Below are 72,089 nucleotides of genomic sequence, written 5' to 3'. Positions count from 1 at the left end.
TCCCGCTGCGCTGTCGCATCCAGCTCCTCGCCCTTATACAGATCGGCATAAAAGCGGCCAAATACGTCCGCCTTCGCCCCGTCACTATGACAAAGAGCCCCTGTGGAGTCTCTGATCCCCCCAATGTATTCTCGTTCCCTCTTGTCCCGCAATTGCCGGGCTAAGTGCCTGCCAACCTTGTTGCCACTAGAGTACGAATGCCGCCCTAGGCGCAAGAGGGTAAGTTCGGCCCTATTCGCATAATGTGCCTTGAGTTTGCCCCTAACCGCCGTAAGTGGACGTAGGGTCACCCTCGAGGGATTGAGCTTATGAGCCCTCTCGAGTTCAAGCACCTCGGCTTCCAGTGCGTCCCGTTCCTTTCTACGCAGGGTATTAAGTTGCGAATTGAGGCCCAAGCACGTTCCCCTGATCGTTGCCTTAAAGGCGTCCCACGTAGTCGCCAGAGAGGTATCCGACGGTGGATTGCAGTCGAAAAATTTGCGGATGGCCAGGCGCAAGGCCTGGTTAGAAACCTCGTCCCTAATCACCGACGCCGGGAAGTACCACTTTCGGTTCGCGGTGTCGGGTGGCGACCAACGAAGAGTGAGCACCAAGAGGCCGTGGTCCGACACCGAGATCGGGAGAATGGCGGCATCCAGTATGTTCCCCCGTAGAGACTGGCTAAGAAAAATGTAATCCAAGCGGGAGTAAGAGTGGTGTACATGTGAAAAGAATGTGTAGTCTTTCATGGAGGGGTGGAAAAAGCGCCATCCGTCTGCCAAACCCAGCTCCCCCACCCCCTGCTGCGTGGCCTCTGAGAAGACCCCCGTGTCTGCCCTACGTCCCCCTGAGCTATCGAGGTCCCTGTCCCACACCAGATTAAAGTCTCCCAGCACGAATAGGTGTCCCCCCGCAAAGTCCCCAATCTTTACCAGCAATTCTTGCAAATACTTATTCTGACCCGCATTGGGTACATACACCACCACAAACGTACACAGCCTGCCCTGAATGTGCCCCTTAACCATCAGCCAACGGCCCTCCTTGTCGTGTCGGACCTCTACCGGTTGAAACTGCAACGAAGCTCTGAACAGAAGCGCCACCCCCCGGTGCTTCGTAGCTGCGGAGGACCTGTACACAATGGGGTATGCCCTATGGCGGAGCCTCAACTCATCCTTCCGAGCCAAGTGGGTTTCTTGTAGTCCAACCACATCAAGTTGATGATCCATCACATACTTCAGTACTCTCTGCCGTTTCTGTGGCGAATTCAAGCCCTTAACATTCCACGACCCTATACTAAGCGGCATGACGGAAATACACCCCAGAAGTCGCTCTCAGTATGCCAAATGCCATCCATCCCTCGTTCAGCCCCGCCCTCAGACAACAGACACCTAGCAGTTTCCCGATCAATCGCAGTACAATAGTTCCAATAGCAGAGTACGCACTTAGCCGCAGACACACCGCAAACATCCCCTTCAGCCCCCCGTCACGGGTCCCCCCCCACCGATCCCAACAACCCCCAGTCCAGCCCCACCCCAACAGACAAGTAAACCAAGCATAGTGCAAGTCATGGAGCCTCCCTGCCCCTGAACCCCCACCCTCCCCAACACCAAACCTTACCCATAAGGAAGGGAACAACAAACAACAGGATTGGAAATCATAAAGGAGAATCAGAATACTCATCAAGTCCAGTAGTCCAAGGTTCCGGAGAGGTCTTCCCAACCGGAAGCGGAGCAGGGGTGCCAAAGGATCGACCCCCTCGGCCACGGTCCGGGGTGTCTCCCCAAAAAGTACATCCATTCCCCAGGCCGAACTCCGATGTCCCTCCGGCGCCGAGCCTGGTCAAGTCAAATCCGTGGTGGATCAAGCCGCTCCAGAGCTGAGTTGCGAATCCGCCAGCGTGGCTGAGGCCACCGAGGCCACTGCATCGACCCTTTCCTGCTGACTAGAAGCGCGGTCCGGCCGCCGCCGGTCTGGGGAGGCTCCCACCCTATGCCAAGAGGACGAGCGATGACGTCTCCGAGTCGGCGAGGCATTCGCTCCCTGTGAAGGAGGGTCATCCTGGAGACCCAAGAGGTCCTTTGCTACCTGCAGAGTGTTAATCTGTGCCAGCCGATTCTGCCACCTGAAGATGATCCTGAAGGGGTGGCCCCACGAATAGGAGATGTTGCGTTCTCTCAAGAAGGAAGTCACCGGACGGAACTCCCTCCGCTTCCGCAGTGTGGAGGCTGCTAAGTCCTGGTACAGCTGAGGTGCATGGCCCCTGAACTGCAAAGACGAGATGGCCCTGGCCTTGCGGAGAATACGTTCTTTGAGTTGGAAATCATGAACACAGACGAGGATGTCAGGAGGGGGACCCCCACCGCGCCTAGGCAGTCCCACTCTGTGTACTCTGTCCATCTCGATCTCCGTCACCTCCTCCTCATCCAAAATCTGTAAAAACAAGTCCCGGACGTAGCCACGCAGGTCTCCCGCCTCGCCATCCCATGGCACCGCCCGGATGCGGATGTTGTTCCTCCTGGAACGATTTTCCAAGTCCTCCGTATGCAACTGCAGGTCCAGATTCTGTTCGGTGAGGCGGATGATATCTTGTTGCAGCAGGTGCACATCGTTAGCCATGCTCAGATCATGGTCTTCCAGGGTCGCCACCCTCTCGCCAATGCCGTCCACGTCCCTGCGCACTTCCCTCAGGTCAGAAGCCAATTGAGCCCGGAGCTCAGAAATATCCTCCTTGATGGATGCAAACAGTTCGGTCATGAAGGCCTTAGTAGCTGGCGCCTCGTCGTCCGACACCTTCTGCGAGCTACTGGCCCCCGGGGATGCCGGCTGCTGAGAGGACTTGGAGGTACCCTCCTTACTCTGACGACCCCCCTTTCGCGACACGTTGGCCATCTCGGCTGGTGGCACGCAGACCGGGAGGTCAGACCACCCCAGTCCGACAGGTAGCAGACGCTATGGGAGCCTGTGGGGCCCGCGGGCCGCAGCACTTCCCTCCAGGCAGCTCAAACGGTGCCCCCTCACTGTCCAGGGCTCAGCGGAAGGCAGATCCAAGGCAGGCGGCCCACACGTGGGGGGGGTTAGGGGGTCCCCACAAGTAACTGCGTGTGATTAGGAGGTAGGGCTAGGTAGGGCCATGCAGGCACACTCCACTCCGCAATCAGCGCCGTCCACGTCGTGGTCTCCAGGAAGGGAACTATAATGGGACCGCGTCAGGCTCTGAGGTACCCAGACGTTCCCATGTGCAAGAGTGCAGCAGTCCGGCCCCAGCAATCCGTCCCTCTGGCGGGTTCGGCGGTCCAGACGGCCCTCCACCACCTATGCTGGGCCGTGGATCTCGATGCAGGTCGCTGTGGCTCCACGCGGCAAATTCAGATGGCCAGCCAGCCCACGCCCGTCTGCCAAGAGCAGCGCCGCAGCTGCCGTGTGTAGTGCCAGGTCCCGTCGTCCCAGGCAATATGGCCGCTCCCGCCTTCCCTGGGGAAGCACTCACCCCGCTGACACCGCTGCTGGGCCCCGTCCTTGTCCCTGCACTGCTCGTTCCCCCAGCAGTACTGGGCCCCGTGTAGCTCCACTCCGCTCCGCACTGCGCCACCCGCCGGTGGCCCGCCGTGCCCGGATGCTCCGCGGCGCTCTCACCGCACCTCCTCCGTCCTGCCGCCGGAGTCACCGCAACTTCCCGGCTGTCCTCGCCGGCAGGTTCTGGATGCGGTCCGGCGGCGCCTCGCCAAGCACCGCGAGCGCCGCAGTCACCAAGCCGGCTCCCCGATCATGGGAGGCCGGTGCTTCATAGGCCCCAAAGGCTAGGGATCCCGGTAGGCGTTCTCAGCGTCACACCGCTCCTCCAACGGTACCGCTGCACTCCGCTGTGCTGGGGGCACCTCCGCCACCCTACAGGACCCCGGCAGCTACACCAGGACCGTGCTATAAGTGGCTTTGTTCGGCCCGGCGCCGGAGAGACCGGAGAAAGCGTCTCACTCGGACGCCATCTTGGCCACGCCCCCGAGTCTAACTTTTTTAAATAAAGTAGAGCTGGTTTGGCTTGGACAAACCCCTTGTTTTTAAGCAGCTGAATAATATATTTTTTCCTAGGCAAGGCGTAAATACTGCAAAAAAACATAAAATGTATAGTGTCCTGCAAAGAATAACTATCACATTTGCAGACGGGTAAATCCTCAGGCTTAGCCCACACCTTAGAGTCATTTAACAGGAGATGAATCTGGTTAAGTCTTAGTTTGGTTAGTAACCAGCGGTGTAGCGGGATTGACACGATCGTTAAATAAGGTTCAATGGCCATTGTGGACTTAGAAATATAGTGCTCCCTCACAGTGGGTTTCACAAGCTCGCGGCTCTCCCGCTCTGTTTCTCTCAATTTAATAAAAGTCACTTTAAACCATTCCAGGTCATCTTTAACAATACATTCCGGTTTGCAGAATAAATCAGGGCGGCCCAGGGAGCTTAGAGTATTTTTAATGTATGCAAGCCACGGGATATTTTTCATATTGTCCAAGCGTAAGCAGTCCCTCATGATTGTATGGTTCAGGGTTAAGTTAGAGTTCAGCCACGTTCTTAACCACATCAAAATTGGGGACTGTTTGATAATGTCACTTATATACCCCTGGCCTAATTCCGTATGAACGGAGAAGGTAGCCGTGGATTGCGGCAAACCTAAAAGCATACGTAAAAATCTGTTTTCTTCTACCTGGATCGCTTCTGCATTATTAGTGTAACCCCAAATGGAAGTCCCGTACCTTGCTACTGCGATAGATTTCGCTCTATAAAGTGCTAGCATTGCTTCCGTGGGTTTGCCGCCCAGTCGTTTCACAAAACCGGCGATAGCAGCTGCAGATCTTTTCATGGCTTTAACTTTGACCGTTATTTGGGGTACCCAGGTGCCCTTGTCGTCGTAGACCACCCCCAAGTAAGTAAAAGTTTTTACACTTGAAATTGGTGTATTGGCACAAAAAAAGGACTTCAAGTTCTTGTTCTTTCTCCCGCCCACTGACATAACGTGTGACTTGTCTGTGTTGCTTTTTAAATCAAGGGAGGTCATAAAATGTGTCACCTGCAAGACCTTGTGGAAGGATTGGGGATGTTACAACTCAAACAAATTGTATCCGGACCCACCCACTCAGCGGGACATTTGATGGACCATTTTTTTACCAACCTGGATGATATTAGCTGGGATGAGTCACTTTTTGTTCCATGGTCAGACCATGCGTTGCTCGCATTTACCGGGACCCCGGCTGACTCCAGTCGTCAGGTCAAAACATTTAAGAAGCTGAGTCGGATCTGGGCGAGACTCTCCTTGGATGACTGGGTAGCCACCCTAAAGAAGTCCCCCCCCCACTTTGTGACAATCCTGTTAGAGCTAATGCTGCCTTTAATAAGTGGCTTGAGACCTCCTTAGATCTCATCCTTCCAAAAATAGAAGTATGTCACCGTACCGGTCCTAATAAAATGCCCTGGTACTCTACGGATTTAAAAAGTCTTAAGCAAAGCTGTAAGCGAGCTGAAAGAAAAAGGAGAAAGAATTTCTCCCTGGAGACTAAAAATGAATATAGACTGGCACTGAGGGCTTATAAGAACCAATTAAAAATTGCACAATCATCTTTCTACCAAGTGAAAATCTCTGAGGCTGCTAATTGTAAATGTAAATGTAAATGTGTAGGCATTTATATAGCGCACTGCTACCCGTAGGCGTCCTGGCGCTTAGACCGCTGCGAAACCCTTCCTGGCTTCCCTGAGAGATGGTCCCTTACTGGGTATCTCCAGGGTGAGACCAGGCATCCCCGGCGGTCTGGTGGGGCCGTTAGTGAAGATGAGGCAAGCTAATGCCCAGAGTTGCCGAGTGTGATCGCTGATCAGAGTGGGCACCGAGGCGAGAGAATTATCGAGTCCGCTGACCCTGGTCCAGAAACCTGCCGCGCCGGGAATCGAACCCTGGTCCCGGGCCGTCCTCTGCTCTCGGGTCTGCCGCCTCTAACCAGTGAGCCACACTACTTCACTAGGCTCCTAGGGAGATTTTTAAAATGTTCAAATCCCTGGTCACCCCCCCCCTGTCCCTCTAATGAAGCCCCTGACCCCCAGAAACGCTGTGATGAGTTGGCCTATTTCTTTGCCACTAAGGTTGATAACATCTATTCAGCCTTCCTCCAGTTTGATAATACCGATTCCTCCTCCCCCTTGATGGTGCCTGTGCCTCCGGTAGTACTTGAGTCCTTCCTCACGCTTGATCTAGCCACGGTATAAATACTCCTTGGGGATATTAAATCCAGCTCCCCGTCAGACACCGCTCCTCCATCTGTCCTTAAACAGGTCTCGGAGACCGTTGCTCCAGTCATTAGGGATGTCTTCAACTCCTCCTTGGCTGCAGGTGTGGTTCCACCTTTATGGAAGCAGGCTAGAGTCAAGGCGCTCTTAAAAAAATCCCAGCCTGGACCCGGAAGATTGGTCCAATTATTGACTCATCTCTCTGCTGCCTGGGCTCAGTAAAATTGCAGAGAAATATGTCAATCTGGCATTTTCATCGTTCATGGAGAACGAGGGAGCTCTTCACCCCACCCAAGCGGGATTCTGAACTAAGCAAGGTACAGAGACCGCTCTGGTTGCTGTTGTGGAGGAAACCAGGAAAATTGTGGATGCAGGAGACTGCGCTGCGGTGGTCCTGTTGGACCTCAGTGCAGCCTTCGACACGGTAAATCACCCACTCCTGATTCACTCTTTGCGGGAGGTAGGAGTCACAGGCGTGGCCCTTAAATGGCTCCAGTCCTTTCTTTCGGAGAGAACCTTTTCAATCTATGAAGATGAATCAGCTTCCAAACAATATCCACTGCATCACGGAGTTCCCCAGGGATCCTCACTGAGCCCGACCATGTTTAATATCTACATGAGGCCTCTGGCTGACGTGGTTCTTCCCTGGGGAATCCAGTTGGTCACCTACGCCGATGATACGGAGCTGGTCGTTTCCCTTGCTAGGGTGGATGCTGCGGATTCTGGGATAAATAATCTGTCTTACCAAGGTTCTTGAATGGATGGACTCCTCCTTCCTAAAGCTCAACGGTTCAAAAACTGAGATTATGCTGTTAGGCTAAAAGGCCCCCATTAATCTGGACCCTTGGCGGCCGAAGTGTCTTGGTCCCTCCCCCATCTGAAGACCCAAATTAAGAGCTTGGGGGTCTGGCTTGATTCCACTCTAGGCTTCCAAGTTCAGGCTCGTAAGGTCGCCTCGACATGTTACGGCCTGCTTAGGCAGTTAAGGAAGGTTCTGACCCTCCTTCCATTTGAGGCCAGACGGCTCCTTGTCCAGTCCCTTATTCTCTCCCGACTGGACTATGCAAATGCGGTCTATTTGGGTGCACCTTTAGGCACTATTAAAATATTACAGTCCGTTCAGAACTGTGCAGCCGCCTGCTCCTGGATGTACCGAGACATTGCTCCATGAAGGTTGCGGTGCGTTCTCTCCACTGGCTTCCGGTGCAGGAAAGGGTCCGGTTTAAAGCCATGTGCAGGCTCATAAGTCAATAACTAACAACAGATCGGTTATCCTGCGCCCTTTGTTCTGCCATTACCAATCTTCCAGAGTCCTAAGATCTAACCATCTTAATCTGCTTGTAGTCCCTAGGGTCAGCGGTCACGTAAAGGTGGCCAACGATTCGCATTTAATGCAGCTAAATGTTAGAACGAACTCCCTGAGAATATTCGGCTTGTACCCAACCATCTTGCTTTTGGGAAGCGGTTGAAGACCTTCCTGTTTCATTGAGTGGTGTCATCCTGCTCTGGGTCTAAAAGCGCTGGGATGCCTCCGGGTAGCCATGCGCTATATAAGTTTGTACTCATTCATTCATAACCTAGGATGTCAATTCCCTCTATACGATAGTAGACCAGGAGCAAGGGATACAGGCCTGTGCGAGATTCCTCAAACGCAGAAACATTCGGTTCTTGGAACACACAAACATGATTTTAGACATGATTAGATTCTGTCTAATAAATAATTTTTTTATGTTCAATGGGGAAATCTACAAGCAAAAACATGGCAACGCGATGGGCACATGTTTTGCGCCGAGTTTCACAAACTTGTTCATGGGGGCATGGGAGGAGGACAACAGCACCATCACCCAACTTCAAGAAGCATTTACTAAGGTAAAATTATGGCTAAGGTACATAGATGATATTTTTGTTGTTTGGCAGGGAGAGGAAAGTGAGGCACTCATGTTCATTGATGAACTAAATCGCAATTAAACAAATCTCACCTTGACAAGTACCATAAGTAGAGAGGAGGTGGAGTACTTAGACACACGAGTAATAGCGAAAGACAACAGCATACAGACGGTCCTCTACTGCACATTTACAGCAGGAAACTCCTTACTGCATGCTCTGAGCAGCCACCCAGACAACCTCAAATGGAGTGTACCATATGGGGAGCTGCTCAGAGCAAAGAGAAACTGCAGTACCACAGCAGATTACTTAATCAAGGAAAGAGGATACCCAACTTGGGTCCTCAAAAAGGCAGTGGAAAGAGTGAAAAAAATAGACAGAGCGAGCACCCTGGGAGTGACAGAAAGAGACATTACTGGCAATGAGGATGAGAACACAACAAGCATGATTATGACATATAATGGCAACTCTGACCAGATACGCAAGTTAGTCAATCGGCACTGGGGTTTTTTGAAGAACGACCCCATTATAGGCAAAACCTACCAGTAAGACCAAGCATTACATACAAAAGGGGACGTAATCTTAAAGATCCATTGGTACACAGTGATTTGACACAAAACACTGCAAGCAGGGGAATTGACCTACAAGGCTTTTTCCTGTGCGGCCATTGCAAAGCCTATATAAACAGCAAAATGGGTAAAGAGTTTTAGAACACCAGCACAAACACCATGATTATCATATCTCAATCCATAACATGCACCAGAACTTTTGTCACCTATGTACTGGAGTGCGCATGTAAACTTAAATACGTAGGGAGCATAACACATATGGCAAAAAAGCATGAGGGCGATCACGAACAAAGGCAAGCAGTATCCCATTGCCCGTCATTTCACTAGCCATCATTTCTCAAACTATACCAAACTTTCTTACTATGTCAATGAACAGGTTTTGCCGAGAATAAGGGGAGGCAACCGAGTTTTAATACTCAGACAGTGGGAATCCAGACATATTGTAGGTATGTGTACCTGTTTCCCGAGTGGACACAATTTAGAATAACAAAATGGCTGTACATCGACAAGAAGAGTAGTGGCCAGAGCGCCTCTTGACGGATCCTGTAATATGCATGTTTGCTTTATCACAGTGTTTGTCCTAACACACATTTTCCTTCACAGGTTTTAATTGTATTATATTTTGTCTAATATTTGCTATGCATATATCTTTCTCCCACAGGAGGAAAGGAAGGGAATGCGTCTCAAGTCGGTGGCAACGAGAACCCTACCCTTTTCATCATACCATCCTCCAGTCACACTCCAAGTTACAGATAAGATTTTAAACTTGCTCAATTTTGATCATTATTGAGAGCACTAGGGGTATGACACAGGGGGTGAACGAGCCAGACACTATTTATATATAATTTTTTGGGTGACTTACCAAGACAATCAATGAGATGCTTATGGTATACTGTAAAGAAAGCCTGTCTTAATATACCAGCAATACCTACATATTAGGCCCTGCATCTTTTTCCCATGTCGAAACATTATCACGGGACGGACATACATGAATTTACCGTGAACAACTAACAAGGGTGGTACCCACGTATGCAACCGCAACCTGAAGGCATATCTGAAGGGCTAGCTATATAACTCAAGCCACACTAGCATCAAACACGTGACACTAGAGTAGCACAATATTTTGCAAAACTTTAAAACCGCCAGCATTTCGAATCACAAAATTACATCCAACATAGAGGCTGACATTAGCGCCATGAAAACACATACAAGCACCCACTAACCAGGGTGACATGAACACATTTGTTGCAACATAGAGGCTGACATTAGCACCATGAAAACAGATACCTGGACCTACGAACCAGGGTGACATGAACACAATTGTTGCAAAATCTTAAAAGCGCGGTATATCACGCGTGGTAGGCAACCAACCTACACGTTGGACCACATATACCACCAAAATCCCCTGCGCACATAGAAACCACGCGCACCCCTAACGGAATGGGGATAAGTCGCGTCCATAACGCAGGACGACAGAATGCCAAGGTGCTCTCTCAAGACACACTAATGATCACGGCAGAAAACATCAGCATGTGCATAGGGGGGCGGTGATATTAACACACGTACTATACGGATGAGGAAGGTTCCCCGTAAATACACAAATACTTGCAAATTGTGTTGGTGCTAATAAAGCATAAAATGTTCAAAACATGAAATACACACAGAGGAAGTGCCAATGTAATGAATGACACAGTACTGTGCTAAAATGACGTGCATAGAAACAATGCCAATACATTGATGTGTACCTTGTAGTCCTTTCACCATGCTGATTGCAAATGGAAATGTATGTATAGACTGGGCTCTGTTAGTTAACGCTGTGTGAAAAGCTATTTTTGTGGTGAAACGTGTCAAAGGAGGTTTATAACTGAATAAACCCCGAACTTTTCTGAACAACTCTTGTGAATTCCTGTGTCAGATTTGATCTGAGAGCTCGAATGGGACTCCGTTTCAAAAGGATATCTATATATATATATATATATATATATATATATATATATATATATATATATATATATATATATATATATATATATATATTACCTACTGGCGATAGCCAGTAGGTATATATAGTTAGGATTTTTTCTCTATGGAACTTTTGAAAATTCTATGTCTAATAACTTTGGCGTTTGTGGACGGAATCAGCTGAAATTTTCAGGAAAATGGCACATTTTGTTTCCGAGCAGCCCCTGAAAATTTGGGGGGGTTCCGTCAAGGGGGGGCCGAGAAAAAAAGGGGGGTCCCAAAACGCGTTTTTCCCATTCATTTTTCCATAGGGCGTTTGGCCTTACTTTTAGCTCGAACGGCTGAATGGATTTGCACGAAACTTGGCAAAATTGTAGGGACTGTTAGCCCGATGTGCCTTTGCTGGGTCTCAATATATGTGCTCCAGTGGATTTTGAGAAATTAACATTTAAAAAAACAGATATATCTGTGACAGCGTACCCGATAGCGCACCAGTTCGCGTACTTTTCGCATAACGGAGCTTTGCGAAGTGAAGCTGATTGGCTCTCCGGTGTCTGTCAACATTCTAAACAGTCCGGAGCGGCCGCCATCTTGTCTCTCGGTAGGATCGAGAGACAAGAGGAGGCCAAAACAAAGGGGGAAATGAAGGAAAGGGGGCAAGGTAGACCTCTTCTGACCCCCTAGGATTGATGAGGGGGATATTAAAGTGCCCCGCGGGGCCCAAAAAAAGGAGAAAAAAAAAAAATTGTGATTTTTTGTCGTAGAGGCGCAAATCGGTACGTGAACCAGGCAGCTAACCGGGCAGCTAACTGGCAGAGTAACGGGAGTCTGAGGAAAAGCTGATTGGCTGTCAACATTGTAAACAGTCTGGGGCGGCAGCCATCTTGTCTCTCGGTAGGATCGAGAGACAAGAGGTGGTGAAAAATGAAGGGGGAAATGAAGGAAAGGGGGCAAGGTAGACCCCTTCTGACCCCCTAGGATTGATGAGGGGGATATTAAAGTGCCCCGCGGGGCAAAAGAAAAAAAAAGAAAATTGCGATTTTTCGCGGTAGAGGAGCTTCCCGGTACGCCAACCGGGCAGCTAACCGGCAGCGTAATGGGAGTCCGACATCTTGTGTTTTTGGAGCGTCCGGTTTGCGTACCGGGTAGCGTTCCGGTAAGCGTAACAAGGGGAAAACCAAGAGAAACAGTATAATAAAATTTAAAGGAATAGATTTCCACCAAACTTGGCAAAATTGTAGGGACTGTTTGTTTGTTGTGCCTTTGCAAGGCCTCAAGATATGTGCACGTGTGGATTTTGTCTAATTAAGGTTAAAAAAATATATATATATCTGTAAGCGTGCTCTGGCGCGCTTACGTTACGGGTTTTGTTTGCCCTGCAGAGACGATACGTCACGTTTATGCGACGCGTCATGAGGCGTCTCACGTGGCTATGTGATACGTCACATAATAAAGAATATATTTTACAGCTATAGATATTAGCTTTTAAAAAACCAATGAAATTCACTGAAAAAACCATAGGTTATAGACCATATATAGTTAGGAATTTGCATTTACAAAACCATGAAAATTCACTGAAAAAACCATTGGTTATAGACCATATATAGTTAGGGATTAGCACTTACAAAACCTTAATTTACTCGCACAAAACCATAGAAATTCGCATATATAGTTAGTTGCAATAACTATATATCGCGCACCCGCAATCCACTGCTGATGATGTCACATATTACATCATTCATGACATGGCCTGTGACATCACTGATGACATCAAAAAAAAAAAAATATATATATATATATATATATATATATATATTACGTTGAGTCCGATGCAGTACAGCAGAGCGCAGCCACGCCACACCACACAGAAGTCCGGAAAAATTGAGTAAAGCCACAGACTCCGTGCTCTCGTTATCAGTGCATTTATTCGTGAAGAATAAACAGCCCACCAGTCGCCATGACGCGTTTCACCTCAGCCGAGGCTTGATCACATGTCATGAGAAGGAGGAGGGAGGTAACTTTTGAATAGCAAAGTTGGTCACATGACCGGTAGTATTTCCTGTTTTCATTAAAGGGGTATACATCAAATCATTATATATATATATATATTCTCAAACCAATGCCCAAGTGTATCCAGATGCACTCATCTGCTGTTAGTCTCTGCCTGCCAGCTGAATCGCACCAGATTCTTTCATCTTTGTCCGACACGTTTCAAAGTATTACAACTTCTTCCTCAGGGGCGGCTGCTTTGAAGACATCAGGAAACCCAGCGTGCATTTTATTATTGCCCCGCCCTTAGTGGGTGTGGCTTCGTGCCTTGGTCACACTGAACCTGAACCGGAGAAGTGTGGCTCACTGGTTAGAGCAGGCAGACCCTGAAGCAGAGGTCAGACCCGGGACCAGGGTTCGATTCCCGACGCGGCAGGGTGTTGAGCTCAAATGTCCACGGACTCGATAATTCTCGCTTCGGTGCCTGACTTAATCATGGGTTCACACTCTGCAACTCTGGGCATTAAGCTTGCTTAATCTCCACAACGGCCCCCCGCGGCGGGATGCCTGGCTTTTACCTTGGGGATGCCCTGTAGGAGCTATCTCACAGGGAACAACCAGAACGGGTTCCCAAGGCAAGCGCGGAGATACCCCTTTGGGGGTCGATTCTGGCGCTATATAAGAAATGTAATAATAATAATAATAATAACCTTGTAGTTACCCTCAGTGGGCTTCGTAGATCTTATGGCAGCACTAAAAGTATGCCTCAGTAAGGCTCCGGTTTGATTGCTGGTCTGTTTAAGCCTACAACAGCAGTGCAATGCCGGAAAGGAATGGTTTCCCCCGCTGCCTCTCTTATTTTGTTGAGATGGTGCAAACTGGCGCGGCAGGGCTGCTGCGTGTAAAGATTGTCAAACAAATGCCCAAGCGTATCCAGATGCACTCATCTGCTGTTAGTCTCTGGCTGCCAGCAGAATCGCACCAGATTCTTTCATCTTTGCCAGACGCGTTTCAAAGTATTACAACTTCTTCCTCAGGGGCGGCTGCTTTGAAGACATCAGGAAACCCAGCATGCATTTTATTATTGTCCCACCCTTAGTGGGTGTGGCTTCGTGCCTCGGGGCACACTGGACCTTGTAGTTACCCTCAGTGGTCTCCGTAGACTACAGGGTCCAGTGTGCTCCGAGGCACGAAGCCACACCCACTAAGGGCGGGACAATATTAAAATGCACGCTCCGTTGATGCTTTTTGGGTATGATGGTCACTGTGAGTTAATATCTGCACATAGGGATTTTGTATTTGTCTCAATAACTGTTGCAAGGTTATTAATAGTTACAGCTTGGAAAGACTCGAACCGACCGGTAAATACTGCTTGGCTTCACCGCCTACTGAATATATATAATATGGAAATGGCTCTCTAGGTTATCGAGCTAGGGAAAAAGGGGATAAGATCTGGGCCCCCTTATCAAAATGGCCGGGAAAAGATAGGATTAGGAAATAGAATGGGTGTAGGTTAAAGTAAGACACTAGGAATAGTTTAATTATGGTGAAGCAATGTTGTAAGGATGTATTTTGGTTTGTATGTTCTTTTCAGTATATATATGCTCTATACTTCTGCTCTTTATAAAATGTATGTATGGATAGTACTAATGTCTATATTTATTATCTGTTTTTTGGAACCTGTTGTACAAATTGTTATGACGCTTGGAAATATACCTAATGGCAAACAAAATACTATTACAAAGATAAATAAATAAATACAATATAAGATAGTTAAAGAAAGATGTTATGATTGGTATTTGTTACTATCTTAATCTAGAGTAGAATTACATCGCCCTTTCACACACATTCCCTCCCGCACTTAAAAAACAACAATTTGTACAGTTTATACACCGGACATTTGACCGATTATGAAAACGTTCCTGATATTGGAAAAAAATTGTTTTAAATGCAATAAGATAAGGTGTATAGGACTGTCTACACCTAAATCGCTGCATCGCTTTTTTGTATCTAGTCTGCTGCACCCCATCAACTCCCTCCGATGTGCACCCAGGTCTCACTGCTCACCTTTTCGTGGACAGGACACTTTCTACATCATGCAGTCCCGGTCTGCCAACAAGAAATCTGATATATGGTGCTGAGTCTTGATATCGGTATGGCTAACGAGATACTCGTGCTCCCATCATCATCGCAGGTTCCTCACCAGCTCAGTCCTTGCGGTACTACTAACTCAGTGACCAAAGAGGGCACGCACTTAGTGGTGGGCCCTTGCACTTGGTGGTTCGGGCCTACATGAGGCGTCCGAACCACCAGGACGGACCATCACAGCGCTTGGGATGGGAGCAACTCTAAAATGGCGTAGAGCACGAGCGCTCTGTCCTTTTTATTGGTAGGGTCATATGTGTAGTGACGCATGTGCTAGATGGGTGTGGTGTGGGTGTATACCAGCCATGAGGGAGTATGTGTGTCTGCCGTTTTGACAAGTAGACCTGGAACTAAGAAATCAGTACAATGGAAATCTGGGCAATGTTGCGTTTTTGTTTTTTCCTGGAAGCGTTAGCAGAGTGGGCTAGTCTGACGTATGCCAGTGCTTGTGAGAATCTGAACCATGATTTTGGAGCTATGGGCGTGGTTCCGTTGGGAGTTATATGAACAATCAAGTGAATCGGGTGTCCGTTTTGTAGTGCTGACGTCCCCCGGGTCTTAAACGCAAATGTATCATTATGTCTGTATATTTCCAGTACGTGGCCAATATGAGAGGTACAGGGTATTACTGTGTTGGACCTTCCGTTATATTACTTTCCCATATCTTTTACCTTATTGCCCTTATTGTTGTATTAGCGATGTTGTATTTCTTCCCTTTTTGTACTGTGACATCCACGTCACTATGAGTCACCATGGAACTACCATTTGGTATAAATGTGTATGGGGTGTCACTGACTCTATATTCACTCATAGTTGCACACATAAAAGATGGTGGACATGACGCATTTCTGTGATTATGAATGTTTGTTGTACATTCAGTGGAGTGTTGTAGCTGTAGAAATACAGGGCTGTGAAAGGATTAAGTTGCAGTTTTTGGCACATGAAGGGCAGCTAATATATATACGTATGTGGTCATTCAGGTATACTGTCGAACTTGGTGCTTTAAATCAGTGTTCGAGGCTTGGAATTGGGTCCACATCCTGTTATTGTAGACTAATGACATAATCTACGCGTGCCTGAAAATTTACTGTAAATATGGTGCTCATGTAAATTGCTGATATAGTTTTGGGTAGATTTTGCGCTATATATATATGCTAAAAAAATTCATGAAAAAAAAGGAGGAATAGTCCACAGTTAGGGGCCGATTCCGATTAGGTAAAATCCAGTCGGAATCGCCATACAGAGTGTTTTTCTCGAACGAATCGTATGCCGATCCATCCCCGTACGTACGATGTAGTACGATGCGCACCCAATGCAGTTCTCCGTACGAATGGTACCAAGGACTGTACGACTCAATAATCTGTACGGATCGCACTCGGAACACGCAGTACGCAATGTCCGTACGGATCGAAGCAGCTTTGTATAACCCAGTAAGTACGATTCGTATCGACAACACTCCGTACAACTCTTTTTTTACGGGTGCTGAAAACATCAGGAAAAGCAGATGTTGCATCGTAATGCGTACAGAACGGACCCCCCGGGTACGGTGCGTGTAACACATGATTGCAGGGGTACGGTGCGTCGGTGTATGGTTCGTACACCCCTGGATTTCAGGGGTATGGTGCGTATGTCCCCGTTCGTACACCCCATGTATGTCGGTGGACGGTGGGTGGGGTACGGCTTGTACCCCCCAAGGCCATAGGTGTGCGGTGCATACACCCCTTGAATTTAGGGGTACGGTGCAAGCAGCATGTAGAAGCAGCATTTTAGAAACATAATAAATACACAGACACAGATAGATAGTTGAAGTGGGTACGGGCGCATGTGCTTGACTCCATTTTAATATGTTGCTGTTGGTAAGAAGTAGAATAGCAATCATGATATCATACACAGATATTCAATTGTAAACAGGTTATGACTTCTGTTATACTAAGGTAGGAGCACTATTTGTGAAAAAATACACAGAAGATTCTATCGGAAAGGGTACATGAGTTGTGGTACACTAAGGTAGGGGTGGTTTATGTAGAGTGCGATGATGCGTGGTTCAAGCAGAATGCACTGGTAAGAATGTCTTTTGGCAACTGAATTTTGCCTCAAGAAGGCCACATGGCGATTATTTATGGTGCATTGAGTAAGTGGTATGTGTGGTCCTCAGCGTGTGCTCACCCTGCGATGATGCGTGGTTCGAGTAGGCTGTACTTAAAATATTGAGTGTTGCATACTGGTCTGCATCAATTTTGAGGTTAAAAAAAACCTACCATTAATGATTATCAACTGCTCTGCAAACTAGGGGCCTCATTTATGAAAAGTGACGCATCGCTGCGTGAAAACAGTGATGCGTCACTTTTTACTGCGCCCTCCTTGCAATGATGCGTCATATTTACAGTAGGACGCATCATGGCGCAAGGAGTTACAGATACGTCAGTATTTCTGATGTATCTGTATGGCGCAAAAGTGACGCATTTCTGGAGTGTGTCACAAAAGTGACGCAACTCCAGCAATGTGTCCTTTCACATGGGGCAAGCCCATGTGAAAGGGCCTGCGTCAGCCTTACGCCTGCTGTGAGGCAGGCGTAAGAAATTGACTCATTAATGTCATAGAAGTGGTGCAGTGAAATCTTATAGATTTCACTGCGTCACTTCTATGACCCTTTCTTGCGTAAGAACACCCCCATGCATACATTATACCTGGCATAGGTATAATGTAGCGCAGGGGTTTACAAAGTGACACATCTACCTAGATGCGTCACTTTGTAAATATGGTGCAACAAGGCACATTATTTACACTGCTGGTGCGTCACAAAAAGTGACGCACCAGCGGCGTAAAAGTGACGCAAGGGCTCATAAATGAGGCCCTAGGTCTCCTGATTGCTCCTCATAACAAATTAAACTATTGCATTTACCGCAGTGCATTCTAACGTACTCAAAATGGGGACGTATGTCTGGTGGCGTTGTTAAAGGTGATACGCCAGAGGTACTTGATTTTACCGGTGGTAGAGTTACATTTTGGCGTTGTGTTGCACTTTCTTTGTAAACATAGGTCACAGGATGTAGGAATAAAGGTGCTTGTGCATACTAGCAGTGCCATAGGAGTATTTTTTGTCTGTGCCTTAAATAAATCAAGGCTAAATTATCTATGGCTGTAGTGTAGATACAAAGTTGAATTGAAGTTGTAAACCCGGTTGTCCTCAGTGTAAATCTTAGGGTGGACTGCATCATCTGCAATCATGATTAAAGGGGAAGATAGAACAAATATGCAGCGTAAATTTTATTATTCAACTAAATCTATAAGTGATATAAAATACGTTTTTGAAGGAAGCATAATAAAGGGATATTGTATAGGGTTTGATAGGTGTTATATTTAGTTTGGTTTGCACTGAGTTAGTGGTATCTGAAACAACAAGGTTCTGTGGAGCCTGCAATAATGCACGGTCCGGGCAGGCCAAACTCATAGTAATGTTTTTTGTCTTGTGAATTCTGCTTTAGTAAGGCCACGTGATAATGATTTTTGGTGCACTGAGTGTACTTATTCTGCGATGATGAGTGGTCAGGGGGGGTACAGTAATTGGACTAATGGATTTTGTCGATTGAATTTTGCATGAATTCCATTTAAAAGGGACAGTATGTCTCATTGCTGACATAAAACTGTTCACTCTTCTTTCCGATGATTTATGGTGCACTGAGTTAGTAGTATCTTTGGCACTGAGCTTGCACGTATCCTGCGATAATGCGTAGTGCAGGGGGGTCGCACTGGAAGCAGTGTTTCTTGCCTAGTGAATTCTGCTTTAATACGGCTACAGGGTGATGACTTGTGGTGCAGTGAGTTAGTGGTACCGAAAGAACTAAGCGTGTGCGTACCCTGCGATGATTCGTGGTTCGGGGGGGGGGGGGGTCGCAGTGGTATAATATCTCGTCTACTGCAATGCGTCATGTACAATCGCCATTCTACCTTAATCGTGAGCCCTCACAATGTAGATCTAAGGCAGTAGTCATCACTGTCTTCAAGAACTTGTTTTTTTATATCCTTTAACAAAACTATTTCTGATATACATAAATCAAGGCTAACTTGAATGGTATCCGTAGTGTAGATGGAAAGCTGAATTCAATTTGTGAACCCTGCTGTACACAGTGTAGTTTGAAGACAGTAGTGACACAAACATCAAGGAATGCATTTTTGTCTCATACATTAACAAAATCTGGGGGCACAGTACAATTGTCTCTGCCTTAAAGAAATCGAGACTGAATCCAATGTTGTCTGTAGTGCTGATGTGCTTCTGGTATCAAGTAGTGAACTCTGTTGATCGCAGTATACATTTGAAAACAGTACTCAGAACACTAACTGTGGAATGTTTTTCGTGGCATCCTTAAACAAAATGCTATCTGTCTTACATAAATCAAAGAATCCTGAGGGTCCCTAGGGTCCATCTAGCCCACTAGGTACCTCCAGTGAGCGCCACAGAGCTACGTTGCACAGAGGTGTATAAAAGGGCATGGCCTGGACCACCTCTCTGTAATGCAGTGCAGTGGCAGTTACTGGAAGCTCCTGGTGGGCTAGTCGGCCCCCAGGGGCCCTCAGGATTGAAGGGGAAATATTTCCCCAACTTAAAACGTGCCATAGGACGTGTTTGCACACGTCATCTCAGGCCCCGTCCCCTTCCTTCCCCACTGTGTAAATACGCCCTGTGTCTGCTTTAAGTTGGGAGATTAAGTCCCCTTAAATCCTGAAGGTCCCTAGGGTCAAACTAGCCCACTAGGTACCTCCAGTAAGCGCCATTGCAGAGAGGTGTAAAAAGTGGTACGGCCTGGACCACCTCTCTGCAAGGCAACGCAATGGCACTTACTGGAAGCACCTGGTGGGCTAGTTGGCCCCCAGGGGCTCTCAGGATTGACGGGGAATTATTTCCCCAACTTAAAACACGCCACAGGGCGTGTTTGCACACGTCACCTCAGGCCCCGTCCCCTCCCTCTGCCACTGTGTAAACGCACCCTGTGGCTGTTTTAAGTTGGGAAATTAAGTCCCCTTGAATCCTGAGGGCCCCTAGGCTCAAACTAGCCCACTAGTTACCTCCAGTAGGCACCACAGAGCTGCGTAAAAGGGGCGTGGCCTCTGAACACCTCTCTGCAAAGCAGCTCCCTGGTGCATACTGGCGGTACCTGGTGGGCTGGTTGGTCCTCAGGGACCCTCAGTATTGAAGAGGAATTGATTCCCCAACTTACAACTCGCCAGGGAGTGCGTTTGCACAATGGTGAAGAAAGGGGGCGGGTCCTGAGGTGATATGTCTGCAAGCACGCCCTGTGGTGCATTTTAAATTGGGGAAATATATTCCTCTTCAATCCTGAGGGTCCCTGGGGGCCAACTAGTCCACCAGGTACCTCCAGTATGAGCCAGAGAGCTGTGTTGCAGAGAGGTGTTCAGAGGCCAAGCTCTTTTTACAACACTCTGCAACGCCGGCTCCACGCGTCCTGCGGGTGCCGACATTGCTTTTCCACATGGGGAGCTGCTAAGATGCAACTCCCAGTGTGGAAAAGCAATCGTCTTTGGTGTTTGGAAGAGAGAGCAGGTTTCCTGCTCTCTCTTCCAAATAACAAAGCAGTTTGCTATGGCAGGGCGGGAGCTGCGAGGCTCCCGCCCTGCCATGGCAAACTATAGTGTCCTGGGGAGGGTACCCTGGGACACTGCAAGAGCTGACCCTGGGGTGTGGTGGTCCCCAGGGCTATCAAGGGCTCCAGGAGGGAGGCCAAGTGGCCCCCCTCCCAACATTTACAAAGCCCAGGGGATTGGGGGTACTTAACGGACCCCCAAATTTAAATACTTAGTGCCCCAGGGAGGTGGCGGTCCCCGGTGCATATAGGGGGGTCTCAAGCCCCCCCCACACAGGATTATTATTCTTTTTTTAAAAGCCCCGGGGTTGGCGGTCCCTGGGGCAGCAGGGGCCACATGCCCCCTGCAACACACGCATTAATTAATTAAAGCCCCAGGGGTGGCGGTCCCTGGGGTTTGGGAGGGGATTGGATGCCCCCCAATGTTTTAAATTAAAGCCCCAGGGGGTGGTTGTCACCGGGGCTGCGGGGAGGCCATGAGCCTCCCGCAAATATTTTCTTAAAGCCCCGGGGGTGGTGGTCCCTGGGGCTTGGGGGGGCCTTTGAGCCCCCTATCTATGTATTTTTAAAGCCCCGGGGGTGGCGGTTCTCTGGGCTGGGGGATTGAAAGCCTCCCGCACATCTGTTTATAAAGCCCCAGGGGTGGCAGTCCCCAGGGCTGGCGGGCCCCCATCCCTATACAAATATTTTGCACACCCAGGGGATAATTATTAACGAAGCCCGGAAGTCAGCGCTTCGTTTTTCTTTTTTCATGGCTGGATCCGCACATCCTGCGCGGATTTTGCCGATATAAAAAAAATGAAAACATTTGGGCCTAGGCCTAGAGGGTCAGGGTGTTTCTACCCTGCCCCCTTTTCATGTTTTGTGCATTTGTTTCACTGATTTCTTGTGCCTCGGTTGTACCGAGGCACAAGATGGCTGCCAACACTTTTTGAAGTGTTGACAGCCAATTACCATAAAGCGTGTTATCGGGAGGGTGTGTGGCTCCTGCGCGGCCATAGATATATAAAGTCTTTTACTTTTATTTTATCAGCAACAACTGAACGTATTTACACCATTTAACAAAAATGTATACTGCGATCAACAGAGTTCACTACTTGATACTAGAAGCACATCAGCACTACAGACAACATTGAATTCAGTCTTGATTTCTTTAAGGCAGAGACAATTGTACTGTGCCCTCAGATTTTGTTAATGTATGAGACAAAAATGCATTCCTTGATGTTTGTGTCACTACTGCCTTCGATCGACACTGTGTATAGCAGGGTTCACAACTTGAATTCAGCTTTCCATCTACACTACGGACACCATTCAAGTTAGCCTTGATTTATGTAAGTCAGAAACAGTTTTGTTAAAGGATACAACAAAAACTATTTCCTGAAGTCAGTGATGACGACTGCCTTAGATCTACATTGTGAGGGATCACGATTAAGGTAGAACAGCGATTGTACATGACGTATTCCAGTAGACGAGATATTATACCACTGCGACCCCCCTGAACCTGAACCAAGAGCTACCTTTTTGCCAAGTTTGATGTAATTCCGTTCAGCAGTTCGGGCTGTAGCTGTGTCTAAAGTTTAATATGGGAAATTGCATGGGGAAAACATGTTTTGGGACCCCCTTTTGTCTCAGCCCCCGCTTGATGAATCACCCCGAAACTTTAAAAACAGGAGCGGACCGGAGCGCTCCACGAGTTTTGAAAATTTTGTAAAGATTTGTCAATCGGCACCAAAGTTATTGGGAATAGAATGTTGTGAATTTCCTATGGAAAATAGATCCTAACTATAACCAGAAGGTAATAAATACACATATATAATATATGTTTGTATGATTCCAAAAGCTGTAAAACACATTAGCAACAGCTAACTGGAAATCAAAAATAAGATTTAGGTTTCGTGACATATTCAAAAGTGCAACTTACCAGTTTCCACTCTGCCAGGGATTCCTGACATGTCTTCAGGATTAAGAATCTGCAAGACCTGCTCCTCCCACGGAAAAAGTTGTAAGGGGGGCCTAGGAGAACGATCACCTGTCCTCTGGGCCTCCTGGTGACACTTGAAGGACAGGAAATTCCGCTGCAGGTAATTCCACCTCTTTATAACTTCCTCATGTGTGTGCAGGCAGTTTGCTACAGCATTCACTCTGTCAAGTCTTCTGACCCACATTTGTCTTTTCAAGAGATATGGTTGTATGTTGCATTTCAGTTCCAAACAATTGTGGCTCTACTCTGATAATTTCATCCACCATGCCTGATAATTCTTCCTCAGTAAAAACTGGATTTTTCCTCCCTGCCATTACCAAACAAACAAAAATTAAACAAATGGTATGACTCACAAGAAAATAAAAGTGAGAAGAAAAAAGGGTAAGAAACAGAGAAAGCAAAACGAAAACGGATTTAAATGGCAAAGGTTCTGCTTGGAAATGATGTAGTGTACTGGAATGGCAAAGGATCATGGTCTGAAGTTTAGTTTGTCTTATAATGTGGTATGCAGGCACACAAAATTAGCCAAAACACATCATGTGAATGATGCTAGCATCTATCCAAAAGCCACATGATTAGTCTAATGTCAACTTGGTAGAGTATTAGTAAACTCCGCCAGGGAGGGGCGACTGGAGTCCCATCTAAATCATGCTGTTGGTCTGATCACCATTACATCCCTCTCTCCTGGAATCCATTGTACTTACAGGAGATGCCACAAACTCTGAAAGTTACATCACGGCTGGCTCAAAATTATAGACAGTCATCTCCTAAGACTGTCAGATATTATCAACATCTCGGTGTTCGGCAATATGGAAGTAGACGTTATATTCTTTACTTATTGTCTTGCTCAGTTACTTAGTGAGATTGCCCTGTATAATATTAAGGGGCCTAGGAGAAATCAACCATCATCTGTGTGGATTTCCCTCCTTCTCCAAAGTACAAACCAGGCATGTAAAAGACTAGAGAGAATGTGAATGGAAAATGATTGCCTGTTGGATAACGCAGTATATAAGGCTGCTTTGAAAGATTTTGAAAACTTGTCTGGAACTCAAAAGTGAAATAGTTTTCTCATCAAACTGTTCAATCTGAAAATTCCTCTAGGGACAGTTTTAAGATTATAAAATTTCTTATGACTACATCAGCTAATTACCTTAAAAATCCCCCTTTGCAATCATTGGTTGATCAATCACCAGCTCATTTTCATAAATAGTTGGAGGACATTCACTTGTTGTCCCCTAGAGAGAATGAAACGGCCAAGAACTCCACATCATATCCCTTAGTAGGAGCAGTTTTAAATTTTGTTTGGTTTAGTCTCACCTGAAGATACTGGAACAGGCCTCTTAGTAGTTAGATCTGGGTCTCCTTTAGACCCTTCCCTTATGGGATCTAAAGCATGTAGGCCTTTGCTTGAAAACTGCATTCATTTTTATTCAATCAACCACTGTCTACTGGCGTTGGCCCTCATTGTTGGAAACAAACACTTGTGCTTCCTTTACTCAGAAAACAAAGGGCTGTTATTTCTGACCTTAATAATTTTAGACCATTTCCTTGCTTCTATTTTTGGCCAATGTTCTTGAAAAGCTGGTTAATATGTAAATTATGCCATTTCTAGAGGGCGACAAGATTTTGCAAGCTACCCAGGTGGGTTTCCGACCTTAGCATAGCATGGAGACTACATTATTAGAGGTCTCAGAAGTTGACAAAGGTGCATTGGACAAGGGTAACACAGATGTGGTTAGTCTCTAAGATCTGTCTGTGGTGACCAACAGTGTTAGAAATGGTATCCTTGGTGCGGTTTCCTGTGACTTTTTACCTTCTGACCTGCTTTTGCTGACTTCATTTTTACTGGCTTTAGGAATTTGGACACTTTACCACTGCCAACCAGTGCTAAAGTGCATGTGCTCTTTACTTAAAAACGACAACATTAGTTTATCCACAATTGCCATATTTAATTTGAAATTAAATGAAAATTATATTTATATAGCGCATAGACTACCCTGAGGCCTCGCAGCGCTTGTGTCTGAATCAGAGAAGAACAGGTTGGCGTGCTAGCAAGATGTTCCGAACAAATGGGTTTTTAAAAGCTTTCTGAATGCCAACAGGTTGTTATTCTTTCTGAGGGCGAGAGGAAAGGAGTTCCAGATTTTTGTGGCATTAAAAGAGAACGAACGACCTCCCCAACGGGCCTTGTTTATCTTATGCAAAGTAGCCAGATGTGATGAGCTAGAGCGTAAAGCTCTGTGGGGGAGATAAGGAGTGACTAAAGGATGCATTATAGCTGGACCGGTCCTCCAAATTGCTTTCTGAGTGAGACACATGGCTTTGAACGGTATCCTTGCTGCAATAGGAAGCCAGTGCAGTTTCTTGAGAGCAGGTTTGGCGGATTGCCTACGTGGAATTTGGTAGAGCAGTCGAGCGGCACATTCTGCGTAACCTGCAACTTGTTGATTGTGGCCTTTGGAGCTCCCAAATAAAGAGCATTGCTATAATCCAGGCGGGAGAGTATCAAAGCCTGAACCATGATTCTCCTCGCCTGGACGGGAAGCAGGAGAAGAATCTTACGTAGCATTCTCATCAGACCATAACAGGTGGATGAGGTCATAGTGGCCTGGACCTTGAAATCGAGGGAACTGTCCAACCAAACTCCTAGGCTCTTTATCTGTGTCTTGGGAGGCGGGGGGGGAGGTCCCAGGCATTTAGGCCACAAGTGAGTAAGAATATTGGGTGGTGGATTACCCAATAAAATGATATCGTTTTTTTCCCCATTTAGTCTGAGGCAGGAGAGTTCCATCCATCTGGCGACTGCCTCCAGACAGGGACCCAGAGTGCTAGACGATCCCTCAGCTTGGTTTAACGAGACCACAAGCTGGGTGCCGTCTGCATAGGTAACAATTCTAATGCCAAAAGGGTGGATCATCTCCGCAAAAGTGCCTCATATAAACATTAAAATGCGTGGGGCTCAGGGCAGAGCCCTGGGGAACCCCACACCTGAGTGGCTGCTTAGCGGATACAACATCTCCCTCAAAAACCTGGAAGAAGCGCTCCTCCAGGAAGGAGGTCAGCCATGTCAGTGCTGCGCCCGACACCCCCATGCCACTGAGATGATGTAGTAAGATGGCATGGTTATCCGTGTCGAACGCAGCACTGAGATCTAACAAGATAATGGCCTCCTTCCCTCCCTGGTCCAGCACGGTCCTTGTCTCCTCTGTCACAGCCAACATAGCTGTCTCAGTCCCATGCTGGGGACAAAACCCCGTCTGGGATGTGGACAGCAGATTATTAGATTCCAGATACTCGACCAATATGTTGTTGATGTGCTTCCCAGCCAATTTGCTCATCCAGGGTAAGAGGGAAATTTACTTATAAGTCCTAGGTAAAGTGCAATACATGTGCTCAGGGCATGTACATGAAATGCTACTAGTGGGCTTGCAACACTGATTGTGCCACCCTCTGAAGTAGACCTTCAAACAAGTCTCAGTTCTGACACTGCCTGTGTGTGCAGTTTTAAACTGACATTTCGACCTAGCATGTTAACCTAATGCAACATTATCCACCCCTAACCACAGAGACTCTAGCTCCTATTCAAGCCCTAACACCGGTCATAACCCTCTAATGGGAACAGTTAGTAGGTTGGAGTCAACAGTATCTGACAAGGTTAACTGGATAGGTACTCATATGACCGACACAGGGATACGCAAAACAACATTAGACACAAAGAAACATGCACAAAACAACCTAGCAGTTGTCCCTATCCCCCAGAGATATTTAATGCTAGCACTCCAACAGGGGCAGCCATACAACCTGTTATCATTCCTCAACCTAGAATAGAGCCTGAAAAGATTAGAGACCCTCAACACAATAGGGAATTTGATAATCTCAGTTAGCAATCCAGCAAGACTAACAAAGCCATGCAATTCGCTATTAGAGATATGAAGAACCTTCTGTGCTTATCAGAAAAATGGCTTTCAAAAATAGAGATTCTACAGAAATACATTCAGGAAACCCAATTTAAAATGAGATCTACCCCAATGGTAGCGTCAAACAGAATATTCCAGCCACGTAAACAACTCAGTTATCTGACAGACAATGAGATTCAAACCCTTCTGTTATCATATGAACTAACCCCCACTACTCCCACTAAGATAGGTGAAAACAATATTTAAACAGTCCCAATAAATGCTTGCAGAACTGCCAAGCCTAACAATAGAAGGCTACATTTTAGCAACCTAAACAATGTGTTATTAATTCCCGACAAGCTTGACTCGTCAACGATCAAACCACAGAAACACATTTGATGCACACTACTCAACTGTCGGTCAGAAAAAAAACATGTTGCAGACAGAGCCGACCTCATACTAAGCCAAGAAATCGATGTAACCATATTAACAGAAACATGGCTATCTCACTCTTCTTCCCATTGCCTAGATCTATTAGTCCCCCCGAACTACTGTATGATGAGACAGGACAGGCGAGACAAAACGGGAGGAGGCATTGCCTGTATATATAGATCTGACATTACCATCACAAAAATACAATCTGACCCATTAGAGTCATGTGAATATCTGGGCATGTCCTTAAGATCCTCTGATAATCAAAGCTGTAAACTCCACGCAATCTACCCCCCCCCCCCCTGGGCAAAAAGACCAGGTTCATAGACCAGATGATAGAATCATAACAGCAAACTCTAATCTGCAGTCCAATTATATTTTCTTAGGAGACTTCAATCTTCATTGGGAGGATCCTACTGACTTCTCAAAGCCTTCCTTGAAGATCATTTGCTGGTCCAAGAATGTCATCTACCTACCCACTCCAAAGGTTCTACCTTAGATTTGATCATAGCTAAAGAAAAATCTATCAATAAAATTGTAATCACCCCCTGCGATAGGTCTGATCATCACATCATTACCTTCGAAATAACCTTCATAAAAACCAAAAGTTCCTCACAACCAATTAATCCCAGAAAATGGTCTTGTGACACTAGAGGAACCAATATGGATAACATCACAGCTCGCTGTGAAATATAATTGCAACCACCTAAGAACATGGTTGACGTGAGCGATCTCATGAAGTACTATAACAATACAATGTCGAGCATTATTGAGGACATAGCCCCTTTAAAATTCAAAAATATCTTTGACAAAGACAAAAACTCCTGGTTTAACAGTGTCCTAAATGAAGAAAGATGATCACTCAGACTTACAGAGAGAAAATGGCGACAACACCCTTCATCGCCCCACTTAACCCAACTGAGACAGTCCAGGAAAGCCTACAAAAAAAGCATTCTAAACTCAAAAAAAGACTTCTTCAGGAAAGAACTGGATAACGCAATAAACAGACCGAGGAAACTTTTGGATGTACTAAAAGTTCTATCTAATAAATCTGCCAAATTTGCACCAGCCACTATAAAAACGATCTTAAACAGGGAAGATTTCTCCTACTTCTTTACAGATAAAGCAAATTCACTGGAGGAGGAGCTCAAAAAAGCAGCTGAAGAGCCTGAAATCGTAAAGAGCACCTTAGATGAACATCAGTATTAACTAGATTTTGAAAAAACAAAAAACAATGCTTGTTGGCCTGTATTCAAGCCTGTCAGTGAACTAGACATTGCAAAGATCATTTTGACCATTAAACCTAACAATCAATATAACGATCCTTTACCTGCAGAGGGTTGGTCTTCAATAAACCATCTGCTCATCTCATCATGGACAAAGGTCATCAATGCTTCATTGACACAAGGCGAAATACCGGACTGCTAGCCAAAGTCCTGGAAAAATGTGTGCAACAACAATTGAGCCATCATATTTCGGAATACAATCTGTTAAATGACTTCCAATCAGGATTCAGACCAAACCAAAGCACGGAAACAGCAATTCCGCACATCGTGGATGACGCTTTACTTGCCCTTGACCATAACAAAACATGTCTCCTGCTTGACCTTTTGTCGGTTTTCGACATTGTAATCCATGTGAAAATACTGGATCTCATGAAAAATAGAATAGGATTAGAGGGAACCGTCCTAAAATGGTTTAGCTCCTTCCGAGAGAACAGATCGCAAACATTCATAGTCAACCAAACATTGTAAGGTTCAACCAGAAAAACAATCAGAGTTCCGCAAGGGTCAACACTATCCACGGCGTTATTCAATCTGTATTTAGAGTCACTCACGGAAACATTACAAAAAGCAAACATTTCTTTCCACATGTACGCAGATGACACTCAGCTGTACATCAAAGTCACATCGACAGAAGTGATAGGTATCATGAACCAGGCACTAATGGGAACCATCCATTGGCTAACCAGCAACCACCTGAAGTTTAACCCACATGAAACCGAATTCCTGCTTATCACGCCCTTGAAAAGCACAACAAGTATATTAGAATGGACTAACCTAATCACGGCTTTAAAGTGTACAAAGATTGTTGACTCCACTAAATCCTTGGGAATTATTCTGGACAAAAATGTTAACATGCTAGCACATATTAACACAGTGGCAAAAAATGCCCGGTTCCATTTAAGCTACCTCAGAAACTAAAACCGTTCTTAAATAAGTCAGATCTCAAAACAGCAGTTCAGGCACATGTCATATCAAGGATAGAGTATGGATGACCTGACCCTGTCCCCAGGGCCGATCGCTCCTCGCACCGCGCGGCTCCCTCTGAGTGTGCTTGGTCTCCCCCGCTGCCACTGCGAGTTCGCTGCTGCCCCTGAGGTATTTTCTTTTCTGTATCTTGTCTCTTTTTCACACCTGATTCTGTTCTTGTGCCCTGTTGTTGCCCCTGTTTCTCTCACTGTATTGTTGTGCATATGTTGTGACTGACTCTGTACTTGTGCCCTGCTGCCACCCCTGGTATCAGCTGTTATTTTTCGCCGCCCTTAGGACCGGTTTTCCCGCTCGTTTCACCCCCCGCTCTCCGCTCCCTGCCGCTGCTCCCCTGCGGCCCCGCCCCTTTTCCCTTCTGTACCCCTCCCATTCGCCACCCCGCTCCCGCCTCCCAGCTGCTCCTCCTTCCCACTGGCTATTTAGAGCGCTGCCCCTGAGGTATTTTCTTTTCTGTATCTTGCCTCTTTTTCACACCTGATTCTGTACTTGTGCCCTGTTGTTGCCCATGTTTCTCTCACTGTATTGTTGTGCATATGTTGTGACTGACTCTGTACTTGTGCCCTGCGGCCACCCCTGGTATCAGCTGTTATTTTTTGCCGCCCTTAGGACCATTTTTCCTGCACGTTTCACCCCCCGCTCCCTGCTCCCTGCCGCTGCTCCCCTGCGGCCCGCCCCTTTTCCGTACCCTTCCCATTCGCCACCCTGCTCCCGCCTCTCAGCTGCTCCTCCCTCCCACTTCGCCACTTATGGCGGAGTCCACGCGTACGCGCAGCAGGCACGCCGATTGTGCGCCTAAGGCTCGCCAAAGGCAAGCCCATCTGCACCTGGACCGTGCCCAGCACCAGGACCCCTGGCCCTCGACGAGGCCAGCCCACCCGACGGACTTACAACGCCGCCACCCTCCACGATCTCAACACCGGTCGGAAACCCGTCTGCTACCAAGCCATCCCGAAACGCACCCACAGACCCTTCACCTGCCAAGCCTGCAAATCCACCTGCCTCTGAACCTGCATCGCACCCGCCAAGCCAAGCACCAGCAACAATCACCTCAAGTGCTTCCTGTTCAACACCCGCTCTGTCCACAGGCACGCTGTCGAACTCTGGAACCTCCTTGACACAACATCACCAGACGTCGCCTTACTCACAGAAACCTGGATGAACGCCTCCTCAGCCCCGACATCACCATAGCCATCCCGGATGGCTACAAGATCACCCGGAGGGACCGCGTCAACCAAACCGGAGGAGGCATCGCCATCATCCACAGAAACACCATCCGCATCATGACCAACTCCGACGACACCCTCACTGCCGCCGAGCACCTTCACTTTCAGATACACACCGACGCCAAGACCACCCTCAGAGGCATTCTCATCTACAGACCCCCGGGACCATGCACACAATTCAGCGAAACCATCGCAGACTTCGTCAGCCCGCACACGCTCACCTCCTCAGACTACATCCTTCTAGGGGACCTCTACTTCCACCTGGAGAACAACAAGGACTGTAACACCGCCACCCTGCTAGACAACCTCACCAACCGCGGACTCAAGAAACTGGTGAACACCCCCACCCACTACGCCGGCCACACGCTTGACCCCATCTTCTCCTCCAGTAAGCACATCTCTTTCAGCCATTCCACTGGACTACACTGGACAGATCACAGCTGCATCCACTTCAACTTCAGGAGAACCACGACCCACCACCACCACCCGCAACAGGTTCCCCTCCGAAGCTGGATCAAGATCACCGCTGACCAGCTCACCACCGCCCTCAGCCAGAACCCACATACCAATGCACCGAACCCCAGTGAAGCAGCCCGCAATCTCACCAACTGCGCCGATGACCTCGCACCACTGAAGAACCCTCCCAGCAGACCCGGCAGCAGGAAAGCCCCGTGGTTCACCAATGACCTCAAAAACTCCAAGAAAACCTGCCGCACCATCGAGAAAGCCTGGTGCCACGACCATACAACAGAAAACATGACTGTCCTCAAGAACGCCACCCGCAAACACCACCAGATGATCCGCACCACCAAAAGGACAACATTCAACATTCAAAGAACGCCTAGACAACAATACCCACAACAGCAAGGAACTCTTCAGCATCGTTACAGAGCTCTCCAACCCCAGCGCCTGCAACAACGACATCACACCCTCGCAAGACCTCTGCGACTCACTCGCCTCGTTCTTCCACCGCAAGATCACCGACATACACAACAGCTTGCGCACACAGACCACACACCCAACCACCGAACCAACTCCCCCCACCACCACCCTCTGCACCTGGACCCCTGTCAGCACTGAAGACACCACCTGCCTGATGAACACCATCCACTCCGTTTCCCCAACTGACCCCTGCCCACACCAAATCTTCAACAAAGCCGACTCCATCATCGCACCCCATCTCCGGAACATCATCAACAGCTCCTTCGCATCTGCCACCTTCCCGGAGAGCTGGAAACATCCCGAGCTGAGCACCCTCCTGAAGAAACCCACCGCAGACCCCACGGACCTCAAGAACCTCCCCCCTATCTTGCTCCTCCCTTTTCCAGCCAAAGTCATCGAGAAGACCGACAACAAACAACTCTCCGCCTTCCTCAAGACAAACGGATCGCTCAACCCCTCACAGTCCGACTTCCGAGCAAACCACAGCACCGAGACCGCTCTCATCGCAGCTACCGACAACATCAGGTCCCTGCTCGACAATGGGGAACTGCTGCCCTCATCCTCCTAGACCTCTCAGCAGCCTTCGACACCGAATGCCACCGCACCCTGATACAGTGCCTCAGCAACACCGGAATCCAAGGAGCGGACCTGGTGTGGATCACCTCATTCCTCGCCGGAAGAACCCAGAGAGTCCGCCTCCCCCCGTTCCGATCCGCAGCCACCAAAGTCCTCTGCGGTGTTCTGCAAGGATCGTCACTCAGCCCCACCCTCTTCAACGTCTACATGAGCCCGCTCGCAGCCATCGCACGCCAACACAACCTCAACATCATCTCCTACGCCGACGACACCCAGCTGATCCTCTCCCTCACCAACGAGCCCCGCAACCGCCAGAGCCAGCCTCCAGGAAGGAATAAAAGATGTCGCGAAAAGGATGAAGCTCAGCTGTCTGAAACTGAACTCAGACAAGATGGAAGTCCTCATCCTGGGACCATCCCCTCCTGCCTGGGACGACTCCTTGTGGCCAACCGCCCTGGGCACCGCACCCAAGCCAACGGACCATGCACGCAACCTGGGCTTCATCCTGCACTCCTCCCTCATGATGACCAAACTAGTCAACGCTGTCTCATCATCCTACTTCAAGACCCTGCGGATGCTCCGAAAGATCTTCTGTTGGATCCCCACCGAAACCAGGAAGACGGTCACCCAGGCCCTCGTCACCAGTCGACTGGGACTACGGGAACACCCTCTATGCTGGAACCACAGCCAAACTCCAGAAAAGACTCCAGCGCATACAGAACGCTTCTTCACGACTCATCCTGGACATCCCTCGTCACAGCCACATCTCTGCCCATCTGAAAGACCTTCAGTGGCTCCCCATCAGCAAGAGGATCACGTTCAGACTCCTCACCCACGCACAGAAGGCTCTCCACGACATGGGCCCGAAATACCTCAACAGCCGCCTCATATTCTACACACCCACCCGCCAGCTCCGATCCGCCAGCCTCACCCTCACCGCCGTCCCACGAATTCGCAAATCCACCGCCGGAGAAAGATCCTTCTCCCACCTGGAGGCCAAGACATGGTACTCCCTCCTCACCCACCTACAACTGACCCAGGACCATCTCTCCTTCAGGAAACAACTCAAGACCTGGCTGTTCGAGCAGTAGCTTCTCCCCCCCCCCCAGCGCCTTGAGACCCTAGCGGGTGAGTAGCACGCTTTACAAATTTGTTTGATTGATTTATTGATGGATACACAACTCTGGCCGGGGTCCCCAAGATCTCAACAGCCCCACTGAAAGCTTGTCTTAATGCAGCCATAAGACTTATAACTGGATCTAAAAAATGCGACCATATCACCCCTCATTTGAAAGCACTCAACTGGTTGCCCTATGAACAGTGGCGGATCCTCCATGGGGGCGTTTGGGCACCTCCCCACTGCTTTCTCGCCGTGCGAAAAGGCAGAAACAAATAGTAGTAGAGAACTACCATTTGTTTCTGCCTTCTCGCACGGCGAGAAAGCAGAAGTTCCAGGTTGAGAGAGTGGGCGGCGTTACTCGAGGGCAGGGGGGAGTGGCTTTCCCACTGTTGTTAATACTGTCTGTTTGAGCAGCCTGAGAGGCTGTCCAAACAGACAGTATTAACTGTATTAAGAACAGTGGGCAAGCCGCTCCCCCTGCCCTTGAGTAACCCCTCCCACTCTCCCTGCTCTCTGTATGCTGTAGCATACAGAGAGAAATAACGTGGTTGGGGCAGCCGGCCGAACCAATCACAGCGCTGTGCTGTGGTGAAGGGGAGGGAGGCTGCCTGCAGCCTTCCTGCCTGACGACGAGCACGTTGACTCGGAATTCAAAAGAACAAGACGGCAGGAGTCGGGAGTCTGGTGGTCGGTGGAGTCTCGGAGTCGGAACTTGAAGGCGGGAAGAAGGTAAGTTTGACTTTTATTTTGTTTATTTTATTTATCCCGCTTCCCCCCCACCTGTAATGCCGGCCGGCTCTTTTTATTCTTGGGCGCCATAAATTATAGGGTAAGGTGAGTCACTGAATGATGTTTACAAGTCAGGCATCGTTTGAGTTACACAGTTGTTTCACTCACATTAAGTGCCAATGTCTACAAACAGTGAAAACATTTAGTGCTTCAAAGCTGCCTCCTATGACGCTTCAGAAAGATGTTGAGGGATTGTTTAAGAAATCAAGCACATCCTAGAGAAAGAATAGCAGTGGACTGACAGCTGGGAGGAATGGTAATTGAAGAAAGGTTAGTGAGCAGCACAGAGGTAGATTAAATTGAGAAAGGATTGAGTGGAGACAAGAGCAGAGAATAGGGAAGACGGCAAAGAGGAAGGTCAGAACACTTAAGTCTGAGGATAGCAATAGAAACAGCATAAATAACAAATAACATAGGAGAGACAGATAGCATAGAGGAATGATAACAGAGACAAAACAGTGAACACTTCAGTGTGGGGGGACCAGTAGCAGAGGAAAGACGAGAAAGAAATGAAGGTTCTGCAGAAAAGAGGAATAGCAGAGTTAAGATTGAGAGATAGGCAAAAGAGAATGTTTAACAGAAAGACAAACTGCTGAGAGGAAAGACACAATAGGTAGACCGAGAAAGCATAGACTAGACAGACATCAGAAAAGATTATAACAGTGAAGAGATAAAGACAAACTACATAGATGAAGAATGAGGAAGAAATGTAGAGAGAGGCAGGCTGCAAATAGCAACGCAACATTCTTTTGATTGTAAATGTGTAGTTTATAAGCCTCTTTTATTATTTCTGTAAATAGGTGAAAATTATACTACGAAATACACCATTTCTTCAACATAAATTTTCCCCAGGGGCGTCAGACTTGTTTCATTCACTTACCCACATGATCTATGTTACACTAAGTTATTTACGCCTCACCACTTTCATAATTCACCAGCCGCCACTGCCTATGACGCAAGAGTTCAATTCAAGTTGGCATGTATCACTCAAAAATTGGTACATTACTAAACAAACCAGGGTACCTAGCCCAGAAACTCACACTATCAGGAGGTTGCCGGGTCTCCAGGAGCCACGCAGATCTATTACTGAAACCAGCACGTTTTCGTGAGAAATGAACTTATGACCTAGCGTTCTCCGGTGCAGCTCCTAGAATCTGGAACGCTCTCCCTCCTAATATTAGAAGAATCCCATCCATCGCTGCATTCAAAAAGGAAACAAAATCGTTCGATATGAGTAAATAGCTCCCATATTTTTAACAGACTCCCTATTGTCAATGGTACTTTCATGATCATGTTCTTGCTACCTCTCATCGAACAATTAACCTTTTTGTGAGTTTGAATATATGTATATTAAGCTTAATGTTTAGTTCTAGTCATTTGACAACAACTGATGACTTGGTAACCTAACTGGTTTTGGAAATGCAAATGTAAAGCGCTCTGATACCATACTGAGGGTCATGTTCGCGCTATAGAAAACACCAAATAAATAAATACATAAAAACCTAATTACCAGGCCCTAACCTTACTTTTTATTACATATAGATTGCCGTTGAAGTATGCTCTGGAAAGCTAATGGGAAGGGTGCAGTGCATTTAAAAAGTAGGACACATACTTAAGTTTTACATGTCCTGGTAAATTCATTTTCACTACTGCAAGGCCTATTTCTCCCATTGGATAGTATTGGGATTGCCTTATTATATCTTATAAGTGTAATATCCTATTGGGGAAAAGATGGGACCCCACATTTGGTGTCTCTGGATTCACAAATTAAAAATACATTTCATGGTGAAGTAGTTTTATATTTCAACTAGCAGCCCGTCCCGACGTTGTCCGGGTATGAATTGCTGCCGGCCAGTAGTATATTGCTTTGTAGGATTTCATTTTGATAGCATTTCTTATCTGTGACAGGCCTGTGAAACGCTCTGATTCACAGTGCACTGCTGATGCACTTAAGAGTGCGCGTTCAGTAGTGTGTGAACTCGAGTTTCCCTACTTTATTTTTCCTTGCAATATTATATAGCGCAAACTCGACAACATGGCATGAGCACAATTTACGTTACAGAAGAACACATTCATTTGTGGTAGGCACGGGGAGACAAAGCGATTTGCCTGGAATTACAGGATGTTGAGCTGATGCCTATGTTCGAACGTAGCTCCCCAGCTCTAAAGTTCGCAATTCTAGAACTTGTGGCGGGAGGTGTGTCTAAAAGTGTATGTCGGTGCTGGCCATCAATGAGAGAGACCTGTGCATTTTTCAAATGAGTAGTGAAAAAATATGAGTATGTTGCTGGAGATGTGGGCCGTCGTGCCACCAATGTACTTACCGGGGAGAGTAAACACCCATTATTCCGCAACTTTCTTTCCGCATACCATCACTCCGCATACTTTCATTACGAAAGCACCATGACTCCGCAATGCCATTATAACGCATGGCATTACATTTTATATGCTTTTACCACGCATACATTTTACAACGAAATTTGTTGTAAATGCATGAATGGTAAAAGCATGTTTTTTTAAAATGTTTGGATAAGGTAAGTATGGGTATAGAGTATATGTTTTGAGGTACTGAGGTATATGTTTTGGGGTGTTTGGGTATTTTAAGGGTTCAGATATAGTTTTGGGTTATGGGATACAGGGGTAGTTTTAGGGTTTAGGGATAGGTATGGGTTTTGTGGTACAGGGGTATTTTTAGGGTTCAGGGCTAGGTTTGGGTTTTGGGGTATAGGGGTATTTTTAGTGTTCAGGGGTAGGTTTGTGTTTTGGAGTACAGAGGTATTTTAAGGGTTTAGGGCTAGGTTTGGGTTTTGGGGTACAGGGATATTTTTAGGGTTCAGGGCTAGGTTTGTGTTTTGGGGTACAGGGGTATTTTAGGGTACAGGGGAAGGTTTTGGTTTTGGGGTACAGGGTTATTTTTAGGGTTCAGGGCTAGGTTTGGGTTTTGGGGTACAGGGGTATTTTTAGGGTTCAGGGGTAGGTTTGGGTTTTGGGGTACAGGGGTATTTTTAGGGTTTAGGGATAGGTTTGGGTTTTGGGGTACAGGGTATATTTATAGGGTTAAGATGGGTTAGTGTTTTAGGCTGTTGGGGTATTTTAAGGAGTAAGGGTGGGTTATGAATATGGGGTGCAGGGCATGAAGGGCAGAACGTACCACACACCCCCAGCGTTTGTCACGCCCACAGCACAACGCAGACACGCCCACAAGGGACTACTTTGCTGGCACGGTTCTTTTACCTTTTAAATGTATATGGTGGGCGTCTGCATAGCCTATGTCCTTCTGTTGCAACTGCTCTTTCCACGCTGTATTGAGTGTTGTGATTGGTGCTGTGGTTCCTGAGATTACCTGCCTCAAAGGTTTGGGCTCTCTCTTTATTATATTAGTATGGATCACAAGCTGACCGAATACCCCCTCTCCAAATGTATCAGGTGAATCTACTAAAAAGAGGGTTGCACCCAGGACACCTAGAATGAAAAGAATCACTTAGAATCTTTAAAAACTAATGAGGATATGTTTTTTATCAGAGAAGTAGCATTATGTAAGACCCTGAATGAACAATTTGTGGTAACCAGTAAAATGAAAGAGGTTTTAAAACATCTCATCGAAAAAGTCGGGGTGTTTTCACATCTACCAAGAACAACAGTACTAACAGAACACTAGATAAGATTGACACTTTTCTCAGTACTCTAGACACAGTGATACCTTATTGCATAACAGAATCACAAAGAACAGCAGTATCCAAAGACATTGCACCATGTTAAACCAGGATATAATTGAATCATCACAAAGAAAACAGCCCTCCTTGATCATTTTGGTGCTAAAACAAGATGAAATAATGTATTTTTGCTCAAATCAACAGGTCAACAAAGAATCGTTTCATGTTTATCCCATGCCACATGTGAAAGAACTTAATGACACATTGGAATAGAACTCTAAATCAGCAATTTCTATATCACTAAAGGCTATTGTCAGGTTCAAGTATAGGCCCCCTGAAAGACGAAGAAAGCAGCGTATTTTAATCTCCAAAAGCTGTCTGATGGGAATCCAAATATTTCCCTCAGATTCACCAGTTAACCTGTGGGAGACACAAGCGATGCTCCAGAAGGGAGAATGGTCACTTTCTTCCATTCACCCCCACGACAATAGAGTGGGGCTTGTTAGTTATAGATAGGAGTAGTCAACAACACCTATGGCCAGTTCTGCAGCATCCAAAATCCCCCTTCTTAATACAACCCCACCTACCCAGGGAATGGACTTATCATAAAAAAGGAAGAGCCCCCAGAGAGTGGCTACTGTGGGGAATTCCCTGTATAATTTAGCAAAGGTTGGGAGTCTGCTGGATAAACTGGGCTCTTCTTATTAAAGTGCTGTTGCCAGCCTGAGCCTTGTGCATCCTGCTTTCTTGTATACTGATATGTCTTATTTTGGGGCTGTCACTTGTCAGGCACTTTGTTTCAAAGTAACTGTTTAGGCTTGTGAGAATCTGGAAAGCCACTTCCTTGATTGTCAGAGCATCTCATAATATGTCTATCCAGGTGTTTAATTTATTTATGATTTCTCAAGTGGTAGACACATTAGTACCTCTGTTTGTAAGACAATAGTGACTTCCTGTCTTGGGACTTTCCTGTGCTTTGAACTCTCTTTTTAAGATGTATTTTGCTCCTATTTCCTTTTCCTAAAGTTTCTTAGTGTCACTTGGGATGAAAGTGCATAAGTGGGATACAATCTTGAGTAATTCTACTTCTTTTGAACTTCAGATGAAAATGCGTACCTCAGGCCAATATGGCAGCATCACTTTAATCTTGCCATGGAGTTTCACAGCTATAGTATTATTGTTACTCATCAATTTCATACATATATCAACAGCAGTAGATGCCCTGTTTTCCTCTTGGATTTGCTTAATCATTTCAAGAGCCGCCACCAAAAAAGCAGTGCCTTTGTTTGTGGTGTATAGTGTAGTGCACACACTTCCCCCTGAAGCCTATGGTTTAGGCTGTGCAGCCATTCCAATTGGAAGGCATCTATGCTGTAGAGTGGAGGTAGTGATAACAATTTGAGAGAGAGGGAAATAATCAGGACACTCTCAGTCCCCCAGGTCAATCTTTGTCAGACAACAGAAGAGTGTCAAAAGAGACAAATGTGTAAGCACAAAAAAAGTAGAGAAAGAATCAACCTAAGTAATTCGCATTGGAAACCATTAGGGATTTATTAGGAAGCCCTCACTCACCACCCTGGGTGGAGACATGCTTCATCATCGGGCCCACCAGGAGAAGCCGAATGCCTCCCTGGTGTGCTACAACGCCAGGATACTGCGGAGCTCGTTTTTTCGTGACAGTAGTGTGAAAAATTAGTGATATTAAAAATGTCAAAGGACTGTTCCACAAAAAATTTTTATTCAATGGTCAGCCTGACACTCTTCTGTTGTTTGACAAAGATTGACCTGGGGGACTGAGAGTGTCCTGATTTTTTTTTTCCCTCTCTCAAATTGTTATCACTGATTAAGCAGCACGCAGCTGTGAGAGAAGAAAAGCAAATTGGTACTTACAAAGAGACCATAACCTCTACACTTTGTACCACTACCTTGCTTTTTGTTTTAACAATGGCGAACTTTGGACTCACCTACTCTGATGCAGAGGTGGATGCATTACTCGCTGATCCCAATCTTTTTGCCGATCCAGCAATATCACAAGCTATCTCACACACTTCTGAATGGGAAAAACTAACGGAACAAAAGCGCGACCGGATTAGGCAATATTACATGGCACTATACTGAAACAATTGTTAACAACCAACACCGCACCAAGAGGCCTCCTTGTAACTAATGCCCCACGCATATTCCTCAATGATGCCACATTCCGAAAAGAATGGGCAATGATAGCATGGCATTGTACTTGAGATTGGTTGGTTTTAATTATAAAAACAGCATTACGCCTGTCTGAAGCACTAATGGTTGAAATCCAACAAACCGAGTCACATTTTAAAACAACTATAACAGGCTACAAAAAGAAGTTGGACGAAATCAACAAAGAATTGGCCGAATATAAAGATTCATTGATGCAATCTAAGGCCACGAAATTCCAAAAAGACCTTAAGAAATTTCAGTTCAATATGGTGTATCCTTGCTCAGATCCTGACTACACTCTACCACGTAGAGACCCCAATAAATCAGATGATTCTGATAGCAATTCTTCTAACAGCAGTACCTCTAGCAATCACAGCCAGAAACAGAAAGGACGATGAGGGGGCAGAGGCAGGCCTAACTATCACAACCAACAACCTAAGTGGCCATCATATGGAACACCAGGTAAGGGCCCACCACCCCTTTTCTTCCAACAACAACCGCCTTTCCCGATGATGGGTTGGAATCCATACATGCAGTCCCACTTTCCCCAGAACCAACACCAGATGCCTTTTTTAGAGAGAGGCGGGAGGGGAAGAGGAAGGAGACGAGGCAACAACCAAATAACTTGGGAAATGGAGGACCCAGTGGGGAATCACACCCGCAGCAAAACACCGACACCGAGCACGAGTGCCCAGGGAGTTTAATAACTAACCTCTCAAACAAGATACTAAGCCCAACGGAGATCAAGGTTCTCGAGAAAGGCCTCGGATTTGTCCCCACTGCCAGACCAGACAAATTTAAACTCCATTGTGAGCTGTCCGAGTTCTTCAGGAAATTGAAACTGAAAGCATTTTTCGAGTCGAAAGAAAATTCTACGACGGACCCCCTCTTTTTGACACCAATTTGAGATTAAAATCAACTTTTGTTCCACCCCCACACTCCATTCCAGCTGAAATAACAGCATGTGAGCAGGCGGTTTCCAATGATATGGAAGCTCTTTTAACACCAACACCCTTAAAAAAAATTCTGCCTTAGAATACCAGGCCCTTGAGGATTTGAAGAACGACAAAGGAATCACCATTAAGCCAGCTGACAAGGGGGGGTGGCATAGTGATCCAAAACACATCAGATTATGACAAAGTGTGTCTGAACCTCTTGAACAATAGGACCAATTACACTCCCCTCACAATAGACCCGACAACAGAACTAAAGTCACGCATCCATAACTTTGTCAAGGAAGCAGAAGAGAATGAACAGATTTCCAGACATGAGGTGGCATATCTCATGGCAGGCGGTATCACAATACCGTATTTCTACACCCTGCCAAAGACCCACAAAAATGTAAATCCACCTCTGGGAAGACCAATTGTGTCGGGGAGCGGATCACTCCTTGAACCCCTCTCGGGGTTCTGTGATCACTATCTAAAACCTTTAATACAGAACACCTCAACCTATCTTAAAGACACTAAAAATCTACTGCAACTGCTGGAACAGGTAATTTTTGAGGAAGACTCTATCATTTTTGTCACACTTGACATTGAGAGTCTGTATACGAGCATCCCTCAGGACGACACTCTGAGAGTCCTACTGACAGCTTTGGACTCAATTGCGTGGGAATATACAACACCCAGGGTATCCATACTGGCCTTGGCCACCATCGCCTTAAAAGAAAATTACTTTGAGTGCCAAGGAAAGCTATATCTCCAGAGCACTGGAATGTCTATGGGCAACACGTTTGCTCCTAGCGTAGCCGGACTCTATGTCCATGATTTTGAGTCCAAGTACATTTTGCCCACCAGCAACCCCTTCTTCTACTCCATAGGATTATGGAGGAGGTATATTGACGATATTTCCCTCATCTGGGAGGGGGACGAAACATCTCTAGAACACTTTCTGACCTGGGTCAACACCTTAGACCCATATCTAAAATTCACCCATTGCTTCGGCAAGGAGGCAGTGGTATTCCTGGACGTGGTCATCACAGTAAGTGGCACTGTTCTAACTACAAGAACTCACTACAAGCCGACAGCAAAGAACAATCTGCTCGAATTCTCAAGTTTCCACCCTAGACCTCCCAGGGAGACCCTGCCCTATGGTCAGTATCTTAGGATACGGCGAAATTGTAGCGACATTAGGTACTACAAAACTCAAGCAAATGACCTCACCAAGAGATTAAAATCAAGAGGATACCCTGCTATAATTCTTGACAAAGGTAACAAACGTGCAACAGTGCAAGGAATCAACCGCGAGAAGCTCTTTTGGAGAAAACTGTCAAAGAATCTACAGACATGCCACTCACGTGTGTTACCACTTATAGTTGTCTATCAGACGAAAAGTTAGTCAATAGACACTGGAAGATTATCACGAGCAACAAAAGAACCTGGGATAAACCCCTCTTTTTGTTAAAAAAGGATAGGAGCCTGAAGGACTCCTTGGTATATACACGGCCGAAACCCAACATGTCCAACTCTCCCATTGAAAGATCCAATACAAATGCTTGGGGTTTACCCCCAATCATCGGACACTACCCATGTTCAAATTGCAGTGTGTGCCATCTGACGACACACACAAAGCAACCTCCCTGGAACCAGGCAGGAAATGGACACAGAGGACACACACTAATTGTAATTCCACCAACGTGGTCTATCTCATTACGTGTCCGTGTCAAAAAAGATATGTGGGTATGACCACCCGCAAAGTAAAACTGCGCATCTGCGAACATCGCAGCAACATCAGATGCCGGAAAACAACTACTAAGATGAGTGAACATTTCCTCCAGCAAAATCACACCCCCAATGACCTCCACTGGACCATCATTGAGCAAATCACTACTGAGAGAAACACCGCCAGTGTCCTTTTTGAAAAAGAACAACGCTGGGTAGACAGATTGGGGACGCATCTGAATGGTCTCAATGATCAAATCCCCTGGTAATCTGTACTCAAGCGTTAGGAAAACTAAACAACACCTCTCATGCTTTCCCATCTGGAAATCATCATTGATCACCTGTGTTTCTCCTCACAACCCGCAGTGTGCTTGGAACCTCCCGTCATGACACCTGTCTATTCATGACCCTACCTTGTACTTCAATGTCATTTACTTATCAAGTGTTTAAGAACAGCCCTCGTTCTTTATACTACATGTCTTGTGAGCACAGTGTATGGAGCAACTATTTCCATTACTCAGGATGTTATGTGCAAAAATACAGTGCCCGATCTCTGGTCCATTTTTGTTCCATCTGTTATGTAACACCTTTGTCTACTCATGACCATCCCATGCACTTCTACTGTCACTCACATTTAAGTGTTGAAGAACAGCCTCAGTTCTTTACTCTACATGCTTGAGGAGCTCTTTTATTGATACACTAGCTGTACAGTGTATTGAGCACTTATTGCCATGTAATTATAAAGTTATGTGCAAAAATATAGTGCCCCCACTGCCGCTTTTGTTCGTTTTGCAATGCCTCTGATTTCAGAAACTTATAAAGTTTTTCCAGACACGAACGAAACTCGGCTTGTGTTCCAAGCCTCGTTTTCACTTCGCTATGTGATTGGAGCCTCCTCCGCTGATGACCCAGAGGGAGGGAGCTTGCTTTCCAAACCTCACTCCGATGGCAGTGTCTGGATTGGCCATCGCTCTCCAACAGCGTTCCCACCCCCACCGGCACTCTACTTTAGCGTTTTCTGAACAACGGAGACCTACGAGGTCCGATTGCAGGAGACGCTGGGTGCTGAGTGGGTGCTGGGCGTTGTGGGCGTAAGATCCTTTCTTCCTACCATCACCGAGCTAAGTAACTTACGTTTTTGCTCATTGTATTTCACATTACCCTCACCTCGCATCTTTGATCTAATGTCCCCGTGCAGGGTGTGCCATTGTCGCCCCCAATCCCCTCCCGAGACCTATGGGGTGTGGATATTTTAATTTACAAGTGAGAATTCCTTACTTTAAGCTTTCACTTGCTAGTAGTAGTCTATAGCTCATGTTGTATAGACATCCCCACTGGCCCTGCTGTCTGGCCCATTGATCGCTAACCACTAGTGATGTTACAACAGCCGCCCTTACAATCGGCTATTCCTTGTTGCCATAGTGCATGTCCACACGCTTGTCTGGCCCCCAGAACAGCGTTTTCTTGCACAAACGTACCGTCTATGGCACTACGGTCATGCCTTTTGACTAGCCTTAAGCACTTTTGCTCAGAGATCGGTCTTGCAGAAAACACTACACTAATTTAGTGTTTGTCTTCGATGTATGTATGTCTCTTTTATCTCCAGACTACATAGGTTCCTCTAAAACTGAGGCAAATCCCACAACTTGATGGTTTGTTTTTTGCACTTTATTTTTACACCGCATTTTAACTTTCAAGTCCTCTGGTAAGGGTGGGCTTTAGCGCGCCCACACCGCCGGGGCACACTACTAACGGTCCTGAAGAAAGCCCACTAAAACTACACATATAAGGGCAGAAACATGTCGACCCCACTCTAAGTGGAAATATCCAAAACATTATTTGGTAGATTTCCCAACACATATTTTTAACCATGTCAGGCTGACCATTGAATAAAACTTTTTTGTGGGACCGTCCTTTGAAATGTTTAATATCACTAATTTTTCACACTACTGTCACGAAAAAACCAGCTCCGCAGTATCCTGGCGATGTAGCACACCAGGGAGGCATTCGGCTTCTCCTGGTGGGACCGATGATGAATCATGTCACCACCCAGGGTGGTGAGTGATGGCTTCCTAATAAATCCCTAATGATTTCCAATGCGAATTACTTAGATTGATTCTTTCTCTGCTTTTTTTGTGCTTACACATTTGTCTCTTTTGACACTCTTCTGTAGAGTGGAGGTATGCATCGTCTAACTGATGTGTTTTTAGAGCAATCCAAAAGTTGATCTTGTCTCGCTTACCCAGACAACATTGTTATGGTGCAGACTGATTGTTGGAGGAGGGGTGGTGGAGGAAGCTGGACATAATTCACTCTTTGTTCTCATTGCCTGACTATATATTGTCTTAACTACCTTTTGTTGGAACTGGCCCTTCTTGCATGGTCATCCCCAAACTTTTTGCTTCTTCCGCCCTTATGTTTCCTGACCCCAGGCTGTTGGTAATAGGACTCTGAGCCCTTTACCACTTCTGATCAGTGCTAAAGTGCACATGCTCTCTGTGTAAATTGGTATTGTGATTGGATATACATGATTGGCATATTTGTATCACCAAGAAGTCCCTATTAAAGTGCCCTGGGTGTGCCAGGGCTGGTGATGACAAATGCTACTAGTGGGCCTGCAGCACTGATTGTACCACCCACATGGGTAGCCCTAAAATGGTGTCTCAGGCCTGCCACCGCAGTGCCTGTGTGCAGTCTATGAACTGCCATGTCCTTCTGGTCAGTGTCCCCACTGACCAGGCCTAACCCTTCCCTTTCTGTGCACATTGGTCACCCCTATGGAAGGCCCAAGGTAACCCCTTGGGCAGGGTGCAGTGTATGTGAAAGGTAGAGCATGTACTTGTGCAGGTGACATGCTCTGGTAGTGAATTACAGCCATTTTCGTTTTTCACTGCTACAAGGCTATCTTGCTCCATAGCATGGGGGATGCTGGCTACAGTGGCTACCAGCATATCTTCCCATAAGAGCAAGATAGGACATAAAAGTCTGGTATCCCTGAACTCAGAACTTAATAACACATCTTTTAGGAAAGGTGGTTTTTATTACCTCCTATGTTTGAGAATAGCACTTTTAGAAAGTTGCTGTTCTCTTGTCTGACCTTTCTGTGTGCCTTGGCTTATTTGTGAATTGACTGTCTGGTTTGAGAGTGACAGGGGCTGGGGATTCCCCCCGGAGGCTGGCTGAGTCAGCCCTAGGCTGAATGACTGCATTTGAACTTGAGTGGTGGGAGGACATAGCACCTGGGCCTGAATAGGGCTGTGCCTGCCTCCCACAATGCTGGCTCCACCTCCTGCTGGGCAGCTGACAACCCTGCCCCTCACTCGGAAAGGAAAGGAGAAGTCAGGAAAACAAAATGCTTAAGGAACACTCAGAAGTGGTTCAGACCGGGCTAAGGGCCCACTTGCACAAAGAGAACAAAGACTTTTAGTTGTATAAGTACAGGACCCCTGACAACAGAAAATTAGATCATCCTGGAATCAAGAAGGAACCTCTGCCAAGGAGAAAGCTGAAACCGAAGAAGGAAGATTGTCCTGCTGTTGCTATGCTGGATTGCCCTGCTGTTGCTTTGCTGCCAAGGAGAGGGGAAGGACTTTGCTTTGTGCTGTGTCCCCTTGGGTAAAGGAATCTCCAAGGGCCTGAGAAGAGCTGTTTTGAAGTCCCAGGAATAAAAGGACTTCACCCCCACCTTCCCCTGAGCTCTTTCTGAGAGAGTTATGTCCTTCCTGGAGTGCGTAGCCCATGTGTGGTGCCTCTGGAAGTTGTACCTGTGCTGGGAACCTGGAAACCAAGATTTAAAGACTTTGCTACAGAAAATCTATTGCAATCCCGGCCGAGCGAGAAAATTCCCGCCGCTACGAAGACCGAGATCGTCGCAGCGCCTGTAGCCGCTGCCTGAAGACGTTAGTGGGAAGATTTCCACCGCTGCGAACATCGTCGCAGAGCCTGTCATTGCTGGGTGAAATCATCGCATCACGTCACTGCGAGAATCGTTGCAGAGCCATCGCATCGAGGAGCTGCGAGAGAAAGATCGCCGCTGGATCGCGCATCATTGCCCCGGAGATCATCGCAACGCCCGAGAATCATCGCATCGTGCCTTTGCGGGAGAAAACTTCCTACAGAACCTAAGCACTGGAATCCATACAAGTGGCCTTCCTCCCCATACAGACCGGATTCGTCGCAACACGCCCGCTGCTGCAGCGGGGTTGTCTCTAACGCCTCCCCAGGGTCTCAGGAGCAACGCATCGCTTGTTTTTCACCGCTACAGCTTCTGTGCTTGAAACTTTTTATCGCTAACAAAGGTACTGTGGCTAAAACGTGACGCAACTGTGGATAATTTTATCGCTTACCTTAAGAACATTAAGAACTCTTTTGCAACCATATTCTTGAACTGTGTATGTTGGATTTTTGTTGTTTTGGTCTTGTGTAGTTTAGATTAAATACCTTTATTTTTCTAAACTGTTGTGAATTCAGTTTGTGATGTTTTTACTGTGCTACTGTGAGTATTGGGACAAATACTTTACACATTGCCTACTGATTAGCCTTGACTTCTCGTGCCAAGCTACCTAGAGGGTGAGCAGGGGTTATCTCAGAGGGTTTCCTCCTTACCCTGACTAGAAGCAAGGGTCCCTATTTGGACAGTGGTACCTACCTCTGCCAACTAGAGACCCCCAGTTCTAACATCTTTAAACTTTTCAAACATTTTACAGCATATTTCTAGTAACTGTTGCATCCCCACAATCGATTAACCTGTGAACGGTGTATCCTGCTAAGGCTGGCAACTTGTGTCTCTGTAGCATTAATTAACCCATCCTAATCATACCGTATAGCCACTTTATGTGTTTTGAATATGCGATGTGCTGATATAGATCATAATGGGTGGATGGGTCAGCAGATGTGTAACTTTTGAAGAGACCTGTATTGCCATCTACTACAGGTATAGTAAACCATGAATAGAATATTTTGGTAATGAAAATATGATCACCTCCTACCATTCAGTGTATTGGGCCTTCTTTATATATGTGAAGCTGAACAAACCTAGGTGGAAGAAGAGGGAGGAAGAAGAAACATTTCTTGGTCCTAAGAATGATTCTGTATTACCTAAGAACAGCTCCAATGCAGTATTCGAGTGTAAGCACAAATTGGCCTTCATACCATTTGTGTCCCTCAGAGGACAGTTCTCACATTGGGTGCTACTATTGCGTACCGCTCCCTCACTTTCTATAAGTTAGATTTTCCCACCCCATGATTGTAAATGCAGCCAGGTTCCTCAGAAGAAATGAAAAACGAACAGGTATGTGACAACCCTGTGGGCTATGCATATTCTCGGAGGACAACTAACATGCCAGTTGACACAAAGAATAGGAAGAACCTATCTCATTTCTGACCCCTTAAATCGGTACCCAAGTAACTCTTAATCATATCATTCGATACAGAGCCGTTTTAAGGCATGGGCAAAGCAGGCTCTGGCTCTGGGCCCAGCCTTTAAGGAGAGCCCCCTAAAGAGCCTGCGCTGGTCTGAGGAGGTATTGCCCTAATGACCTTGATCATTTCTTAAACAGATTGTTTAAATACTGTTTTCCTTTAGTCTATTTTTAATGTGATTGGCGTGTGAGATTATATTACAAGCATTTGACAGAGAAGTTTTGTGTTTATATATTTTGCAACATCCATAAAAAAGTTTCTTGTAGATCAAAACGGGTCTTCACATATGAGAAATGAGAGAGTGTCACAGAGATGATTTGCAGTAATATTAGTGAGCTGCTGCTGTGTTACAATATTGAAAACACAGATCCTTATCCCTGAATATTAGCTGTAAAGACAGAATCTGTACGAGTGCTCCTGTGCACTGTCAGTGACCTGACCAAAGAGGGGAGGAAAGAGCCGAAATTGGACACTAAATTCAAAGCGTTTTTGAATGGAACCCCCAAAATCTTTCAGGTGTAGCTGATTTGTGATTTATTATACCTTAACCTGTTTCGGAAAGTATGGATTCTAATCATTTAGATCATAATGCAAATACTAGTGAATTCAAACAAATCAGAGGGAACAAAAAACACCATCAAACATAATTGTTTTGAAAGAGAATCTTAACCTATATTTGTTCCTCTTTCTGCCAAATCATGTAAAAGCTCCTCTCGTGCCTTGGTACAGGCCAGTAGCCTGGGGCACAGGCTTGTGGACTTTGAGAAAGACACTGCTACCAGGCAAGTAGATGGTCTCAACCTTCATAAGAGAGGCAGATTGATATGGTTTTGTGGTTGGATGCCGTGGTTGGCCTGCTAAGCATTGCATGGCAATCTGTTGCTGGGTGCAGATGCATGGTAACCAGTTGCTGTGAAGGACGCTTGATAACCTGCTACTGCCCTCCGTCACTTAGTGACATGTTGCTTAGCAATGTGGCATACCATCCACTCATCACAGGAAGTCATTATATTATCTGACCTCAGAATAGAGGCTGTTAGTCAATCACACATTATTAGCTATTAATATCCTTATTGCTGGAAACAGTCTGTGCAGACACTTCTTTGTGAGGAAACATTGAATTAGAAATACCACTTCAGTATGAGAATATATGCACAACATATACTGTTAGCCCAAATAGGCACAAAAAGGTGGACAGTGCAATATTTAGTAAAGCACTATAACATTGTAAACGGCCATATGTGCAGATGACACAATACTTTACGTAATGTGCAAAACACACTTTGAGACAGAAATCACAACACAATATGCAGTATAGAGGTTGGGCTCGGTTTTCAAGTAGTCCTTATTCAAAGACAGAAGTTCTCTCTTGTAGTTTGCTCCTATGTTTTCCCTACATTTCTGACTTCATGCCATTCAGAAGGAATTCAAGGTGAATTCTTTGGAATCTGCGATGGTATGGCATTAGACATGAGTTTCTGTGTCTTTAATTTCCCATCTCTATATTCCCTTCTCACTGTCCATTTGCCAAGTCCCATCCCATTTTTCCATTTGTATTTCATTCCTTACTTTAGTTGTGTAAGCCTTCCCTTTTCACTTTGATTATCTTTTGTTCATGATATGCTGAGAGTGAAAGTGTAAATGAAATGGGATTGAACAAAGCCACCTAACAACTACCTGCCTTGAGGAGAGGTTCGTTTTGCCGTTTTGCTGCCAATTTGAAGAGGAGAAGCGCTTTATGTCCCTGAGAGCCTGGAGCCCCGTAGCGCTAGCTGGTAGCGCTTCACACCACCTCTCGCGTTTCCCGCTTCACGGGAAACTCTCGTAGCAGGGGGCCAGGCTGCAACACAGGAGGCAGGAAACTACAACGCCCACAGGACACCTGGGCCAGGAGCACCTCCCCGCCACGCCCCCCTCAGCTGGGTGAAATTCGGCACCAGCGCGGGGGACTGCGGAACACTTCTAACAACTACCTGCCTTGAGGAGAGGTTTGTTTTGCCGTTTTGCTGCCAATTTGAAGAGGAGAAGCGCTTTGTGTCCCTGAGAGCCTGGAGCCCTGTAGCACTAGCTGGTAGCGCTTCACACCACCTCTCGCGTTTCCCGCTTCACGGGAAACGCTCGTAGCAGGGGGCCAGGCTGCAACACAGGAGGCAGGAAACTACAACGCCCACAGGACACCTGGGCCAGGAGCACCTCCCCGCCACGCCCCCCTCAGCTGGGTGAAATTCGGCACCAGCGCGGGGGACTGCGGAACACTTCTAGCAACTACCTGCCTTGAGGAGAGGTTCGTTTTGCCGTTTTGCTGCCAATTTGAAGAGGAGAAGCGCTTTGTGTCCCTGAGAGCCTGGAGCCCCGTAGCGCTAGCTGGTAGCGCTTCACACCACCTCTCGCGTTTCCCGCTTCGCGGGAAACGCTCGTAGCAGGGGGCCAGGCTGCAACACAGTAGGCAGGAAACTACAACGCCCACAGGACACCTGGGCCAGGAGCACCTCCACGCCACGCCTCCCTCAGCTCTGTGAAATTCGGCACCAGCGCCGCGTACCGCGGGACGCGAGCGGGACGCCCGGACGAAGCACGGACAAAGGGCAGACAGTCTGTGACAGTCCGGGACTGGCCGGCACTGGACTGGGCCAGGAACGCTGCCCAATACATTATTTGTGAGTTCCCACCTTTGATCACACCCTCCGCTGCAATTATTGATATTTATTTCTGTCTAACCTTACTTATAACACGCTACTTACCCGTTATATTGTACGGTACCACCTGTGGAAAACTAGTTTTATAATCACTCAAAATGTCTAAATCTAAAACACCCCAAGCTGTTAACACTCTTAATAATTACCTAGTTCAGGTTGTTGCGAAAATAAATAATGATAGGAGATCCTCCTTGGGCTTGAACCTCTCCCCTCCATTGCCATCAATTGAAAATGTGCCTTCTGACATACCTGTTCTTGATGCTAGCAATGATGTTTTTCAGCAGTCCATTCATGAGAGTAACTCATTAACCCAGCTAATAGTAGCCTTAGCTGAGTCACATGCTGATAATATACCCGACGAAGAAATAGTATTACTAGAAGATGAGCTCCCAGCACCAGTACCAGCCCCTAGAGCTGCTAAGGGGGGGGATAAGAGTCTCCCAAAACGGGGTGGGCTCCGTTCAGGTAAAAAACGCCCTGACACCCCTCCAACTAAAAGGGTTGGAGAAGATGAGAGGGGTATTTCTGGAGGGAAGTTATTACTGGACGAAGATCAATTTAAGAGATTAGTAAACGCCCTAGACACTAAAATTAAGAACATAACTAAACCTCTTCTGACTAAAATTGACCATCTCACTGAAGAGGTGAATAGGTTAGGGGGACTCCTGCAAAAAACATTACAGGAAGTGGCAAATATCCCCAAACAAGAGACGCTCAGAGTTGAGACAAAAGAAACTCAGACAGCGCGCAGGTTAGAACCCATGGTTAATACACCCCCTACTTCCACGTTGAGCAATGATATGGGAGGGGGTCTACTGGGGGACTGGGTGTAAACAGTGGGGCTTATGAAGGGCTGGGGAAAAGGGACAGGCTCATAGACTGCAACATTGAGAAGGGACCAGTAGAATTAATTGTAGAGGCTTCTCCTCTAGTATTGGTTCTCGCTAATGTCCCTCACTTGGAATCTGGGCAAGGAGAGAATTCATCTTCCCTGATAAACAAATCACTGCATTGGCTTTCACGTAATATGGCCTTTTCTCCAGGGGACATGGATCAGCTGGCACAAGAGGTAGTAAAGGCAAGAAGAGTAGAATGGATCGGGGGTGGTAATAAATAATTTAGAGGGGACAGTGTGGTGTTACACCTCTCAGACCCCGAAGTGTTGCCAAATATTTTGGCTAACATATATCCTCCCCAGCGTAGATCCACTGAGATAGTTCCTTTAACATTAGACTTTTTTTATGCTAGGAAAGGTAATACTCTAAATCCCACAGTATTGAGAACAAAATGGAATACTGTGGTAAGGAGGGGAAAGTCCTTTGGTATAAAAAGTAACTGGGGTATGCCCTTGGAAAATAGATTCTCTGCCCTATCGGACCGATATTAGTGTGACTGACTGAATGGGATGGAGGGTGCTGCCCAAGATCGAATAGGCGGTATGCTATTTGGCGAGATTGACATTGCTGAGAAGAGAGTTACTAAACATAGTTCGCTTGCTGTCATCAAATCTCACGATGGGAGTATATATTCTCGGAATAGGATTGAGCATAGCTCTGCAGGGTATCCGGCTCCTACTACTTGTTACCTTGATAATAGTTGGGCAGCCAGCCCCTCACCTAATCTGGCCCAACCTCCCTACAGTCAAAATGAATTGCTATCACAAGAGAGGGTGGGTCCAGTTAAGGAGGGCCTTAAACTCCTATCATGGAATCTGGCTGGAATTTTGAACAAATTAGAGTCCCCAGAATGGTGCGAATTTATTGAGCTCCATGGTGTAATCATGCTGCAGGAAACTTGGGCAGTGCTCCCTGTCTATCGGCAAGGGTTCCTAAATGTCTTTACCCCTGCAAAAAAGAATCCCAAAGGGCGGCCTTCAGGGGGGCTAATTATATGGGTACGTCAATCATTGCAATGTACTATAAGAGCGAGATCCGTTAATAGCTGTGATATATTGCCAATTGTGATCACTTGGGCTGATGGCCACGAGATGGCCCTCTTCAATATATATGCCAGGGGAGTAGCGGGGTAAAGCTTCAGAGGTGGTAGCTGCATTAGACAATGATCTGGAACTCCTCTCACCGCACATTACAATTTTGGTGGGGGGAGACATGAACACCACATTCGAACCATTGGGCCAGGAGGATAGTGAAATGTCCCAAGAGGAGGATGCAAAATGGGGAGTTCCTCAGCTAGATTTGCCCCCGGTAAAGAAATGGACCGAGGTGGCAGTACAGTTAAAGAGCATGTGTCTGGCCAGGGGTCTGAGGGCAGCAAATGGACGTACCCCGTCTGACCAAAGTGGGGCCCATACTTTTGACAATATAAGGGCAAGTAGTCGGATAGATTACATCCTTGTAGATGTCAGAGACTGGCATATGCTAGTAGACATGAGGGTTACATCTAGATTGGAGAGTGATCACAACCCGTTGTGCTTGCTCTTCCAATTAAACCAAGGAGTAATAGTGCCAAATTCGGGAAAGGGTATCACGCCCTTGGACATTATTTCTTCTAATAACCAACGCCATTTTAAGTGGGCAACACTGCTAGATAAGCCAGAGAAAATGCAAGATCTAATGGTGGCTGTGGCAAGTGAGGTCAGTAGTTTGCAGGATCATTGTAATGAACCCAATTTTAACAAACAAATTGAAGAGTCACACCCCAAGTTTTTCTCAAAACTACAGGAGTTTTTCTTAAAGCAAGGTAACCAAAAAAAGGGTGCACATCCCTAACAAAGAAAGGATGGTATGATCAATCCTGTAGAAGAGCACGACAGAAACTAAGCTTGGTGCTGAGGAGTAAAAACAGAGAAGAAGTCCTGAAGGCCAGGGATGATTATAGAAAAGTACAAGCTAGGGCAAAAAGGTTGTGGGATGAAAATCAGTGGCTGGATCTAAAAAATGCCTGTGCAGCCAAGCAGCAAAAAGAGTTTTGGGCAATTATAAAATGGGATAGGGGTGGAATAGCGGAATGCCCAAAAAACCAAGTGGCAAAGGAATCTTGGATTGATTTTTTCAATCTGCAATATTCTTGCAGCCTTTCCCTCGGGTTTCACCCTCCCCCCTATGGTATTTTATAAAGATGAAGTATTTACACTAGGGGATGTAAACGTAGCATTAACCCACAAATAAGATCATTATCCAACCCGAATAAAACTCTATCTGTGTTCAAACTAAGTTTAACCTTATAAATACTCTCCATTGCCTTCTCCACGTTGGCTCAAAAGAGACCTAGGCTGGGACAGTCAAAAAAGACATGGATATCGTCCGCCTCTACCAGTCCACATCTAGGGCAACGAGTGGGTGGTCTTACGAATTTCGCAGTTTATTTCGGTGTATAATATAGCCTGTTCAAAGGATAAAAATTATTTTTCTTGATTTTTCTTGAGAGAGGCAGACCTGACATATCTATACAAATATTGACGGGATGTTTCATAGAGGGTAACTGAGGCGCCCTCTATGGTAGACGAGCTCCAGACAAGATGTAAGGGGGGTGCCTGTATTTCCTCCGCCTCAAGCATTTTTTTGTACCCATATCCCACTTCCCTCTTCCTATAGCCAGGGGATTGGAGACCCAACTCAATGTCCCAGTTACCGCCGATGTTCTCCTTCTCTGCTGAAAACCAGGAGCAGAGTTGGATATATTTAAATCTAGAGAAGGAGTCCCCAATCTTTAGCCTCAGAACCTCCCAGGGAAGAAACCCTTCTGATGTTACCAGGTCCGACCAGATTGTAATTCCTGCTCTCCTAATGGGAATGGACAAACTGTCCTTGAGGCATAATGGCAGACCCGGAGACTCCCAAATTGGGGCAAGCTCAGAGTAGTATTTTATGCCCCATCTTCCCATAACTCTACTCCAAACTGAGAGAGCAAGTTTTAATATCTTGAGGCGCACCTTTTTGTAAAACCTTGGCGCACCAAACTTATACAGAAAGCCAGGCCCGCCACCCTCCAGGTCAACCATTATATTCAAGATCTGCCCCCAGTTGGAATCATCGGGGTTAGAGAGAAGGCTTCGAATATTTTTCAGCTGGAAGGCAAAAGCATACCAAAGGACGTCCGGAAGCGCAAGTCCCCCCTTTAGCAATTTTCTTTTAAATTTTTTCCATCATAACTTGGAATTTTTATTTGCCCAAATAAAGCTGCCTATTTTTCCTTGAATTCTTCCCAACATTTTTTCAGGAAAAGTCAGGGGTATCGTATTAAATAGATATGTCAACTTGGGCAGAACTACCATCTTGACCAATTTGACACGACCATATATTGTTAGAGGGAGATTCTGCCATCTCAGGAAAAGTTGGTCGATATCCTCGGCCACCCTCTTTATATTGATCTGAACTATACTATTGAGATTCAAGGTTATTAGTATGCCCAAATACCTAAGCTGACTATTTTGAGCTCTCTCACAATTATCCAACCCCCCAGCTCATTATTTCAGTTTTTGAATTATTAATCAGGTACCCGGAATACCGACCGAAATCAATCATTATCTCCTCCACTTTAGGAAAGACCTCAGCCGGATTGCTGGTGTAAACCAGCAGGTCGCCAGCATATATGCCAGTTTACAGCTATAATCTTTTACTCTGAAGGGTGTTATCCTGTCATCGATCCTCTGTGCCTGCGCCAAAGCTCGATATAGAGGTCGAACAGGAGGGGCGAGATGGGGCACCCCTACCTAATACCCCTCTTTATGCTGAAGCGTGGTGACAGTAACCCATTTAATAAAATCGCGGCTGAGGCACCCTCATAACAATCTCTCAATAATTGAATAAAGATTGTCCCAAAACCCATAATACTCAGGACGTCCCACAAGAATCCCCAATTGACACGGTCGAAGGCCTTAGTAGCGTCATATGCATCCACTGCCAAGGGCTCCGACCGCGCCACTACCAAGTCAATACTGCCTATCAATTGTAAGGTCAGCTCATGAACGTATCTACCAGGTATAAAACCCTTCTGGTCGGAATTAATAAGTAGTGGAACCAACTTAGCCAATCTCCCTGCCAAAACGCTAGTAAAGATCTTAAAGTCCGCATTTAGCAGGGGGTTGGCCTAAAAGAGTCTGTCTTAAGCGGATCTTTCCCTGGTTTTAATATGAGGACAATTGTGGACTCCTTTCATGATGGCGGGGCCCTACCCACTGGGCTGTAAACATAATCAAATAGTTCACATAGCCTTGGCAGCAAGGCATTCTGGAGCACTTTGTAAACTTCCCCGGGAAGAGCATCAGGCCCGGCTTCTTTATTATAATTTTTTTTATATGGAGTCTAATTTCTCCCTCCGTGAAAGGGCTATTGAGGATATCTCGGCCTTCATCAGTCAACCTAGGTAGAGCCTTACTCTCCCGCCATCGCAGGGTATTTACAGAGAACAAGGAGAGAAGACATTTTTCCATGTCCTCCTGCTTACAAGATATGGTGCCTTGATCATCAATAATTAATCTATTTATGTTGTTCCTCCCCCTATCTGCTCTAAACTTACTGGCCAGGATTGCCCCAGCTCTTTCGCCGTACTCGTAATTCTCCATAGAATACACGGCCCAGTGAGCCTTAACTTTCAGATACCATAATCCTCGATATTGTGAGAGTAGACGTTCTAAATCCGCTAAAACCTGAGGTAAATTATCTGCATGGGTATTCAATCTTACGTTCTCTAAAGATGAAATTTTGCCCACCAGAGTTCTAAACTTAATTGCCTACTCCCTATTGCTAGAACTAGTCAAACTGTGGAACATGAGCCTTATAAGCGTCCCAAACAAATTTGAGTGGGGTTCAGCCAATATTATCAGAAAAATAATTAATAGTAGAGATACCCACCAGAGTGACTATATCCTTGTTGTTTAAAACTGCCCTTTTTAGAGTCCACCTGGGGGTTGTTGCTCACCTGGCCCTCCCCTTCAGGAGTGAAAACATGATAGGGGCATGGTTGGACAGAATGCTTGGGAGTATTTTTATCTCTACCAGGGCCTCTAAACATGATCTATCTACCAGGATATAATCCAATCTTTAACCCCTTCCATGCTCATGACGAGCTCAGCTCGTCATGAGGCACAGTTGAGCTGTGCTGATGACGAGCTGAGCTCGTCATGACACCAGCAAAAGTGCAATTTCCAGCTCAGGGGAAAAATAACCACAGCAGCGATGTGGTTAAGCATGGCCATGTTTTTTACTGAAGTAGGTAAAGCCCAGCGCATTCAAACTCTTAGCCTTCCAGGCATCCATTAGACCTAACTCATGGATCATGTTAACCATGGCACGACGTGATCTCTGGGCAACATTATGCTAGCTGTAGTTAGAGCGATCCTCGGTGATCGAGAAGAAAATTAAAGTTTCCCCCTACGACTAAAGGAGAAGTGACCTCAACCAAATTAGACTGCACTTTCAGTAGACAGGCAGGGTCATCTATGTTCGGCCCATAATACGATACGATCGTTAGTTCACTTCCACTAAAATCGTCACACGCCAAACCCATCTTCCTGACTGGTTAGTTGAAATTGACTTTATAGATCCTTCGATCCCAGTTTTAATCAAAATTGCAACTCCCTTATTTACCACCATTGGCCCGAAACAACAAAATGCTCCTACCCATTTAAGCCTCCCAAAGAGCTATTTACCCTCAATGGAGGTCAAGTGAGTTTCCTGGAGGAGAATTACCTTAGCCGAAGACTGTTCCAGATATTTTAAAATCAGCCTGCGTCTCTGGGGGCACCGAAGGCCATTAACATTCCAGGAGATAAATGGTATCTTATTATCAGCCAACAGGTAACCTCTGTCCCCTCCTTCTTACTCAAACACTGATGCGCCCATCTGTTCAGTCGGAAACTCCTATAGGCTAATGCGAAGTGAGGACTCCATTTTTCTTTTTCTCCCCCTACCACACCCCCATGTCCCCCTTCCCACTACCCCTACCCCCTGATAACCCCAAAACCCCCTACCTCCCTGGGGAACCCACCCTTTCTTCCTGAGCATTAGGCTCTTAGACGGATATCCCCTCCCCCTACTCGTGTATGGTTATTTATAGTGCGTAAGTGGTGCAAGAAAAGATTTCCTTTATCAGTAGTAAATACTGCCTAATAATTGGATAGGTGATACAAACTATACTTAAGTGTGAATCAATTACTAACCCTGCTGTTTTCTCTAAGCAGCTATACCTCCTACCCTACCCCTACCGCCCCACAACTACTTGAATTGCCTCTCCACTCCCCCCTCACTGCCTACCCTGATCTTTTCAATAAAATTGTCCGCATCCTCAATCTGTAGTATGTTGTACATATGGTTGTTCCACATTACGCGGAGTGAAGCAGGAAATCTCAGCTGGGCATGAGCCCCCAAAAAGTTAAAGGTCACCAATCTCTTGCCCATCTCCCATTGTTTTGTTGCAGTTATGTGGGAAACATCTGAACGGATTGTGAAGGCAAATGGTCTAGAAAAGGAGGTTGACCTTATTGAGCCTGCTTTAACACCTTAGCTGTGTGTAAACATTTCTCCCCAGTGCTGCGCTGTCCATTAGAACTAGTGCTGAATGGACGTTCAATGGTCGTGCGCAGCACTGGAGAGGTAGCGCTGCTGACGACCATTGGCCGTCAGCAGCACTTAAGGGGTTAAGGGCCAGAGACAGAATCCTTTCTTTAATGGCATAAGTAAGAAAATTAACCAAGATCTTCCTAAGGCGCTCCTTCCCTGAATTTTGCCTCTATGGGTCACGGTGAACCCTCTGAATGTCAGCTAATAGATCATGGTCGACATCAGGAAAGTCCTTTAAGATTGTTGTTTTAAGGACCGCTACGATAAATGCCTTGATGTCAATCCCTTCAAGATCTTCAGGCACGTTCAAGAATTTTAAGTTATTCTTTCTTGAATGATTTTCAAGCCGCTCGAGGTCGTCCTTCATTTCCCGATTCTGCTGAACCAGCTTATCCATGGTACCTACGGAGGTGGTAAGTGCTTCCTTGATCTTAGGAAGCTCCACTTCAAGTGCATCAGTCCTTAGTGAGACCTCTTCCACTTTCCGAGCCAATGCCGCACAGGATGCCTGGATGGCAATCTGATTTGCCTCTGATATGGTAAACCGCTTCCCTATGTCCTCCTTTAGCCCCAATAACATATCTGCCAAAGTTCCCGGGACAGATGTTATTGATAGAGTGTTGTCTGTAGGTGTGCCATTAATGGTTAAATGAGGGCCTTCCTTATTGCAACTAATTCCATCCTCCTTTCGACTACTTGGATCACCCTTCGATTTCCCCTGATTATCCTGGTTAGTATCCTGGATGTCGAGAGCAGAAAAACTATTTGAGAGCTCTACCGTAGGATGCACCATGTCCTGCACAGGGGACGAAGAGAGATGTGGTATTTGACTAGGCTGGAACGACATACGCATACTGCTTGGTGAAGGCTCTGTGTGGATCTCATCCAGAGGAGCGGCTTCCATTACCGCACTAAGGAGCCCATTAGGATCGCGGACGGAATTGCGTCCATCCGCGACCCCAGAGTAGGAGGGAACCTCCGCATGGCATGCGGAGTTCCCTCCTGTGCAATTAGGATGTGACCGCCACCCTGGTGGTCACATCCTCTATTTTTAACATTGCGGCGGGTGCGGCTTCAAGCTGCACCCGCAGCAATGTGAAAAATGCACGCATTGCATTTGTATGTTGAAAGTGGCAGGCACCGCGCGGTGCCTGCCGCTTTCTGCATACAAATGCAGGGGGGTACCATAGGTACCCCCCATGTGCACCCCCCACCTCCCCTTCACCTAGGGGGCCCGCAACGGGCCCCCGCAGTGAAGTTACACATGCTTTTCCACAGCGGAAAAGCCGCCGCGGAAAAGCATGTATCAGAGCCCATCCTAATCTGGCTGACGGTGTCTGAAAGACACCATCACCATATTAGTGCTTTTCCGCCGCGGTTGTAAGCCAGCTGCGGCGGAAAAGCACGGACGGAAACCAGGACCCACCAGCCATCCTAATGTGGCGGTGGGTCTTTGGTGGGTCCGCTGCAGATTTTCTGCATCCTCCGGGCCGGCGGTGGCTTCCGCCGGCCCAGAGGATGCGGAAAATCTGCAATCCTAATATGCCCCTAACTGTGGTGATAGCTGTGGCACTACTCGCAGCCATCATTTTTTCTCTATTTGAGACTCCTGAGGAGAGAACCTTATAATAGGACTTCAGCGATGGAGTAACTCTTACTGGAACAGGGGCCCCACACTTTACTTTTTCCTACCTTTTCCACTGTAGTTCCCCTTCCCCCTCCCTTTCTGAGAAATAGCTTTAATTTGAATTACTGAGGGGAAATAGATGGATTTAAAGGGACTAGCGTTATACTGGTAGCCCGATTTCGCAGAGTATAGCGACTAACCCTTGTCTCAGAGGTGGATAAAGTCGAGACAGGACCCAATTTCAGTAAAGGGACGCTAGGGTAAGGGCCAGCAGCAGTATGACCGCTTTTCTCCATACAGAGTTCCCTCACCTCGGTATCAAAATCCTGTAAATCACAGATTAGGGCGAATTCTGAATTGTCCTCAGTAACCGATAAACCCCCACAAATTACTTGCCCCTCGCACCTCTGAAGTAAACTTGTCCTCCTCAAATGCGCAGGAATATTCAGAGCATCAGCCACGGACCGATTGTAGCCATCACAGAAAAAAATATCTCAGAGTCACATGCGTCTTACCGGGAACTGGGCTTATCACACCTGCAGCATAGACAGATTGGATCAGTCTTCCGAGGCTTCGCCGCCAAGGTCTAGCAGCACCGAGCTCCCAGAACCAGTCAGGTTCTGTAGGCGCGCCACCCTCTCCGTGGTTAACCGTCCGCGTTTGTAGCATTTATAGCTATGGAGATTGTCTGCGAAAAACGGGTATCAGGCTTACAATTCTCAGGGGTGGCAGGCTCGATGAGCAGGGGAGGAAAAAGAGACCAAAGTACCGCTAGTATGGCTGCCGCATATTAGAGCACCACTAACCGCCAGCAGGCCAGCGGAATCCGAGCGCCATACACAGGGGGAAGAGCTCCGTCACGGCCGTCAGCTTCCGGCTGTCATGCTCCCCCTCGAACTCCTATGATTAGAAGGCCCTGGTCTTCCGAGCAGGCTAGAGTTATAAAATCACAGCCTTGAGGGTGATATGTGTTTGTTTGCCCTGTAAAGCACTGCTTATCAAGCTTTTCCAGGGACCCTCTGTAGTGTGCATAAAACCTAGAATTTAGGTAAGGACAATATTATGCCTCTGGAAACACAGTTTCCCTTTGTATGACTATTTAAAAATGACGAGCTCTGCATGTTGAAAGAAATAGCCTCCTTGAGTGTGGACAGTTCCAGCAACATAAGATGACATTTTGGACCATATATATAAACGTATTTGTGATGTTAAAAATTACTTGATTCACAGAAACGGGGCATTTCTGACTGCAAAAGTACTTCATCATATGTACAAAACACAAATTGCGATTCAGTAACATGTTACCGAATCGTATTTTGTGTTTAGCGAATCGAAAGTTTGAAAGGGCGTGTTTAGGACGTCCCTTCCAAATATTCAATTGCAGTGCATTGTTTGAATGTTTTGTGACCAAATTACGGTTGCAAAACATTTATTTTTTATTGACACCTCAAGAGTGATGGTAACCATTTGCAAATAGGAATGGACTCCTTCCCCTTTGTGAATGTTGAAATAAATATTTTTGAAGAGCAGGCAGTGGTCCTTAAAAATTAAACTTAAATGCTTCCTTTCACTTTTTTTAACCGAATCCCGTTTTCCTTCAAGGAACATGGGCTCCATCAAAAAAAAAGAATGCTTTATTAAAAAGCAATCACAGACATGGTCCTTGTGGTGACTGCAATTTATAATGGGTCGCAAATTGGGACCTACCTCATTAATATTCATGAGGTAGGTCAATTTACGGCCACGTTAGGAGCTGTTATCTGAAGTCTGTCCGTTTTTCTACATTAGGAATTGTGATTTCCTAATTGTAATTCAGAAAAAATTGCAATTAGCAAATCACAATCTGAGACTTTTTTAGGCATGGGCAAAGTGGCCTCTGGTCCAGGGCCTCAGACTTTCAGGGGGCCCTCTGATAGATCCATCTCTGTCTTTCACACATTCCTGCATTGATGCCATTCACTTATTTTTAAATATAGATTGTTTTAAATGCCATTTACCTGAATGGAAATGTGTGGGAGTCTATTTGAGACATTTTGAAAAGAACCGTTGTGTCTATTGTTAATATGGAAAACAATGCATACATTGATATATTATCTTTATTAACAGACTCGCCCGTTGTGAACTCCACATCAACCTCGACTTGCAAATATATAGTTAGGCAGGCCCTGAGACATAGTCCCTGGAATTGCTGATTGATGGTTCACAGTTGGGATGGTGCACACCTGGCAGCCAAACACTCAGGCAGTAAACTCTTGATCAATCCCACAAATAGGCGCAGAAACATTACAATGGTCAGGGGAGATTGCCCCAATAAACCACACATGGGGATACACACACTCCTAAAAAAATATATTGTCAGATGCCACATGAGTTAGGAACACATAGACAATCAGGACCTAGCACACGTAGTGATCATGCACTCCCCACTCCAGACATCTGGTCATGTTCACCACTGGCCACACTCTGTCCACGTGAGGTCGAGACCCACCTGTAGTAAGCATTGACCATTAATTTATGACTCCAAAGGCAGCAACCAACATTTCTCACCATATATGATATGCCGTAAATGTTTTGTTACCTGTTGTATTTTGTATATAAGAAATACACAAACCAAAAGTAAATTGAGACAGTCCTCAGACCTAGTGCTTGTAACTGGTCTCCCGGCTGAACCGTTTACTTAAACAACCTGTTCCTGTTTCACCAAACACCTCTTTTCTCCTGTTTAAAAAAAACTCTACTTCAAGCAACATTTGAAACTGTATCATACATTTTAAAGCTGTTCCCAACAGGGCCCCAAAATATGCCCGGCCCAATGCCTCTAAAATCCTTAAGATGTCCCTGATCCCAATTTCTATATTTTGTACATGTGGCCCTAGGTTAGTAAGTGCAGACATTATGTTCTCTTCCACATGCAGCCCAGACAAGAGTAAGTCAAAATAGCGAAGTGCAAGAACATACAGCTAGGCTAATGGAGAGAATAACTTATTAGCATCTTTTACAATACGTATTTTATAGTGAATATTCTCGTTGATGCACCGTCCAATACAAAACAACACACCATGCAACACTTGACTTCTTTCATTGTCTATAGGTAATTTCCATGCAAAAGGATTTAAGAACTTGTTGGAAGGAAATAAAGCAAAACACATGATTTTAATGAGCTCAGCAAGCAGGCTAAGGCACTACACTGGACAGCAAATGTGTCATCTTGTATGCAGCTTCTTCCCCTTATCCTCACCTTTTACTTAAGATAACCATTCCCACAACACTGTTTACATCAAGATGCATATCTTTTGTGTATCTAGATCTTTTACAAATACTCCCACAAAATCTCACAATCACTAAATCAAAATCCTTTGTTATTTGAAAAGTTACAATGGCTCTGATGTACAAAAGTGTTGGTAAACGCGTGCAAGTGGCTTTGCGACTGCTAGAAATGCCTTTTGAGACGTACTAGAGTGGTTTAAGTATTTATTTCCTATTTTTACACAAAGAAACAACAAAGTAAGAGATCTGTATTTTTTAAGGATTCTTAAAAACAGAATATGTATTTGTGAATCTCTATTCTTATCTACAAAGCACTTGCAATTAGAAAATATGTGCAAAGTGTGCTTTTACGGATGCAAAACACCATCGTTGGAAGCAGGTGGTAAACAGGTGCAAAATATAATAATAAAGTGGGTGGAAAGACAAATGTAAACTTTCAAAACAGCTGAACTCCATGCTGTGGTGAGACGAACGTGCATTCTAGCTGCATAACAGTGGCGAAGGAGGAAAAAGGAAAATGTTTTTCGAATGAGTGTCAGTTCGAGCAGACAGAGGAGGAGGCGTACACTAGGTACAAGTTGAACAGGCAGTTCATTATGGATGTTATAGTGAACTCAACCTAATTATTGGACATCCAACAAACTATAGCCACGCTATACCCACACACATACAGGTACTTTGCTGCCTCAACCTTCCTGCCTCAGGTTGCTATCAGTGGGTGGTTGCAGTTGATGGGGGTATATTTCAAAGTGCACATTCTTATATGTATAATAACTTCTTATTTGCTATGTTATCAAAAATGCATTTTCATATTTCTTTTCCAAGCACCCCACCACAACTTAATGCAATAAAGTTGGCTTTTATTCCATAGCTCAGTTCCTACAGAGATTAGGATGTGTTAATGGCACCCACATTCAAATATATCCACGATCAGCATCAGAGCCTTTATATCAGAATTGAAAATATCACCATTCTCTAAATATTCAAGTAGTATACAATTCTGCATATATAATGCTTGATTTAGTGGCAAAATACCCAGGGAGTTCACATGATTCCTCCATCTATTGTCATTCAGGCCTGTATAACTGGCTGGCACGGAGAGATTTTGGAGATGGATAGCTTCTTGGCTAGTATTATTGTTCATCATTGTTTTTTTGTAGGACAAATCATGCGTTTACAAACCTAAGTGCTATGTTTTTCAAAATGTAGGCGACAGTGGCTATTCCTTTTGGCCCTGGATTATGACCCCTTACCTAAATGCCAGAACTGCAAGGGAGAGCAGATACAACAGCGCACATAAACACCCAAGATCCGTAACAGAGCACATATTTTGGATTCTGAACAGGAGGTTTCGTTGCCTTCATAAAAGTGATGGAGCCGTACAGTACACACCTGACAAAACATGTAACATCATACGTACGTGTGCTATTCTCCACAATATAGCAATTAGAAAGGAACTTCCTGTTGAACCTGATGATGACAGTACAGATGAAGAGGAAGAACCAAACCCATACCCAGCCCAACTAGGACAAGAGACAACCATGGCAGCCAAAGGCACCGCACAATGAAGTAAAATTCCAAATAGTTATTTCTAAGGTGAGGACTAGTTAATTAAATCAACGAATATTTGAATTAAATTCTCATAACTTTACTTTAATGGATATATATATATATATATATATATATATATATATATATATATATATATATATTCGTTTCACCAAAAAACTCCTTCCGGGTCCCTTGACCCATGAAAGGTGGCGTGGACGTCGGCGGAGTGAATCCGACCCAGAAATGTTCAAAACAAAGTCCAATACCCACGCTCTCAGGAAACAACACGGAGACACCAAAATAAAGCCAGTGCTGTTTAATCCACAACGCGTTTCGCCGACAAACGGCTTGATCACGTGGTTTGACGTTACCGTATCAGTGCCATATATCTCACAAACAATGGAAATGAAAACAGGACTGAAAATGGCAAAGCATGTTAAAGTAAAGTTTCATACTACAATACTGTCGTAAAACTCACTATTACTTTTTCAAAACAGTGTGAGAAAAAATGTTGAGAAATCACACATTTTCCACATCAAATAAGCATTTAAAGTGAAACACAGTATTTGCGCAATCATACAAATTAATACTTTGATATGACAGCAGTTGAGACGCGGCAAAAACCACACTGCAAAACGTAAATAGACCCAGTGGATCTCATTTCTCCTACACCAACACCTCACCCTTAATGTACGTCCATAACGTAAGAAAAGGGGCTCACTCAGTGCTGCAGGCGATGAAAGTTAATATGCGCCTGCGCACACGGACAATAAATCAAGTGCTAGTGACCATGATGGAATGTCTCAGAATAAAACGAGGGTGGTGTAAGAAGAGAAAATAATAATCTTATTGGCAAGTGCCCAAACCATGCTTTCAAACAGGAAATCAGTCCAGTCAAACTCCAAGTCATAGTGATGGCAGATCCTTAACGTCAAGGTGCTCATGTGACAAGAACCGGATTAGGGGAGGGGTCCCGTGAAGTGAAGTGACAGTGAACTGGGCCCCTTATCTCGGTCCTACGACAAAACAAATAGACAAACTGGTTAAAAACAATTTCATACAGTGAAAAGTTACATGAAGCTAAAATATCATCATTAGACAGTTTAACATGTTACAAGAAAACGAAGAAGAACGCTATGTGACAGTTACATTATTCCTTAAGGTGTACGGCTAGCTCCTCATCTTGGTTAAGACCCCCCGGGGTCTTGGTTTGGAAGTCTATGATGAGTTTGGACTCCCTTTGGCGTAATTTCAGTATCCTGTTGCCCCCTCTGGGATTCTTACCTATCTGTTCCAAGATGAAATAACTCAGATCCTTGACATTAGAGAAATGTTTGTCTCTAAAATGTCGTGCCACTGGGTATTTGGGGTCAAAATTGCTAATGTCTCTAGTATGTTCCAAAATTCTTTTTTTGGCCATACATGTCGTACTACCTATATACCATTTATTGCAAGTGCATGTAATGGCATATATCACAAAAGTCGAGCTACAAGTCAGGAAGGGTGCAATCTTTTTGTTGACACCATTGTACGTCACTTCTTTGACAGATTTACTGTTGGCGCAGGCTTTGCAGTGCCCACATGGGAAAAAACCATCTAATCCCTGTATGTTGTTGGGTGGGTACACTGTAATATCACTGCGAACTAGCATATCCCTGATACTTCTCCCCCGTCTGTATGTTATACTGGGTCTGGGAGGTAGTTCATTCCCTATTACACTGTCCGTTTTGAGAATGTCCCAATTTTTGGCTACAATTCTCGTGATGTCTTGGGAGTCAGTGCTGTAGGTCAGGATGAGTCTGGTGATATCGCCAGTTTCTTCCTTATTCACAGTATTGTCAACGAGGGTATCAGGTCTCTGAATATTGTTGGCTCTATCCTTAGCTCTTTTAAGGACCCAATTAGGATAGCCTCTATCCTTGAATCTGTCAAGAATGATGCCACTCTCTTCTAGGTATGCTGTCGCAGTGTTGCAGTTACGTTTGGCCCTCAGTAGCTCACCAAATGGAATACTCCATTTCAACTTGTCTGGATGACTACTGAGGGCATGTAGCACACTGTTGCCCGCAGTTGCCTTGCGAAAAAGTGAAGTATGTATTTCATTGTTCACAATCTTGATTTCGACATCTAGGTATTCGATGTTCGTATGGCTTTTACAGCCACTGAGAACAATGTTCAGGGAGTTGCAGTTTAATTTCGTTATGAAATTATCTGCCTCCTCAATGGTGCCCTTCCATACAATAAAAAGGTCATCGATGTACCTCAGCCACATCGATACCTTTTTAAAGTCCTGTTGTAGAGTGGGGTCAGATCTAATATCCCTTTCCCATTTGCCCATGAACAGGTTGGCAAAACTAGGCGAAAAACACGAGCCCATGGCAGAACCACTAACCTGTCTGAATAGTTCACCATTAAAAAGGAAGATGTTATTTTCCAGACAGTATCTCACCATGTCGAGTAACATCCTAGTGTGCTCTCTAAATTTAACATGTCTGCTTTTCAGAAATTCTTCGCAGGCTTCCACACCCTGCTCATGATCTATAATGGTGTACAGACTCTGTACATCCAGTGTTATGAGTACAGAGCCTGCCTCCCAATTAAATTTCTCAATCTTGTTAAGAAAGTCTTTCGTATCACGAACATAACTTTCTAGTTCCATGACATGTTCTCTCAGAAAATGGTCAATATACTTCGAGACTCTTTCTGACACACTGCCACGGGAAGACACAATAGGTCTCCCAGGTGGTCTAGTAGCATTTTTGTGTACTTTTGGTAACAAGTAAAGTACGGGTAAGATGGGATAATCACATTTCAAATATTCATATTCCTCCCATGTAATGATACCTCTTTCTTTCCATTCAAACAGAAGATCCCACAAAACACAAATACTTTTCTCATATACTTCTATTGCAATACGTTCATAGAAATTGTCATCAGTCAATTGTCTGTTGGCTTCTTCTAAATACATTTCCCTGTCGAGGACAACAATATTTCCTCCCTTGTCTGCAGGGCGGATGACAATAGAATTATCTTCCATTAATGATTTGATAGCCTCTCTCTGTTTGTATTTGAGATTTTGTCGGTATTTGGATTTGTGTCTCTGTTTGTGTCGCAGATCATTTAAGTTTTTGTTGACACATTCATGAAAAGAATCAATGTTGTCATGAGGTAAGATGGGTATAAAGTTGGATTTGTTCTTAAACTTGGTATTGGCTGCAGTGTCTGTACATATGCCCAAGTCACTAAGCATTTGTGTAGAACTACAAGGAGTGCCCCCCTCTTCTTCACTGGCTCCTAATTCCATTACAGTGTTCAAAGTTTCAACATCAGCTATGTTGAAATTGTATACACTTGAGATGTCAGTAATATTGGAAGGGTTTTCACTGCGATCTCCCTTAAGTTTATACCATTTCTGCAGTTTTAATTTGCGTGTATATTTGAATAAATCTATGCGATTATCTGTGTATTTAGATGGGAAGGTAGGGCAAAATGACAATCCTAAACAAAGGGTTCTTTTCTCATTCATATTGAGTTTTCTTTTGGACAAATTCACTATGGTCATATTTACCATTTGATCATCCATTAGTACTTCTTTTTGGCGCGTCCCTTGTTGGTTCCCATGTCGCCACGTCCCTTGTCGCTTTTGCCATCTTTGTCTGATCCGCGTTCTTCTGTTGCGGCGTTTCCCCTTCCTCGTCCTCTTCCGCGGGCTCCCCGTCCCCTGGGCTTTGGTACCGGTGTCTCCCTGGTTGTTAATCGCCCTGTCCTTAGGGTCCGGTACTCGTCTAAAAAAGTCTGCTTTTTTCCTTTGGGTGGTCCTGCTTCGCTAACCAGAGAGATATCTGACTCACTCCCACTGGTGAGATTCTCTTCAGTGCCCACCGTCGCTCTTGATTCATCGGCACCTGCTTCTTCATTTCTGTACAGGTGGTCATACTTGTGGCTGAATGTAAGAATGCGACCACTGTCATAGTCGGCATAATCACGATCAAGTTTCCTCTCTTTCCTCGCTTTGATGTCTTCCTCATGTTTGGCTAACCTCTCTTGTATAGGTTTAAGTTTAGCCTCCAAGTTATCAGCCGACAAGCTTTTTTTCAGATCCTCCATGATATCCTTTATTTCTTTCATTAGCTCCTCTCGGTCTATCCATGCATATTTAATTAGAATTTCCAACATTCTGCGCGAACTGTTAGCAGAATTATATTTGCATATAACCAACATAAAGAAATATTCTTTTTGAAGTATTCATTATCATTATTTTGTCATGATAATTTTTTTGATAACATAATTGCAAAGAAATAAAAAACAAAAGTGGTGTAATGTCAAATTAAAACAACTTCTTCTTTCCTTTAACTTTGGTTTCATGTGTTTTTCCTAACACAACAGCACTATTTCTGCCTCCTCGAGGACTTTTAACAGTAGACCTGGTGAGGTATCCATATTAGACAACTCCGCCCTTTCCCCTCGTGTAATTGATCTTTCAGTGGTTATATTAGTGTTTTTTAAATCCACAACAGCATTGTGAATGTGTCAAACTACCTTTCAAAACAATGCTTTTGTTTTCAAAATCACCCTGTAATTATGTTGTACGTCTGCACAAAATATGTGCTGCATTAAGAAGCCGATCCACAGACTGTTGTTGATGAGTTGAAAGGCACGGGTCTTGTGTGATTTAAGCAAAGTCTTGTTAAATATATTCGACATACTGCTTATGACCTTTGACAAGCTTTTAATGTTTTCTGACAATGCAGATCCGTCATACATAGTGTTTTTTAATCCACCAGCTTTGCAATTTATTTTTTGGAAATCAGCTGGAACAAGTGTGCCAAATATCACCTGGGTGGTTTTTGTGCTACCCAGACTTCTGTGGAATCTAGTACATCCAACAGTTGTGACAGGTGTTGAATTAGAATCGCGGCAGATTTCACAGTGGTTCGTGTCAAAATATTCGATAAATTAGTTGCAGAAATTGAAAATTGAACATTTAGCTGTTGTCTTTCCTCTGGCTCATCTGGTAATACAAATCCACTTTCACACCATGGGCCAGATGTAGGTAAATCTGATTTACCGACTTTTAAATACCGAGTCATACCGATTCCGTATTTAAAAGTCGGTAAATTGGAAGGATGCAGGTAAAAAATTACCGAATCTGTAAGAGTCGGTATTTACCGATTCTGTAAATACCGAATCTGTATTTCCCATTGATTCCTATGGGCCTTGAAGCCCATAGGAATCAATGGGAAATACAGATTCGGTATTTACAGAATCGGTAAATACCGAATCCTGCAAGGGTGCAGGGGGTGTCACTTTGACACCCTCTAGCACCCCAATTCTGGACTTGTGTGCAATGTGGCACACAGACATGCCCTAAGGGCATGTCTGTGTGTCACATTGCACAGGTGTGCATGCACAGATGCGCATGCACACCTGAATTCGGTATTTTACCACCCAATAGGATTGGGTGGTAAAATACCAATTTCTAGGGCCTGTGGCACTCTTAGGAGTGCCACCTACATGTGGTTTTTCCGATTCGGTAAATATACCGATTCGGTATTTTACCGATTCTGTAAATTTACAGATTCTGTAACTTTACAGAATCGGTAAAATATAGGTCCCCTACATCTGGAAACCCTAATACTGGTCGGTAACGGCCGAATTCGGCCGTTACCGACCAGTATTAGGGCTCCTACATCTGGCCCCAAGTTTCATGTAGTTCTTTCCATAGCAGAACTATTTCCTTCCCCTGTTAGCTGTTGGCTGCTTTCCAGTGGTGCATCAGGAATAGTATGGTCTGTTATGATTGACAGGGTAGACATGTCAATGAAACGTGTAAGGACATGCACGTAAAGTCCACATTAACAATGAGTAAAATGTCTTTGTTTAAAATTCAACATTATCGAATGATGTGAAACAGCTTTAGTCTATTACTAATGTTGCTTCATAACTAGAACAGATCTTGGATGTGTCAAGTGTCACCACTTTCTATGTTGACCCTAATGTTTGAAGTATATTGTTGGAAAAAGGTAGCCTTAATATGCAACTTGATTTATAAAAATAGAACCTACATGGACCAGAATGTATTGCGAGTGTCACAATAAAACTTAACATTGAGTAAAAACTGTAAAAAAAAAAGTACTAAACAAAATTGAAAAATTGCATGATTTACATGTATTTAGAGTGTTTCTAATAAACATGGACCTTCAGCTAAAATCACAAAAAACACCACATAGACATTAAAACTTACCTTCTGCAGAGTTGTTTCAATTAGCTATTCAAGTGGTGTTGCTGGGGATTCTGTTCCTGGTCCACCTCCAGTCCACCTCCAGTTTACTTCCCACAACTCTTTCCTTAGTGGGTGCCCATAGGTAATACCATTGTTTTCTTAATTCTTCCACACTCCTGTTTGTCGCACTAACCACATTTATACTCTGCTGGATGCATGCCCATATTTACCTTTGGATGATGCTGAAATAGTAGCAGATAATTTCCCAAATAACCTATCATATTCTTGAAGGCATTCTTCTGTTAATATTTCCAATTCTTGGCCGCTAACTTTCTTATTTTGCTTCCTACTGCTTTTTGTCCTGTGAATTGTGGTTAGCCATGATGTAGGATGAGGGTGGATGGCAATGGATTCTGTCTCCAAACTCCAACAAAAAATCAACCATGTGGCCTTATGCACTTCTCCAGTCTGCAATATATAATTTCTGTGATGTCATTAGTGCGAGACAGAGCTCCATTCACAATCACAGAATGGTAAGGAACCCTTATTTGTTAATCACAGTTCCTTAATAGTGAACCACAAGGAAGCGTTATTTAAGGCAAAGGCCAAACTGTACATATCATTTTGTGATCTCAATACCGATTCTTTATTAATTGGCATTAAGAAATCACAAAATGGTTAATCTGTACATCAGACCCATTCTTCCTTGGCTGTTATTTTGTTCGTACGAGCAAAAAGCATGTGTTTGGTAGAACATGACATTCACTTACAAAATAGCCAGGCCTATTTGCTTTGCCAATTTTTCTTTTTACTGTTATTACCAGTGTAGAGCTGGTTTTATTAAACTTGAGAACATAAAGCACTAATGAGCACACCTTTTAGTATTCATAATTACCCAGAGTACTAGATGAGTCAGGCTATTCCAAATATCAGATGCAAAATATACGTCACTTAACAAATAATGTTAATCGATGAAGTCACACGACAATTCTTTTTGCATGAAATATACACAGTCAACACAGTCAAACTCTTCAACTTGGCAATTTTATTCTTGTTCTTATTATATCCAGCACAAAATCTGCCAAAATGCCAACACGTGTTTTGTCTCCTCTTGAACTTTTTCAAGGCTGGAACAATAGATATCAGGACATTGTTGTTATTTACATAAACAACTGTCTTACTTAATTCTCACAGCTTAAAATCAAAGTCACAATAAATTATGGTGGCAACATAGATGTTTACTCAATTTTTATCCTTCTAATGTGTATCCAAAAAGTGGAGAAAATCCAACACCAGAGTGTCCCAACTAGTATCCTCAATATTTAAATACAACAGTGTACAGAAAGATTCAGACAATCATATGAATATTGTTTAATAAAAGAAAAAAGAAGACAGAAGAAAAGAAAAGAACCAATAAATCAGTCAAAAGTCATTAAAAGTAATCACCCAGTGCATCAGAAATAGACACCGAATCTTGGGGTCAGTTAGTCTCTCTTTGTAGTCTTCTCACTTCCCTTCTGACTGCGACGAGGATGCCCCACATAAGAACACACATAAAAATATGTTTTTTTGCAACCCCAGTAAAAATCGCTAACTTAAATTTTATTGTTTTAATAGATTAGAAATTGCGATATATGAATTGTGATTTGTAGCA

This window comes from Lissotriton vulgaris, chromosome 8 (assembly GCF_964263255.1).
Source record: "Lissotriton vulgaris chromosome 8, aLisVul1.2, whole genome shotgun sequence".
In the NCBI taxonomy this organism is placed as follows: Eukaryota; Metazoa; Chordata; class Amphibia; order Caudata; family Salamandridae; genus Lissotriton; species Lissotriton vulgaris.
This window is presented reverse-complemented; position numbering follows the sequence as displayed.